Raw genomic sequence first — 71267 nt, 5'->3', positions numbered from 1 at the left:
ACCTGTTGTGCCTCGGAGTGGCCCTGGTGATCCGCGACACGAGGCTGTTTTACCAATGGAAAGCTATCAGCCTTGGAACTGGTCAAGCAGTTGGGGTAGTCAACTTTACTGTGCGAAAGAACAGAACCAAAACACGCATCTTTGGAAGTCTTCTCTTGCAGGTATGAAACACTGCGGTTTTAATTTTAGCCACTACAAAACCAAGAGTAAGTCAGCAAATGTAAGAACATCTTCTGAACAAAATATCACATGCAGGTAAATATATAACACATCGGATATTAGGGGAAATGCGACGGAATATATGTCCAAAGTGTGTCACTTTAATACACACATATTCTCGGGATGACCAATATAATGTTTGCCAACCTTTATTGTATATGTTCTACGTGTATAAATATGTTTCAATTTGATTTATAAATGAAGGTTTATACACTGTCAATTGCTCTTCCATTAAAGAAGGATATTAACCCATATGTGTAGCTGCAATCACTACACGTTTTTATTTTATTTCTAGGAGGTATAGAGAAAGAAAGTAGTTTTACCTTAAGTTAAATATTATACTCTCACGAAACCCTCTCCCTCTTTTTCCCCTAATAGAGGATACAGCACTAAACCGGCCAGACGTCAGCACCTTTTACCGGCGTGGAAGGAAGAAAAGGGTGCCGTACTCTAAGTTCCAGCTCAAAGAACTTGAACGAGAGTACACCGTCAACAAATTTATCACTAAAGACAAAAGACGACGAATAGCCTCCGGCACCAACTTAACCGAGAGACAAGTGACGATATGGTTTCAGAATCGACGCGTCAAGGACAAGAAAATTGTGTCAAAAACAGCGAAAGACTTTGCGCCTTTTTCGTGAAATCCTTATAAAGTCCTCCATGGTAAATGCAGGGTGATCTCAGGGATTGAACTAAAAAAATGTATGTTTCAATGATATTACAATTTTACAGAGACACTCCACTTAGCACACTGGTCTGGTTCAGTTATTTTCGACAAGTGTACAGTTTTGTGTTTTTCTTGCATGGCCATTTGTAAAGACATTTTTGAGAAGAAACCTTCTTCGTTTTTCGGTAACGTGCGTTTAAAACCACATTATTTAAAAATTATATTGCCACCCTATCTGTGTTGTGCTGTTATGTACAGGCTACCCAATTTCAACTTGTGAACAAATGTTTGAGTGTTAGCCAAAGAGAGATGGTCTAGACGTGTGTGAATTAAAGACAAAATGAATTTGACTAATACAGATTGATGCTCAATTTCACTTTTTTACATGACGATGATGGGATAGTGGGCTATGATATTGCCTATCTACAGCAAAAGAAATTCAAACATAAGCATATAGTATGTTTTGGTCACAGTCTAAACAGTAGGCCTAAATCGGCTTCGAAAAACGAGTCAACATTGACGCTCAGAACAGTGAGATTTTGTATAAACTGTAACTTTAAACTTTAACTTTAAACTGTAACTGCTGTAATTTTTATATAGACATTATTATACAATTTTGATTTGTAAAGTCTGCCCTTGTAAGAAATCATTTTTCGAAAGGCCTCAGTCAAATAAATGATATATCTTCCTCTGTGGCCCACTTCCACTTTAATAATGATGTATAATTGTGTATGAAAATAAAAGACTCTGTCATAGTTTATACAAGTAGTTCGCTTCAAATTAATCTAGTTTAATCATTAGCCATAGAGCTTTTAAATCCAGACAAGAAAAGTAGCCAAGGCCAGGGTTGAAACCGGGCTAGCAATAAGTAGGTCAGTAAAAATTCCCCCAAATTGTAAATGGTTAGTACGCATCAAGTACAATGCAATAACTGCAGCAAAAAGTTGTTGTGAAATTTTACTTCTTACCATTGACCTTGACATATTTTCATGGTCTGCGACCTTGACTGGAATGACGCTCATGAATAATCAAACTCTATCCATTCATAGGCCGCTTTCGCCACCTGCTGGATCAAATGGACAATTACATAGACTCGGACTGATGGGGAGGCATTCCCTATATCAACACATTTTCGAATAAGTTACATTGCAATCATCGGTGGTGATAGTGAAGTCTTTTTTCAATGAACCTAGCTCTTCCTTAGTTTATTCTACCTTTAAAAAGGATCCACGGGATTTTCTAAGACTATCAGGGATACGGAATATCCCTTGCACTGGCGGAGTCGGAAGACGTCCGAATGCCTGCAAAACTGACAAAGAAACTCCACGACGGTAGCGTTCAAATTGTTTTCCTATTAGAGGGATTCAGCCTTATACAAACACATTTGATCCCGATCTCTTTAATCCTTTCTTTTGAATGCAAATTACAATGCATGCCTGCCACCTACGCACATTTGACTTGGTTTTAGTTCTATTTATGCACTTGGACTTAAATCCATGGTCTTCCGGACTTTGACCTTGAACTAAGCCTTATTAGAATTTACAAGGTATATTTTAAACTACCATATAGAAAGGGTAGTTGGATCCTCTTGCTTGTGCATACAGTGAGTCAGACAGAAGAATCTCACTTTGGTGGCTTTCTTGAATTTACTAGACTCGTAAAAACTCGAAGTCCAATCTGCCCCCTCTCTTTTTCCCGGAGACGCATGTTAACAGTTGTCATTTTACTAACGCTTCCAGGAGGAACTCTTGTTATCTCTACTAAGAAACTTTAGAAAAACCTGCAGAAGGTAAGAGGTCAATATACGTATAGGGTGATTTGACAAGTGCAAAGATAGGTTATAATATCGGACATTGTTAAAATAGTTTTTGTCTGAAAGTATTTGTTTTGAAAAGACCACATCTAACCTTCTAACTGGTTTAACAGATAATGTTTTATCACTGATTTCTGTCACAAATCTGTAAATTGAAATGGTTTCTAAAACCCGTGTGGTTAACCAGCAAAAGTCAAAAGGTGAACTTGCAGTGATAAAAACTACTATGCAATCGTAGTAAACAATCTTACTGAAGAAATGCATTTGTGTCATGGGTTCAATAATCCGTTTCTTCTCATGAGTAGGCCAAAATCCAGAGGTTTGTATCGTGCTTTGTAATTCATCAACTTGCGTTTGGTCAGCCGACAACGAACCCAGTAATCAGTTATTAGGATCATTAACATATTAGGCCTGCTGAAACATACAGTTTTAAAAGTGGATTTCACACATTCCCGACCGACATTTGTTTATTTTCTCAAGAGGTTGGGAAGAAAACATCTCCAGATGAACATGCCATTTCAAGAAGGTAGATATTAAAGAAATGAATAGCCTACTCCCCATGAACTTTACCCTGCTGCTTAACCTCTGTAATTTCATACACGTTCAGTCCACATTTTGTATATCTGTGTGGGCTTCTGAACGTTTGCTTCTGTGTAGTGACGTTCTTTTACTCGCACATTTGAACCTAAACTGTCGTTTCGATAAATACTATCAGGCAAATAAAACGAAAAATGCCTTTTATATGGGTTCGATACGTAGGCTAGCTCTTGCAGTTAAGTGTCAAACTAATTGTATGTATGGTGCATGTATGAGTTCGAATGTTATCGAATATTTCTAGCCAACAACCGAATCGGAACGCCGCAATTACTGCAACTATGCCTGGTATTTATCTTATTCCTTTTTTTCTTTTTTTTTCTGTTGCATTCGACTCTGGTCTGAAGAGAGACTGGACAATAGGAAGGTCAACAGCAAAACAACCAGATTGTGTGTGTGAGCCATATGTTTTTGTCCTCCAACTACATTTTAGAGGCTACCGAAACAACCTCCAGGTATGGGGATACATTATCACACTACTTAGTACTGTGATACATTATCTCTCATCCAGTTAGATTTTTTAAAGTAATCTAGTTTTTTTTTTATTTTTGTTTTTCATTACTATTCGTCTGTTCCTTTTCATCGTAGAGGTCATAATCTTTTTTCTACATAGTAATGGCACATACAATGCAAAGCCAGTCATTTATTATTTATTTATTTATTTTCCTGAATTGAACTGGACTTTTAAACAACGCCAATATATGGAATATTCTGCATTTAAGTACAATACACCTATATTGGACTTTGAATCGGTTGGTCACTACTTTGTGTCAAGGCAAAGGGCGGAGCTGAACAGCATGCTTAGCATATCACGTGATGCTGCATGGCCAAATCAACAATTACCCTGTTTTTATTCTTTAAGTGTAACTATAAGGTCTTGTAAGAAGCGTTTTAACGAACTCTTCGGAGATGTGCGAACGCAATGTTCTCAGTTCTGGCTATGTTGGTTCTCTGCTGAATTTTCCTTCTCCGGACTCTTTGTATTTCCCAAATTTACGGAGCAATGGAGCCCATCTTTCCGGACTTTCTCAGATTCCCTACAGCAGAAGAGAGGTGTGCTCGTTCCCGTGGACTTCCCCAAGTTCGTGCACGGCCCCACCACAGAGCCGCGCCTTTAGTGGTTATTCTCAGCCGTTTCTGACAGACTCAGTGCCTCAAAATACAAACCCCAACTACAATAAAGGATCGTCAGAAGAGCATTTGAAATATTATTTTCAGAATGCACATCAAAAAAGCGTGGAACATAGACAAGAGGCATCGTTCGTCGGTGAACACGGAATGACTAATTCTGCTAGTTCTAGCAAGTACGAGTTATCTAACTTGGACAGACGGTCACAGAACTCGGCTTCACACACTGAACTAAACTCAAGTATGCAAGTAGCTAGCGATGGTGTGAAGCAATCGGTCAACTCACTTGTCCAAATGCAACCATCCTCAAGTAACACAACACCCAGAACATCGTTCTCTGATGGTATGCAAATGTTTCGTTTACTTCTCCACTCCCGATTATATAAAGAAATATAAATGACGCTCACACGCAGTTGAAATATAATGTTACAAATGTGAACCTTATCTAAACTCTGAGGCTCGTTATAAGCCTCGCAATTGTAGACAAAAAAAAATACAGTTTCTAGTTGCTAATTATTAATAGTTGCCTATATGTTTTCCAGGTGTGCCTTGGTGTCCATCACAAGTGAGACAGAGAAAAAAGAGGAAACCCTATACAAAGCCACAGCTGGCTGAACTTGAGAGTGAATTCTTGTTAAATGAATTTATAAACAGACAAAAACGGAAGGATCTTTCAGACAGGCTGGACTTGAGTGACCAACAAGTTAAAATCTGGTTCCAGAATCGTAGGATGAAAAAGAAGAGACTTTTGATGCGTGATCATGTGTTTGCATTGTACTGACTGCAGCGAGACGGCCTGTAGGTTGCCTTCGGACCAGCGCAAAGGTCACAGGCGGCCGGATCAGACGTATCTACACCACGCCTGGAGGTCACAAATGTGTAGAAAATGCTCAGAGTATTTAATGCATATATCATATTGTAAATTTTATATTTATTTTCCAGAATTGCTGTATGTCAAGCTCTGTTTGTAAACTGAAGAAACATCTCGGTGGTGTTAGGACATACTAAGGGCAGCATGCATGCATCCAGTATGCATTCATCAAATTATTGCTAGTCAAGGCTGACTTTTTGTAAAATGTCAGACTTTTGTTTACAACACTAGGCTATATGCTATGAGCATGTATGACGTTTATTACACGAAGAAAAATAAAGACCAGTTCTTAAAACTCAACCAAAACCGTCAGGTGTTATGTAACTTTGAAATTGCTTAGATAATTGAAAACGTTTTGGAAAGGGCTACATTCAAACCATCTAAGTTGGAGTGGACACACACTTAGCAATATTGCACACACCGTTTAAGTGGATCTGTCATTTGTCTGTAAAAGTTCATGTGCGCTACAGCTTTAGAAAATGGTTGTACATCCTTCTTTTGCCATGTAAGCCATGAAATACATAATCTTCTTTAGGCCATCTATTTAACAGGGGTCGGTAGGATATTTGGATTAGATCTGTTGATGGATATTTACTAATAGCATACTGGCCAAAGTAGATCTTAATTTTCTTCAGAAGGTTACTTTTCAAACACTGAATATGCTATTTCAGTCTGGGTCTTAGTCCTAATCGTGGAAATCAAGTGTCCATTATTTGGTCTATGAATGTAAATATTGTATTGTGTATTAAATAATTTAACTGAGTATTAAGTGAAGAATATGCTGCATATGTGATTTTAGTTGTTGTTGTTTTAATCATCTTAAGTCCTTATGTCCTAACTGGGGCTGTTGTGCGTAAAACGCGTCCAAGCTCAAGTTCGTTGGTCAAGTAAAATCAGACATTGGTCCGACTCAGAACGGAAAGCGGGACAGAATTTTTGTAAATTATATACTGCATTTGTATATTGTTTTCGGATACAGACTACATTTCAGTGTGAAATAGGTGTAAGGTATTCGAACTTTAATATGAAAGGCCATATACCGCTTTAACCATAAGTTATCAAACAACTTCAATGTATTTGAATATCTGTGCCACCTTTGCGCATATTACACCTGCATTACTTATGTAAGTAGCCTACTAGTTGGTCATACCAAAAGTGCAATTAAGCACCAAAAAAAGAAAACGTTTTTTTTTTTGTGACAGATGTTATAGTAAATGTAACCTGTGGGCAGGCAGCACGCCTGCGAATTTAGCAATGATACTGTATAGTATTAGTATACCTGTAAGAGCTTTACCTTCTTCGCAATATTGCAGCCAATGCGCAAGTGGGTTAATGCTAAAGCATTGAAATTAAACAAACAAATGAGTACAACGAACAAAATGTTTGTTTAAAATATGTATTCACCCCATGTGTTTTACGTAACAGTAGGCTGCATTTGTTGTTGTTTTCAAATTTGCAAGGGAAAATGCTTATGTGTGCCATAAAACAAAGATTTCCTTACAAGACGTGTCCATTTTATTGACATATGGTATTCTTTACATTTCAATATTTTGCATGTGTAACAGCTATTTGCCTATAAGTCAGCATGGTGCTTTAGCTGGCAAAAACACAACAATTTAAATAGCACAAAATAGGCTATGCCTTGCGTCCCATGCCTAGCTTAATCGAGCTAGCATTAACATTGGAAACCAACTCTAAAAACGATGCATTCATGGAATAATTCAAAAAATTGTCCCCGAGACGCCCCACTTCGGATTTGACCATGGCGAATAGTCTGTGGATCGCCAAATGGGGGATGAGGTTGTTTTTCCATCTTTCAAGCTCCTTTAAGAAAACACCGCCAGACACTGCCTGTTCATGCGCTCCAGATACTGGGGGCGCCAAAACAAAGTTAAGGTCAAGTTAGTATCTAATCTTGCATTTATATTTCGCGCATATACTTTAACTCGGGTGCTTTGAAATATTTTAAACGTTGGAATGTATGAAATAGGTAGCTTTGTAGCAAACTGTAGGGTGCTTCTCACGCGGTTAAAACGCAAACAATTAGAGAAGGCCTCACTGTTTCCAGTGACAAAAGAAACAGTGTTACAATGCCGGTTCATGTAGGCTAGGCAACTAATTGCAACAACATTTTAAAAAGATGTATACAGTGGATTTATCACATTAAATGGTATTATCTGGCACTGAAATAACACCCACTGAATCTAAACTTTGCGTTCCTTTTATGTCTTTCCAAACAGCATGCAAGTGGATCAATTCAAAAACATATTTTAGTTTGCTGTTATAAAGCCCGAGAAGCACCCTAAAACAGAAAAATGGAAAAAATGGTTAGAAATTAAAATATGGCACAGTATCTTTTACAAATGTGAACACAAAATAAAATTGTTATTAATACCTTGTCTTGATGGCTATACTTGTCTTGCGCGCTTGGGTTATTAGCCTTGAATACATGTACATATGCAATTTACATTTACAAATATATTCTTTGTCATCAGAATAGAATAACGTGCGATTCCGTTGAATACTGTGATTCTTTGCGTTTTTCATGATAGTTTCTTGGATACACTTCAACTAGAACGCATCCTTTTGTCTGTGCAATAAAATGATTTGACTGCTGACGGGTATTGGTGATTGCTGGGTGCACATCGCCTCAGACGGCAGACGTTCAAAGCCAGAAGAGTTGTTTTGGACTTGGCAGTGTGAATCTCTAAAGGTCCCCATCAATCCCGGCCTTCAAAGTTCCAGGTGACTTACTATTCCTGGGATAAAGTTTGACGATTTCTTATTGGATATGGACAAAACATAAACGTGGATTAGTGGCATACATGGGTAAAGTAGCATATACATCTATTATTTTGCTTCAGCTCTGTTTGTATGCATGGAGTGTATGTGTGGAATTCCTCAGCAAAAACGTTAATATACTCGGAAAGTTACACTTTTTAATATGTTGCATTCAAATACTTTCCATTGACGCTCTAATCCAAAAGGTGACTACATTCTTGCGAGGGGTTCATGCTGACTCGTCTGACTGATCTTTGGCTACACTTAATTCTTTCTCAGTTTATTTACTTGATTGTTTTTCTTGGTTTCTACCTTTCAAACATTACAGCACCCTGCTATCAGTGAAACGTTGAAATAGAAATGAAAACTGGGCCTGTGTGTTATACATAGTTCTAGAATTGCCTTTTTGTTCCGAAAACATTCTGAGACTATTGAGCCTGTCTCGTGCAATTGAATAAACTATGTTCAACACAACTTAAAATTGCGAATGAAAATGGTGAAAACACTGCACTGGCGTACGTAAGGTATAATGTACAACGTTTTTCTGTTGAAAAAAGAAATGCCAGGAAGAAAAATATATCAGTTAGTTGTTTGTTTGGAATTAAGTGACAAATGCTTTTGTTTAAAAGGTGAAATGTTCAGATAAATGCGTTGCATGAACAGTATCGACACTGTGGCACAACTTTTACTTCAATCTGCAGTGCATATAGGTAGACATATGCTTTGGATGGGATATACAGTGATTGTTTACCAACGCCCTATTATTCATACGGGAGAAGCCAAAGATTAACAGGGGGGTTTCAGCAAAATACCGGTAACCAATGACCTGCTGGGTGCGTTCACCTATGAGTTGCTTAAGACAGTTCTTAATGACTGATATTGATATATGGTAATTTTTTTACCGGATCACATGACACAATTACCTCAAGAATCGATCAAGATGAATTGCACGTCAGCCTACGTTTCCGATTTTTTCTCCCTCATGGGTCCTGTCCACACGCCTATGGTGCAATAGATGGACAAAGTTTAACTCACTCAAGCTGCCTATTCCCTTTCTCTACCGCAAAAGGGAGATATGACGGAGTACGATGATCGCAGCAGCTGCGCGTCAAATATGTATTTGCCGAGTTGCACGTACTATGTTTCAGCGCCCGATTTTTCGTCGGTCTCGTCGTTTTTACCGCAGACTACATCGTGTCAAGTTAATTTTCCTTATTCTTCCAACATAGCTCAAGTCCAACCTGTTCGAGAAGTGTCTTTCAGGGACTATGGACTGGATCACCCGAGCAAATGGCATTACAGGGGCAATTATGCTTCCTACTACTCGTCGGACGAGATAATGCACCGAGATCTAATCCAGTCAACGAACAGAGCGGAAATGCTATTTAAAAACGATTCCTTGTACAGCCATCACAGCGGCACCAACTCGTCCTGCAGTTTATTTCCGAATGTCGGCAGGAACGGTGTACTTCCTCAAGGATTTGACCAGTTTTTTGACTCTGCTAACTCTGAGAAGCCCAGCCCTGAGCACACCAAACAAAAGACAGAGTCCAGTGTCCCCGGAGATGCCGCATGTAATAAACAGTCTTCAGATACATCCGAGCAGTCAAAACAAGACCTAAATGAAAACACAGAGGAGGAATCTTCGATATCAAACTGCGGGGATGACAAGAACAACGGCTCAAGTAGGTACACGCATTATAGGGCTTAGAGCTGGTCCACTACTTTGTCAGACCGGTTTTATGTGCCGATTTATAAGCATGCAAAGGTTTTTATATACCCAATAAGATTTACTTTGCTGTTGTAAAAACATTTACGATGGGAAAGCGCTTTAGGTGGGTGACTGCAATGGTAGCGATGCATCCTATATTTAGAAAATGTGTTGTGGCATGAATCGAATCAGTCGAGTTCAGCCAAATCCTTCCAAAGTGGGGTAGCCTAAAAATTGAGCCTTTGTTTATATTTAGCCTACATGAAGGTTAAAGGCGAGGTTGTTTTTGTGGATGTGAAAGAATTTCAGCTTTATAAAGTGAAACAATGTCACTTATTTTGAACGCGAGTCTGTCGATGGTTGAATCATAGTAATTGTTCTTGTGCGCGTGCGTCGCGTGGGAGTGCGAGAGAGAGAGAGAGAGTGTGTGTGTGTGTGTGTGTGTGTTTGTGCGTGCGTGTTTGGGTTCATGTGCTCACAAGCTAGTGCTCACTTGTAGCCTATGTGTATGTAAAGTTTTGGTTTTGTGTAAAGTCAGGTTTTGTGTGTGTGTGTGTGTGTGGTTTTATGTGTGTGTATGTGTGTGTGTGTGTGTGTGTGTGTGTGTGTGTGTGTGTGTGTGTGTGTGTGTGTGAGTGTGTGTATGTATGTGTGTGTTTCAGGCAGCTTTTGCGTATGTATGTTTTCAAGTAGACTTTTAAATTTCAGAAACAACCAAAATACACTCAAACTGTTGTCATTTGCAAAAATGATCTTTCGAAACACGAGTCTGCAATAAAAAACGTTACTTCTCTTTACAGGTGCATCTAAGTCCAGGAAAAAGAGGTGTCCCTATTCTAAGTACCAGATCCGAGAACTTGAACGAGAATTCTTTTTCAATGTGTACATCAACAAGGAGAAACGCCTGCAATTGTCAAGAATGCTAAACCTCACAGACCGGCAAGTGAAGATTTGGTTCCAGAATCGACGAATGAAGGAGAAAAAGCTCAACCGAGATCGGCTTCAGTATTTTACTGGAAACCCCTTGTTCTGAGTTAAAACGACTTCAGACGCAACGGCAGACTCATGCTCATGACCTCCACTATAATGCCACCAGTATAGGTGTTGTTGGGAGGTTCCAGTCGTTTGAAAGGAAAGATAGCCTATTGCAACCTTAAACCCAATGCTGTCAACAGGCCGGACTGATGTATTTCTTAAAACTATGCAACGCCTTTGGTATCACAACCGTGAATACAATACCTCAAACAAGGGAAACTATTTACGAATTATTTAAGACATTTGTAAGTCGAAGTATGCATTATCCAGTTGAGTGAGAGCATCCAGGGCATCTCGACAATCTTTTTTCGTACTTTCTCGTTTATTGATGAATGCCACTGAAATGTAACCTTCTTGTATCAATCGTATTTATTTATTTCATTTTAAATGGCCGTTTCATTGTGATACCCAACCACATGAGTATTGCAGTACGCAACAGATACTTTGATTACAGTAATCAACACGTAATTTCATAATAGTGGAATTATGTATGCATTAGTTAGCCGCATGTGATGTATTAATGTATTAAATAAACCAAAACACTGCAAAAAAAATAGGTTTTGGTCGTGCTGTGCGTCCGTGTGTGCCCGTTTGTATTCCCATTTATGGAATTCCATAAAGAAGCTTAGCCTTTATTTACATTAAGATGAACACAGAATGTCTTTCAGAGGTCCTACAGACATTGGTCAATATGTGATGACCGATGGAAATGAGTCAGAACGAACATTTATAGGCCTGCGCTACGTTTTGCAAAAATAACCGCTGGCTGATGTTAGGCCGTAGCTGAAAGGCTATACGCCAAACCGTGAAGCTCTTCATCAGCTGTAGGCTGGCCAATAATAACTACACGAGAACTATAGTTCCTTTATTCCTTTTATGTTGTTTTACACTAAGGGTGTTTACTAAACCTTGAACCGTCTAGACAGACTAATAAAACCCTAGCTGTAAATGTCTAAATTGGGGGCTATTGGACCCTCTGGTGACTTCAAATGCGACTCTGTCCAGAAACGCCACAAAGGGATGTAGCCAGTTAATTTTATGAAACACACACTACAAAATCTGAGAAAAATAACTAAAAACTTATATACAAAATCATTTTTTATCGAGAAAAGGTGATTCCTGCACTATCAAGCTGGAGACTCGGCGTGAACTCTATCTAAAGTACAGGCCACATTTGGACATGGATAATTAAGTCTCTTTTTTTTGTTTAGAATTTCTGTAACTGTTATTGTCCATTGACCACTCTAATATATATATATGTATGTATACATTTAAAATCTAAATATTGCATTTGAACTTCCTTAATGTCAAGGTCGTCACCCTTAACCTTTTTGAATAAGTATAGGCGCTGTTTTGAGAAAGGCGCCCTCTGAGTATAGCTGCACTGCAGCATGATCTCAACATGGCTGCCGTGTCTCCTTGCCTTAAAACTGCGCATTCTTCTTACATTGAAGCAACTCTGTGTCAAGCTTAAGAGACATACTATGAACCATTTGCATAGGCATTTGAGTAAAGGGGATATTCGAAAAACTGTTATATGTGTTACGAATACGAATAAGCAGCCATTTCACTGAAAGAAATCAATTTACAAACATCAGAAGAAAATCGAGACGAGGCTAGTCAAATAATGTGGGCAATACTGGTAGCAAATTAGATGAGATATTGGTGGAAATGCTATATTGCGACATGGCGTTGTGGCAAAATGTCAATCATATTGTTTGCGCCCATCTGAAATAGTGTGGGCAAACAAGTCAAGGCATAGGCCTAATTCTAATTCTCAAAGCCCACAAAATCAAACATTTTAACACTTTAGTCTACACTGCGCTCGGAGCATTTGTCACTCATGACTTACTCGTGATGAATAAACTGAAGTCTTGATTATGGTCGTGACCGTGATTGCCCCATTTTTGGCACATCATAACGAATTCATGGATTTTTTTTAATTAAAATAGTAGTCAAAAGTGGACTTTAATGAAACAATCTCCAAATACACACGTGATATATTTAGTTTTCAAGCCTGTTACCTCTGAATATATAAATTATGCTGGTTTTATGATATTGTTAGGACTGTCCTTCCATCATTTTTCACAATTTCTCTTTCAGTATAGCTTTATAAACAGCCAGGGATAAACGTGTCAGTCTGCTCTAACTGCACTAACTTCATTCACTATGTTTTATCCTGATCCGTTTTTTTTGTGGAAAACTATTTGTATCTTTGAGCAGCTGTCAGCTGTCTTTAAGCCATATTTGATTGTACAAAGACAGTCATGCTAGACAGGTTCTTAAGATAATGTCCGTTATTAAAAAATCGTAAGTCTTTGGCCTCAACAAGTTATAGCGGGTTATTTGCTTTAAGGGAACATGCATTGAACTTCATCTTGTCCTGTTGTGTTAATCCGCTGTTACATGCTTTATCCACATGAGGGCAGACGTACAGCAAGTTTTGAGGCTGAATATGAATCTCGGGTGTTGTCACACTGCACTTAACGCTATTGGCTTCAAAAAAGGAAGGGAATGAAAAATAATTATACGAAAACTGTATCACTGAACCGTTTACACATTTTACAGTAGGATAGTATGTTAATGTTTCATTATCTTCAGTTTTTCAAAACAAATGTGCAAGCTTCAGATTGGCTGCTATTGAGTCTGTGCCGTTATTAGCCTATGCCGAGATTTGTTCCGAGAGTATCACATTCTTAATTCGTAATACATTCAACCACTTTCTTGAATATCAAAAGTAGTGTCATGTACATCTTGCAAAACTGTGTTGTGGATTTGAATTGTAACACGACGTAGGCCTGTTCTAGGCGCCGTGTAACCTTGATAGAGGTGCATTTAAATTAGATAATGGACATAAAGGCCTACTTATTTCCCTCAGATAAAGAAATAATAAAAAACAAGTATTTTATGTGCAGCATATTATGGTAAAATGAGAATAATTTGGATATGAAATAACTTATTTTACATACGCGACTTGCCTTTTCTTTGAGACGGATGTATTTTTAAACGGAACGTAAGAAGTATTTTCAGAATCTAAGACTGCAACAAGCTAGGAAACGCTGATGATACAACCAACAACACTATTGAATTAACACCATTTAACACTTAATAAACACCACAATAAACTATTTCATTCTACAGAGAGGATTTTCAAACGTCCAGCATGACAGCAACGTATAAACAATTCAGGTAAATACATACATGAAAAATATCTGAACAAAGATACTACTAAAAAACGTTATAAGAAGAATTATGTGCCTCTTCAGATAAAAGAATAGGCTATTGTAGTATACAGTGCTATTAATCTCGTGTTTATTTAAATAATATATACTTTCAGGTGAATTTATGCTATATTAAATATAATTTTGGCAACACCGACATTGTATAGGCCTATTGCATAACTTTGCATTTGTGTTGTCTTAACTTTCCCCCCTTAATTAAAGCTAGTTTGTGTGCCTATGTACCTGCCTGTAGCGCCGAACGTATAATGTACATGTGTTCTGTACCCACGACATAATTTACCAGAGAAAGTGAGGGAGAATATGTCTGCACGTCTAACTATGAAATATGTTGATAAGAAATTATGTTCGTGATTACCGATGTAACGTCAAGAGAAAACACTCGCACGCGCTCGCGCGCACACACACACACACACATAGAGAGAGAGAGAGACACACAGAGAGACAGAAAAAAACTCTTTAATTGCAACAGTCTCTATTTACAACAGTCTCTTTCCTCACACAGAGTTAGGGTGTTGACTCGGAGCCAGATGCTTAAATGTTTGGAGTTCCGCTCTAGAAGATGCATTGAAGAAAAAAAGCAAGATGAAAGGAAAGTGCCGTGCATTTGGTTCAGGTGTATTTATTTAAAGCTTTAATAGTATTTTCAAAAGTAGATTACACATTTTGTCCCCAAACCTACCTCAAACAATTGTAATGAACAGAATACAGTAAAAAAAAGAAGATACATTTACTTTATTGGTGCAAACAAATATGTCAATTACTTAACGTGCACGGCCATGCAAAATCTATTAAAATGCAAACAAATATGTGCATTTTAAACTTGAACGTGCTTTGGCTCATGTCCAGAACACATCAGAAACAAACCCAGGGCTGTATACTTTCTGTTCACGTGTATATAGTGCATTTCTCCTTTCGCCTGCATGAACAGTGTACGTTTGAAATTCACGTTCAGTGTTCCTCTTCAAAGCCCAGTCCTGCAGACAGTGTCAGTAACATGCTTGTTGATCTGTTATAAGCAGCACATAACACAAACGCAAGTGCGCCAGGTAGAAGACAGGGTTTCATGCTGTAAATGGAATGTCAAACTATTTTCTTGATTTTCATTTAACTTAATCTCTAAATGAGCCTAATGCGAATGCTATGTCATCACGTTGGTCTATTTCAGGCAGGCACGCTCAAGTGTTTAAGCTCAGCTGTAACTGAGCTGCAGTGCAGAAGCTGCCTAAAATCACATACTTCGACAATGTTTCAGAATAAAGTCTTATCCATTGAATTGTTCTTTACTTTTTTATTTTCAAAATCTTATAAACACGTCAGGATGTTATAGAATAATGTCGAGAAATGCACCGACCTGACAAACGATTTCCAATATGTTTAAGAGAGAAAATAAAACTAGCCCTATTTGTAATGGTTCAGAGCTGGAAGGTAAAAACGCATTTACTCATTAAATTATAGAAGACGTTGATGACATGCAGAATGAATCGATATGGAGAAGTTAAAGTAAAATGTAATGAATGCATCCTATCACCCTTTCCATAATACTTCTTTAAATCAGCCTTTCTCCGCTGGAATTACAAACTCTCACATGGCCCTCGCTTTCAACTAGAAAGCGTTTCTAAAATACTTTATATTGATCTGAAGCTCAATATGAGGTCTACTTCATTATCTCTGTCGGGTTGGATGCAAAATACTCCAGACAGAGATAATTCCAGTCATTTCTTTCCATCTTGAACTTGAAATGACCCAACAAGCTTGTAGATATAGGCTCTTTCTATAGCAATTGCATATTTCCACCAATTTTTTTGTGCATTTCAGGTTGTTGTGAGTCCCATAAAGATTTTGGTTTTTTTTTTATCCTAGTTTATGCGTCAAGCAAAAGGGAGTGTTAAATACTGTGTCTTTTGTCCTGGCTTAGAATCAATTTCAAGTCCGTGTTCTAGATGTCGCTGTTGACCACGTCTGCAGATCCGAATCATGTGTCAAGGAGTCCACGTGATAGGAAAGGAGGCTGCGTCTCAAGGCCATTTTCAAATTTCATTGGTGAGATTGTCATGTGGTGGTGGAGAGGCACCCAGAGTTACGCGGGGGATTGTTTTGCTAGATATGTCAGCTTACAAAGGACACCTCTCTGCTCTTTAAAAAAATCCTCTCCAAAATGTCATTTCCCAATAGCTCTCCCGTTGCTAATACGTTTTTGGTTGATTCGTTGATTGGGGCTTGTAGAACAGACAGTTTTTATTCTAGCGGCAACATGTACATGCCATCCAGTGCTGAAATGGGAACTTATGGAATGCAAACCTGTGGACTCCTGCCGTCCTTCGGCAAAAGAGGGGAAGTTAACCACCAAAATATGGGCATGAATGTCCATTCATACATACCTCAACTTGATAACTGGGCAGATCCGAGTAGGTCTTGCAGAATAGAACAACCATCCAGCCAGATGCCCAATTGTACGTTTTCACAAAACATAAAAGAAGAAAGTAACTGCTGTATGTACGACAAGAGGGCAAAGGACAGTTCGTCTGAGATTCCCGGGTATTCGAATATGATTCCAGAGTCCTGCTCCGTTGAAGGTCCAGAAATCCCTGTGCCTGGCTATTTTAGACTGAGCCAAACTTATGCGACTGGAAAAAGACAGGAATACTGCCATGAGACGACGAGCCCGAACACTACACTGGTGCAATTAAACAGAGTGATCCCGAAATCGCAAGCAACGTCTTTTGTGGACATTGAGAAGAAAATCCCCGAAACTCCACATAACCGGGAGACCAGACGGACACCTACCCCAGTGGAGAGCCCCGATCCAAAGTCACAGGAGGAGAAGAATTGCTCTACTGAAGCCTCTGCCTCCAGCCCAGAATTGCCACAGAAGGAAGCGAAAGGTGGGTACAATAAAAGGATTAATCGCGTCGCGGTGTAATACGAACGCTCCAGCATCATAAAACCCAATATAAAACACAAACAACCCGAAAGTCGTAATGTTTAATGAGAGCCTTACTCAGGTTGCAGTAAAACGCTTTACAGGAAACTGTTTTCCACCGGACCGTGTTAGCATAAATATCTTTTGTTACCAGTACCTTTTAGAGATGTTTCTTCCTTCATTTATAGTATTCAAATGCTAATAATACAAGCGTGTGCTGAGGCAAACACTGACTTTGGTAGGTTTCATTATATGATATTTGTATTCTTGAAAGCGCATTATTTGAGATATTGTGCCTTGATCGATGGCTTTGTTATTAGTGTGAAGCTTCTCATTACCAAAATCCTTAATATTTTGCTGCTCATGTGTCTGTCCTGAATAGGCAGCGTTAGAATGTTAGAATGTACTAGCACGTTTCTGATAATCATCATATTCCTTACTACATCTACTGTGGTAAGGCGGTGATGTTCTTATCAGTAGGCAAGGCCAATTAACAATGATATGCATTGCCTTTATTTTCAAACTTAACTCGACGCATGAATATCTAATAATTCAATAAACTGCACGGATCTGCTTTTAGGACCATGCATGCACTGTGGTGCAGCAATGAGGAGATTTACGTTGCAGCAATGTCTTTTGTATGCTGTTTTCACCCGACTGCCCCTCATGTGAAATTAATAGATTCTGTGTTTATACCGTTTCAGACTGCAAAACTGATCCACCACACAGCAATTGGCTGACGGCAAAAAGTGGACGGAAAAAGAGATGTCCTTACACGAAGCATCAAACCTTGGAATTAGAAAAGGAGTTTTTATTCAACATGTACCTGACTCGAGAGCGCCGCCTAGAGATCAGTAAAGGTGTCAACCTTACTGATAGACAAGTCAAGATTTGGTTCCAGAACCGCAGGATGAAGCTGAAGAAGATGAGCAGGGAAAACCGAATTCGAGAACTTACCTCAAACCTAACTTTCTCTTGAGCATGTAGACGAATGTATATTTCAGAAAGTTGTTCTGGTATTTCCAAAAAAAGGATTGTCTGGAGACCATTGGACATTGTTTCTAGTTTTATTTTCCACTTTGCGATACTGTGATTGTTGCTACTTCATTTTAATTGTATTTTTGGTGGTATTCTACGTGAAGCATTGTGTAATTTAAATATATTTCACAGGGTAACATTAATGTGGTTTAGGTCGTAAATTATATAAAGTGACAGAAATTAATCTGCGGAGTGTTTGTTTTGATATGGTCAGATCGTCGCACGTAACTTTTGCTTTTGAACCCCATCTACATTGGTTTCGAACATGAAAGCACATCTACTGTTTGTAAGTAAATAGTACACCTCATTTCTCAAAAAAATGGAATATATATAGGCCTACATTTCTTCTTACCACAACACTGTAAAAGTTCCTGTATAAAGTGTGGTAGCCTATCCAATGTTAAAATGTGCGTGTAACTCCAAATGCATGTTTGTGGCATGTTTCTAGTAATAAATTGATTCTGTCAAAATATTTATCATTTGTTGTAGTGTCAAATACGTTACAGTTCTTATCCGCACTATACCAATACATGTGCTATCACTATATCCACAATGAGGCCCAGACCAGACCCCATGTACACATAATATATTTACTGTAATCAATTCTCGAAAACAGATACTCTCTAGGATTCAACGCAGTGATGACACACATGAATGAACAATAAACACCGGAGCCCATTGACGTTCATTATTAAGAAAATAGGCGAAAAGGGTCTATTTTAATTCAATATGGAGATCGTTAGGGTTGTTCGTCTTTGAAATGGTATCAATATACTAACTTGTTTTTGGATCTGTAGCCAAAATGTAACATTCAGGCGTTCGGCAGATGTATTTAAGATATTTTTGTCTGATTGTAAGAAGTAGCCTTCGATGTTTCGAGGTTCATGGCTAGCTCAGGCCTACGATCAGGCCACAAGAACATTTTATAAAAATATGTATAATTTCTTCCTCTCACTGTGTTCATATTTAACTAATGTAGCATTCCTAATTTAATGCAGAAGGTAATCGTTGCATGACAGTAATGTTAATTATGCAGCATTAGTTAGAAATGCACTATAGTAGTCTGTGTCCGCACAATTCTATATATGGTTAGAAAATGCTAATATAATTGACATGATATGTCGAGGTAGACAGACACCAATGCTTTGAGTGGAGTTTACAGTATGAACATCCTATAAAAGTCGGGCAAAAACACACAATTTCGCGCAATTACTCAGATTCACATTTTTTCCACTCTTTTTCAATCTAATACATCCATTGACCTGGTGTGCATAGCCGGCGCAGACACAACATTCTGTCTTCCTCTCTGGGAAGCGCGCAAACACACACACACACACACACACACACACACACACAGACAAGTGCTAGGCCAATTTGTAATGAATTTGAAGTTGGTTATGAAGACGGACACGACGTGTTTGAAGAGAACAGAATAATTATATCAGGAACACTCAAATGTAGCCCAGTTCATACTTTTCTTACATATATTTATTTCTCATTATTTCTGTTTTTCTTACTTTTCGTTTTCCTTAAAGAAAAAACATTATTAAGTAAAAATAGTATTTCGACAAACAAATCCCGCATAGATCGCTCTGTGGCGTTTGATACTGACGTCTAGTGGAATAGAGAATGACACAAAATGTGAAATCGGAGTTCTATCGTCCATCAAAAATGTAGATATATCCACCTTAAGCATCGACTATGAGCAAAAAGTAGGCCTTGGAGGCCAAAGAGAAGCCCACCGTATAGCTTGCCAGGGCAAAAGACAGAAAAAAAGTTTTTTTGTAGTGTCAGATCTACCCACAGGCACACATATTCGCTTTTTTAACGCCAAGAGTCCGTTTTATTAAGGACACATTAATGTATAATCAAATGCACCTCATAAAAGTTTTATTGATGGACATAAAAACATTATGACCTGCTTCTTAATAAATACAATCAGTACACAAATATTACATCCTGTGTCAAACTTACAATATTATGTTCACAAATGAAAGCTCCTTTTCATCGAAGGATTGCTCGAAGAATGTAAAGTATAAGATTCGGCTCTGAAACGTGGGTTCGTTATTTTACAGCATGTTATTACATTTATTTTACGAGGACTTACAAGTCAGTAGTCTATAAAATACTTTACAAGGGTCGAGTATATGACATACCTCATGACGATATCTTGTAAGATTTTACACTCAGCTGAAATTATTTGCAGAGACATCAACGATGAGCGTTGGCTTTGAAATAAATGGGTGTATTAATCTATGTTAAAAAATAGTCCGTCACCGTCTAAAAGCACTGACGCATTTTAAACATCAAATTCCACCGAAGAGCTTGCAGATTCAAGTTTGACTTCCCGTATAATTTAAGCACTCGTCATATGTTTACTAAAACTACGAAATCGAACTGATCTGCAGATCAGCGGATTGATTTACTCACTGTATTGGTAAATATGATCACGTGATTCATGTAACCAATCGCTGAAGATGAAGCCAGCAAAAATACTATGATTGTTCAGAGGGAAGGTTTCCGTAACAGTGTAACCTTTTATATGACTGCGAAGGGATCCAAATATGTCGTCGAGTACAGCTCTTAGTAACTATTACGTGGACTCTATTATGGGACATGAAGCTGAGGATGTTTACGGAGCGCGATATGTCCAGAACTCCCACACTAGCTCCTCCAGGCCATCAGGTGTCGGGGGAGAAAATGCTGAATTTTCCTCCTGCAGCTTTGCACCCAAGTCAGCCGTGTTTTCCACGTCCTGGTCCTCGGTTCACCCCCAGTCTACCGCTGCAGTGTCTGGGATATACCACCCTTACGTTCACCAGTCCCACATCGCAGGAACAGACAACAGATATGTGCGTTCCTGGATAGACCCAATCTCAAGTCATGTCTCTTTTTCCGGTTTCCATGCGAACAGTCGGCAGTACAGCGCTAAGCCTGAAAATGTGCCATCGAAAAGGACCGAGTCATCCACGTTTGAAGCCGAGAGCCCGAGCGTCCCCGAATTCACATGTGGAACAGTGTCAGAAGGCGCGGATAAAGCCACCAAAGATCCCGCTGGCAGTGATGTTTCCAGTCCTAGCGAGCCCAAAGAGGAGAAGCAACAACAACTTGACCCAAGTAAGTGAAAGAAATTGCCCCCTGATTTACAGCCCTCAGAACTGTACGAGCAGGGTGTGTAAAACTGGAGTTTTACTAACCTATAAAAGTGTCTGGGCTCTTTCCATGGGCTGAGAAAGTGTCCACGGCTCTAAATTGGTATTTACTATGAAACTGATAATAGGCTAACTGTATAAACTCTTCGAAGCAACCGCGCATATGACCATAATATAGCCTGATTGCTTTGTAAACAGGAGTGATCGCTATCGTTTGTTAATCCAGTATGGTGCAGCTTAAAAACATGAGTATTGTAGTTGATTTCATTTAGCCAACATTCATCCATTTCTCTCTATATCTCTCCCTTATAGGTAACCCAGCAGCTAACTGGATTCACGCTCGTTCAACAAGGAAAAAACGTTGTCCTTACACAAAATATCAGACTCTAGAACTGGAGAAGGAATTCCTATATAATATGTATTTGACACGAGATCGCCGATATGAAGTGGCTCGAATTCTCAATTTAACTGAAAGGCAGGTCAAAATCTGGTTCCAGAACAGAAGAATGAAAATGAAAAAGATGAACAGAGAAAGGGGCAGCAAAGATCTACACTGACAAATCCCAGGCGGCCGGAAAAAAATGTTTCGTCCTTCTTTTATGTATGTTATCACTTGTTGTGTTTAGAATAAAACGCTGTTAGGGACATGTTGTTTAAGTTCTTTGTTCTGCCATTCTTAAAAGCTACATGGGCTTGACTTGACGTGCAAGTTTGCTCTGCATGCTACGTTAACAACCCAAATAGTTTCATATTGGAAACCAATATGGATTCGTATTCTGTATAACTGAACAAGGATGTTTTTCTTGGAGCCTGACGGCTGACAATGTGTTCAGTGCTAGTTCATTTTGAATACTTTTCCGGCATTGTTGGCTTTTAAATGCGGTAAAATGTAAATTTAGAGTTATATAGACTATTTTGACGGCGCAATGTGAAGACGCATGTGGCAACTCTATGTTGGATATAGGCTAAATTAAAAGCACAGTAGCATGCTGTGTAGATTGAGCCAATTAAGAGTTTCTTAAAAATAGTCTGTCGAATTGGGCCTTCGTAAGATTTTGTAAATGTATTTATCACTCAGTGCTTCTGTAAATAACACTACACACCAATTCGCACGACTAATGAAAACTAGAGGCCTCCTTTCAAAAATTCTGTAAAGGCTCATCAGTAAATTCTGTTAGGAATCCTGATATCCCAATATCACTCTTAGCCTAAATGCTGGTGGAATTTTGTTTACAAATGCACAATCAATTCTAAAGGCGGCCACACAGAATTTACTACCAAAATTAAAAAACTGGACACTTTCCAGGCTAGAGTGAGCATTTGAAGCAGTCGTCAATTTTAAAAATTAACGCAATGTTGTTTTCTTACGACAGTATGTTTTAATCTGGTTATTTTGATCATGGTTTTTGTCCTTGTTATAGACTTTCTGAGACTTAGTTGGCAAATAATGGCGTGTTTGTAATGCTAGCGCTGCTTGAAAAAGAGTGTTATCTAAATTGGGGATAGGCTTAGGAAACGAAGGATGTGGGACGAGGTTACACTGTTGATGGGTATTGGTAATAAAGTGTTTGTGATTGGGAAAGGTGTTGCATAGTCCCCCCCCATTTATTGTCAAACCTGTACCTATAATTGCTTTAAAGCAGGAAGAAACGTGGTCCAATAAAGTCATAGAGATGGCTAGACGTCTGGTCTAAATGAGTTTATGAGCCAGGGCTGTAATTGCACTTCTTTGAAACCGTCTTACTTGGGTGTTTGTGTCTGTTGCTGACAAACAAAAATGCAGACACGTTGCTACAGGGTGTCTGGTCGATAAATTGTCTGTCATTGAGACTGAAAAGAAATCGCCCCCAATACAGAGAAAGTCACGTTTATTCACCAACAGCATTTCCTTTGGCGAGAGGCAAAACTTCACATTGACTGTCCTTCAAAATGCCTTTTAGTTGCCCGTCAATTGACAATTATAGGCTACTATCAAAATGCAAATGCAAAATTCATGCAATGGAAAGGAGAATTTGTTGCACTTCGTCGTCTTCATAAATATATAATATGTAAATAATTTATTATTTGGATGTACCACCTTATGAGCAATACGCTAGAGAGTTGGCCTGAGCATACCCTATTCCCTGTGTAGAGTAATTGGCCTGTGTATTGTGGCTTACAGACTCAAAAGACTAGAATAGTCCTGAAAACGATGTCTGTCTTAACTCCTGTTCTTGAGAGGAATGCCGGAGTCATTTATTAATGTTCAGGGAATCTTTTCCACTAGAGGGCAATGTGACTCTATACTATTGAACAGAAGATCTCTGCCAAGCTGGCGCAAAACTACCAACGAACTGCATAATTCTACAGATGGTAGTTTGTTTGTTTTGTTTCCTTTTGGGTTAAAATCATGCTACATGTAGGTTTTTTTTGGAGGATGTTAAGGACGTGTATCATTTTAACAAATAATAATTTCTTTACATATATTTTGTAAAGAGCCAATTTTCTTCCGAAATTAGTTGCACATTCCAAATTCAGCGTGAGAAGGCTGTGACAATTACATTTAATGGAAATATCATTCCTGAAGACAGTGAAGAATATATTCATCAATCGAAATAATATTATCAGTCCAGTCTATCAGTTGCTACTTCACTGGTCTGTCGGCATTCGATTAAGAAGGCGGTCTGGGTTCAATCAGGTAAACTATACCATGTAAGGAAGATGATATGGCATGTGCTAAATATTAAAACATGTTTGCAATACAGTCATAAAACAATCTGAACCTGAAAACCTGAACTTGGTTTGGATATTGTTCTCTGTAAGACTACACCCTAAACCAGGTCTACAGCGCTTTCCCTTGGAATAATCTACTCCCTCTGTGCCGTTGTTTCTTGTATCTTGATACACTATGTCACTTCAATACATCACAGCTGGGCAATTGGTTATTACTCACATGCGTTGAAAATATTGTCAGCATTGGGCACAATAGGGAAATGGAAAATTGAACATGACTATTCTGAAGCTTTCAGTTTTGTGAACCCTGTGACTCCCCAAGAGAATAACCGTAGGCCACAGAGAAGACAGGATTCACAGTTTTGTAGCTGAGAGATTGAATGTATTATATTATTTTGCTCTATATAATAAAACAATAACACCCCTACAAGCACCAAAGACCGCTATTCTATACCGACGGGGTTTTGGCCTGTGCGTGTGTGTGTGTGTGTGTGTGTGTGTGTGTGTGTAAGAGAGAGAGAGAGAGAGAGAGAGAGAGAGAGAGAACGAACGAGAGAGTTTACATTAAACATTTCAGTAAATATACCCTTGTTGAATGTAAGGCAACATTACACTCTAGGCTTATGAGTAGATTCAAAATAAAGGCTGTAGCCAGTAGGCTTAACCAGATGTAGTGGAACATTTTGGGAAAAAAAACAACAACAAGAACGATACTTTTATAATGAGAATGGCGTAAAACAAGTAAAAATGTATCATATGTTAAAGTTGTCCACAAACTCTATCAATATCGCCCCCCCTTTCAGAAAGAATACCTAGTGACCCCACTATGTAGGAATTGCTAAAAGATCAGTTAACATTAAACTAATCAAAGCATTGTCTCACCATCTAACTGATCAAAAATAGATAGCAAATGTGTCTTGAGGTGTGTGTGAGGTATGGAGCTTCGCTCACATTATTCACCGACCTGGGAAATCCCTGTGGGAAATCACACACACGAGAAGGGCCTTGCAAACAGACTAACATATAGCAGACATGTTCAATCCTGTGACATTAAAAACGGTGATCTGACAGTGTTGCTAGGCTTCTGGGTTGTCAGACTGGTTTCTTTTCACACCTCGATCTGGGCGAGGCATTTCCTCTCCACATTTAGCCTATAGTCGTCAATATGGGATGTGGGGTCGGAACATGTATGCCATGTAGTGTGGCAACGGCATCGGTTTCCAGCAGCCTGCACAGGTCCAGGAATTTTATCATCATGGGAACGTAGCAATACCGAGCGCAAGTTATCAACCGAATCCTTGTGGAATTACGTGTCACAGCGAGCGCTCTAAATTTTACGGATCCGATAACTTACAAAGACAGCAGCTCTTTACGACACTGCAAGAGGCCGAGCTGCTACAATCCCACCGACTGTAAATCGTGCGGTAGTAATACTGGCGAAACACCAGAGCGCCTGAATCAGGGCGCGTCTCCTTCTCAGATGTTCCCCCGGATGAGACCTCAAGGTTGGCTGTCGTAAAATTTGCTTTCACATCACGTACAGGCTTCTTACAGCTCTCCTTTTTCTCTTAAGAATGCAGGCTTTCCAAGGGTTGGCCTGCGTTCTGTTTTTCTAGTTGCTTTCTATTTTGCCTGGGAATTTAATGTAGCCTAATATTAGGCTACCAAGATAGGAAGCTTACATTAACGATTATAATTTTTTTTAATATATGGCAAAGAGCTGCTCCTAATATACCCATGCAAAATATACTAAGGGCGTGAATTTCGTATGATGAATGGGTGGCTTAAAATGCTGCATGGAAAATGCTGGAAAATGGAAAGTCGAGGTTCAAGGACGTGCCATCTTGAAATGCACTTGCTATGTTGATAAGAGGAGATTGGCCAATATCACAACCAGTGTAACAGATCATATAAAAGAAATCTGCATACAAAGTGATATTCCACTTCAAAACATCTAATTCCATTAAATATTCACTCAGTGGTTAACACAGATGGAGATCCTATTCAGTTAGCTATCGAAAGTAAACGAGTCTATTATTCGAAACCTACATTTAAAAAAATATAACTCATTGATATATAACCTCATTGCATATGTGTAATAAATAATTTGAATCAATCTAGGTAGGGATACAAATATAGGATATCCCTAAAATGTCACGAGAATAAGACTATTTCAATAAGTTATTTCACTAGAAGTCATTTTCAAATTAAACATTACAGATCCATAAAGTGCACCCACAAACCCCATACATCTTAATGAAGAAAGATAAAATAATAGTAAGCACATTCAGTACTGTGCTCTGGTTATCTGTATTGTTCGACGTGATTGCTTACATTCTTTTTTTTTTAAAAATCTGTTTTATTTTATTGACAATACATGCAGATTGACGTGCATAATTTCATGACCATAATATCTCTCATAGACGAACAAACATGTCGTGGTTAACATAGCGCATAGGCAAGAATGCTACATGCTGTTTTGCAATAAGCTATACTTATTTATATTAATTGCGTCAGTACTAACTAGGGTATTTCTGGTCCAAACATAGAATCTTCTGTTGTATTCTTATTTTCACTGACGGACTCTAAACGCTCACGCTTAACTCTTAACCTATAGGGTTAAGTCTGGAACAAGGGTCGAGACAGGGGACATTTACCTTACTGTGTTCTTAATCTGTATCTATTTAAATATTTTTGCAAGACCTCTAGCAGAGACAATCTCATCTGAGGACGCGCGTGCGCGCACACACACACACACATACAGCTAGATAGACAGATGGATAGATAGATAGATATGTAGATAGAGAAATGATGAAGAGAAAAGGGGAGAGAGAGAGACAGAGAGAGTACATTTTAAATGTATGTATTCATTTTTGATTACAAATCCATTTTATTTCCCATCTGTAACTCCAACATAGTGTAAGCTAAAGAATACTGCGCAATGTTGCACAAGGGTCCTGTTGTTCTAGTGAAAGTCATGGCAAAACTCATTGACCAAAAATGGAGGAATGGCTTCGGCCATTATGCGCAAAAAAAGAGAGAGGAACTGCAGCAGCCCGAAATTCCTTTTTGTTAGGAGACAATTTACAACTTGGTAATAGACCTTTTTATGAGCCTATATCGCCTGTCATTGGATGCCACTGGTCATGTGCAAGAGGCAAACGTCTTCATGGCCCTTTTCCTGATTTCTCAAGCGGTTTTTTCATAGTATTCTGCAGCCAAAGAGACCCAAACTAAACGCTCTGTATGCACCCTTCAAAAGTCAGTATTTTGTTATTAGTGACTTTGAACAGTCATATCTGTAAAACACCCCAGGGGTTTGTAACTGTAAACATCTGTTATACGTGACCGTGTAGGACGCCGCTAAGGTAGGCTATTTCTAATCTGTGCAAGAAACGCGACCAACAGAAATGTTTCCTGATAGTTGTGCAAAGCGAGACATAGAAGACATGGATTACCCAACAACTAATGGTAAGTGGGCATCAAAAAATGTTCTTTTTCACTTCGAAATAGGAACTTTCTGTTCAATTCGCCGAATAGTTTGTAACTGAGTAGGCTACGAGTACACCGGCACTAAGTTCAGATAGAGAGATAGCAGTATATGCTAATAGGTGGGGAAATATCTTCTGTAGTAAAGTGCATGCAATATTTTTTGTATATCTTCTCTAATGTACAAGGTAGATTGTTACTGGTACAACAATTAGATTACTATTTCACTAACTTCAACATTTAAATGTTATTAGAGAATAAGTGTCGACCCAGTTATGTACTGAATGTTAACTCCACGTACGTTTTCAAGCATTTTTTATTTTCGCAAAGTTATATATGCATTCTCATTTATTTATTAGTGTGGTATATGGTCCTTGAAAATCTTAAGCTTGAAAAAAAGAAGATAAGATAGAACATTCTTAACCCAAGACGAGGTCTATTTTATCTGTATTTCTAGAGTTATATTAATGTTGTGAATATAGTAGGCCTTAATGTCATGGTGCAGATGAATAATAGTAGAACCATTCTCGTTATTATTGTTGTCATTGAAGCTGTGTCTCAAACATTAGTGTAATAGTTATCATAGAAAGTATCTGTTAGAAAAAAACCGGTTTGTATTTACAGTATATGGATTATTTCACAAAATGTCCTAACTTCGATCCGTACATGCATATTTTACATTTGATCATTGAGATGTCAATATGCAATGTTTCTTAGAATACCTTCAAGAGTTTTCTAAGCATTGTGCGGGTGTTGAAATGAGATAAACCTTACACCCTGACACCATAATATTGTGGTTTTCGATGTTTCGATGTTTTGATATTTGCAGTTATATCGCATGTTAAAGAAAATGAAAAGAAAGCAAGGATGTGCTCTTGTCAGCCCTGGGGCTTTCGTTTGTACCTTGCATATATTTCGGCCACATCGGTAATAGTGTTAAAAGCTTTGAGGAAGTCGTCGTCATAAAAGAAGAAATCATTGTGTTTCCCTTTACTTACACAAACAAATTTGTGAGAAGGCTATAGCTCTCTTGGTAAAGCTTTTTTCGGGAGCCTGGAGATGAGAGCTGCAGAACAAAGACAGTATTTCACCGCTGCCTGACAGGCAGCTGCAAAAGTATTTACAGCCTTACTGCAATGCGGCAAAGAGGGGGACAGGCAACAACCCAGCAACTGAATGTGAGGCCTACACAGCCCACACAATCGAGAACACAACAGTACGGATTTCGTCATTTAATAAATATAGGCACGTTTCTTTCATTGTGAAGTAATGTATACCATATTAACGAACAAGTAACCAAATCGAAATGTTGTAAGAAACGATTTCATCAAGGCCATTAATAGTTGATAACCCTTAACATTGGTGTTAATTAATAAATACGTCGACGCAGTTGCCTATTTGGAAACCATGCACTATTTTACTGCCAAGTATACATCAATGATGAAACTTGCACACACATTTAATTTACATTTGTTTCGGTCGCTGCCAGATAACACGACAACATAGGGATACAACATTTGCATCAGAAGCAGCGTAATTGGTCAGTTCAATATGCGTTTATAATGCATTTTGCCTGTATTGTTCAAGAAAGTATGAAACATTTCAATAATTGTCTATCTGACAACGTACAAGTGGTTGATTAATGCGTTGTCTATGTAGCTATGTAGCATTGCATCACAATTACCCAGAGCCCATTCACATCTTGGCTCCAACTAAGTTATCCAAAACCTTATCTCTATGTTTAGTACTCCTTCACTGATAATTAGTATGATGTAATCTTTCTCAATCTTTTTGGGTATTAAAAATGAACGATGATGATTTCATTGTCTGAGCGACATATAAGGAAAAAAACATGACGTCATGTGAGCGATGCTGAGATGCTAGGAAACATGCATTAACGACTCGTGTCATGCGCCACTCCACTCACAACAGTGTGCCTATCCCCCGGCAGAAGGCGCTGTTGCCCAACACACAGGTTTTCCAATCTCATCGTTCCGCATCGTTTCTCTGGCAGGTCACTGCTGAAGGCAGAGATTGGTTGAGAAAAAACACGTGAGACCTCTTACGCTTTCCCCATTTGTCATAAACTCTGCCTGCAATAATTGTGAAACGAATGAAAGTAACTCACATAATTCTATTTCCATGGTGAGAAATCAAGTAGTGGAGCATCATAGCATCTTCGTTTAGATGCTATCACTAAAAAGCGTGACACAGGCTTTCCATTAGTATTTTCTCCGGTGCTAGGCTACATTTCATGGGGCAGTGCAGGAATGTACAACTTTAAAGTTTATAGATTTTACCGCGAACTATTAGCTTTTATACTATAGGCTATTTTAAAATCACTCTCTAGGCTGTCAATAACTGTGCACTGTAGCTGTATCTCAATGTCCAGCGACAAACCTGCATTAAGCCATGTTTGTGTTTATGTGACGAATAAAGTGTAGTGTAATGGACAGTGGGTTTAGTTACACCACATTGTGAAGTAAAAAATATAAACTAAACTTTTTGACACAAACCGTTGTTTGCCAACTGCACAGCAAACGTTCCTCTGTTTTGAAGAGGGTGCCATATGGTGATGTTTTTTGCAATCGGGGTTCACACGTACATTCTGCTACCCTCTCACCAGGAATCCTGTTTTATGGTTTTATTACCTCAGATTTTACTGGATTTAGGCAGGGAACCTTGTAGAAGTTTACGAGAAGGGGCCACAAAAGGTCATCGATTGTTTCTCTAGAGACATAGTAGCTCGAGCACTGTCTACAAAAATGTTAAATTTTATTTTGCTTATTGTTAAATGAGGACGTGGAACAACGTGTATTTTTGTTATGTATGTGTATGTTTTACCACGCTTTACCACATGCCTGAAAAAAGCATAGGCCTATTTAGTAATTATTAATTAGGTTTACTTTTGAAAGTATGGAAACAACTATCAATGTGTTTGAAAAGAGCTCTTTTAAAATTTGAAACATCCCAGGCTTGTACCAGCCTTTAAGACATAGAAGGTGAAATGCGTATGGCTTGCCTCTTTTTTTCCCGGCGACACCGGTGTAATCGCCATTATTGAATAAGTGCAACTTTGAGGGTTATTTATGGCACCAGTGCGGTGTCTTGAATGGCTGTGGGGAAGCACGTGATGCCATTAAACTTTGTTTTATGGCCAGGGAGTTGACAAGCCAAAATATAATTCACATTGTATATTAGAAAGGACTTGCAGATGGTTTAGAATAGAACCCTGAATTGGTGGAGGCGAGTATTAGACTCTTGGTTCCTTTGGATCATGGATATACTTATCTCTCAGCATTTTTCCTATCGCGGTGCTGTACGAGGTAAGACTCTTTTACAATACTCGTCACTGAACTTGTCCGAGGTGAGGGAGTTGCCTTTGTGAAGCATCAGGTAGTCTAAATATGCTGCCGTTGTTTCTCTGTGTTTAAATAGTCCGAGAGTATTGATGTATAACTTAACATAGAAATGTAGGAGCTCAGATGCACGATTGCATAGGCTACTGTAGCGATGAGCTAAAATGACACAATATAATGAAGATGACGTAAATGTTATGCGGTACTCAGGGGTTTGAGGCAAAAGTGGCGCCACGTAAAAAGGCAGTGGAGTCATCGTGTAGACTTGTAGTCGTCCGGCTTGTGTCGCTGTCTTCTTTCTACATGCTTTTGATTTGTACATGGGAAAAATAAGATTATTTTGTTTTTCGACTGATAAAACCATGAAATGTTGCTTTATGCATTTCAATCGAAAAACAACTTTTTGAAAGAGATAAAATGTATCTTGTAGACAAATTGCTGTTGGATTTTGTGGTATAGTGTTACTAACCTGGATAAAGATTACTTTTGATTCATATATTATCATATGTTATGGGACAAAATGAGACGAAGGGAAATGTCACATCTTACGTGTAATAGCCTATACCCCTATTTCAGAGATCCGCGAGGGCAGATAAGTCAACCTGTTGTTGTGTATCGATTGTTAATGACCTCCTGCTCATAATGTTTACATTTGTACACATCTAGATATTCAAACGAGTAAAGTGACTTGGAATGATGCCACGAACGAATTCACACTTTTAGAAGTAGCCTATTATCAGATCATTGCGGGCCTAATGTAAATGCACGTGCTCTATAGCGCCCCCAGAGCCTTTCCTGTCTTGGTGGTGTGGTTTAAAATAGGTTTCGAAAATATATGACCAAATTCTCGTTTATTCGGAAGGCAGGCGAATTGCTGTGATTAAATTAGTAGATGCAGAGTAATACTCCAATTATCCCTTTAAATACGAGAACCCCATAGGCTTCTCTTTAATAATTGTAGTGCTAGGTGTTAATTCATGTAGCCAGTACAATTAAAATGATACCTTAATGGCTATAGTTTGTGTCTTCTGTACATTGCTGAGGTATCGATGATATGTGTATGTGCTACGACCGCCTATTCGAAGTTTAGATGACAACAGAATACTAATGTAAGTAAGAGTTGCTTTACCGTGCGAAATGTCTTCTGTTCAAACTTAAACATGACTGACTTTATCCTTGCCAAACTATATTTATGATACAAGTTTTCATATATAGAAAGAAACCATTTGAACATTTGAACACACACGCACACATGTATATATTCACACATGTATTTCAATACCGTAATGAAATAAATGGTCGAACACACCCTAAGCAAACTACTGTAAGACCACATCTATAATGTAAAAGACGTTTCAATAACTGGATATGTTCTCCATTTGTTAAAGTTTAAGCCAAGGGTCAAGACAAGTGATGACATTTTAATTCTTTTGTTCATGAGTAACTCGGCTTTGACCCGTCTGAACAAGTCGCGAGTAAAGGTGAAACTCAGGTCAAGCTGTCTAACAGAAATGAAAATCCAAACTAACCAAGTAATATTCCTATGAATTAACCTGATCATGTTTGTAACTGCTAAGGTCGTTTCGTAAATAATTTAACAAGACACAACTGAGCCTATAAGTTGAATATTAGCCTAGGCTATTCTGGAAATGTTTCTGTCAACATCTACCCATCGTTTCGTATTAAGGTATAATATTGAATTACAATAAATCATGTTGTAAAATTTAGTTCTGAAATGTATAATCATACGAAAACATCTGAAAAAGTTTTTTTATTTTATAGAAATAAGGATATCAGTCTTTCGGAGACGTGGCTGTGAAGGTTCTATAATTAAAACATTTAAAATGGCTCAACCAGAATATCAGAAACATCATGCAAACCCTCATCAGTCGAACAAAACGAACGTTTTAAAAAGTCATATTAAGGCAGTTTCTTTCACATGTTACAAATCTCGTCTCCAGAGGAAACCCCTCTCTGGTACCCAACCTTTGAGCGCTAGACGGAAAAGAGGTGACCACCGGATGGGTCGAACAGGCCTATAACTGATGAACTTTGGTTGCTCCTGCAGAACTGCTGTCTGTCCGAACAAAAATTAATGAAACTTTGCGATGGTTGTAAATGATTTAGTTGACCCCTTGCCCTGTAGCCTAGTCTGTGCCTTCTGTGCCTGATACCACATTGGTTAGGAAGCCTAGAATGGTCTGGATTGCGTTTTGAACCTTAAGCATCATCTGATACATGTGTTCTTTTATTTGGTTATAACAAGGATATCACGGATGTTTTTCATTTTTAAAGAAAATGCCAAGATTGGCATCGTAAACAGGCAACATTGCATCAAAAGGGATTTAACGGAATCAAGTCAACGTCTGGTCTCCGTAAGGTGTGGAGTTTTTTCCGGACAATGTTGATCTATATTAAAAGCACTGTGATATAGCATTTATTACGCTATATGACTTGAGAAAAGCAATTGATAACGAATTTTAAATCAGATTTAGTGGTTCGGCACTTGCTCTTCTTGATTGATTTGTCTTGGCTAAATATATTTAAATGACATGAAGAACAGTTTGTCGCAAAAAGCAGCAATTGGACGCATATATTCCGTCGTCTATATATACCCTGTAGAACCGAATTTGTGTGATTATATCACGGTCACAGATTCGATTCTAGGGGAGTATATGGATGATGCAAAAACGTCGATAGAACTCATCAGTTGCTTTTAATTATGCAAAATATTCGTATTTGTCGCCCACCAAGGTAGAATACTATGTGGTGCTAGTGCTTAAGGGCCATTGTCATAACAGGGTCATCGTATTGTATTAATAGATACATTCTGGTCGCTAAGTTAATCAGAGGACAGTGTAGTAGTGCTGCTATTGCCCACATTTCTTTGAATTAGTTTGAGAAAATTCAAAACTCAAGTCTTCAGCCATTCACAATAACACCATTTCAACATTTGTTGAGACCATGGGGCCTCTCAGAAGCTATAATGACAAGTGTTACCATTTCGATATGGTCACACATTTTGACTTCAAATCTCAAACGCAGGGGACTCTTTATTATGATTTCAGTGTCCTAAAATGGGTAGCTGATTCTTTTATGGTACTTGTTTCTTTAATTTTGATTCCTTTTGTCTAACCATGTTTGATTATTGATTGTCAAAGCGTATTGATGGTTTGCGGGGAGCCCCTCACACGCCTCTGAAAGGACGAGAGCAGATGAAATGATGGGACTCCTGTAACTTTTGGATGACCCCTTCTTGACAAAGACGGTCTCCATCAATTGTCCACTGGTCTTTAGTCCGACTTTTTGTGCCTGGGGTCGTTTTTGTATCTTTTGTTTGTTTATATGTCAAAATCCTTGCCTCGAGTTTGATTAATTCAATCTGAACTAAACCAAAGCACAAGATTTACCAAGCTGTAACATAATGTCATATTGAATTCTCAGATACCGTAGGTTTGTTACATTATTATCATTTTTGGTAAGGATGCGGGGACGGCAGCAGCGAATAGTAGTTTTCCGTATTGTTTTTACACCTTATTACCGTATCGACTCAAAATAAGGTTTGAGTCAGCAAGTTCGAAGTCGCAGTGAAATGCCCTTTTGTTTGTCCTAATTAAAATATTTTGTGAAATTTGGGTTAGATTGCTGCTAGGTGTGTATACTTATCCGATAATAGACTCCCTTCTTCTCTATTGGCTCATCTGGTCACATGGTCGCCTAACTTTATTCTGTTGACAGCAAGTAGGAGGGCTTTATGGAGGGAGGAAAAAAAGACAACTCGAGAAAAATTAGTATTTTCTACCTTCAGAAATTAATGGCCATGAGTTCGTACATGGTGAACTCCAAGTATGTGGATCCTAAATTTCCTCCTTGTGAGGAATATTCGCAAAACAGCTATATACCTGACCAGGGCACAGGGTACTACAGTCCATCGCAGGACACTGATTTCCAGCATCCAGGAATCTATCCACGGTCAAACTACTCGGAGCAGCCTTTCAATTGTAACACTGTGCAGGGCTCCACAGTGCAACCGCGGGGTCATGTGCAGGAGCAAGCTAGCCATCCGAGCCCTTTCACCGCCCAGACCGAGCAGTGTCCCTCGGTCCAAGTACCTGGCCCGAGGACTTGTGGGCAGCAAAACACAAAGAACCAAAACGGGATACAAGCCAAGCAGCCAGCAATAGTTTACCCCTGGATGAAGAAAGTGCACATTGCAAATGGTAAGATTCACTTTCTGTGATATCTCTCTCGGACCAGTCCGCGCTGCTATTTAAGCCACACTAAAATCACTCAGTGAAATATTTATGGGTTCTTTTGAAGGGGCCGCCAATTACACCAGCCATAAATTTTTATTGCTTGAGAAATAGGCCGCTAGCTACTTTTGCCTGCCTTTCGATGTCTTAAAAACTCAGTTCGATTATTAGTTTAAACAGAATTTTGATGAACAGGACGGTAGTGCCTTTATTTTCTGACGTTAACGATTTAAACATACATTAGCCATGCTTTTACATTTGAGGGAAAGTTCATTTGTTTTGTTGACTGGAGGGTTGTTGGCTAACTTATGTACTTTTACTCTTACCAGTGAATCCGGATTACACAGGACCAGAACCCAAACGGTCACGGACAGCCTACACAAGACAGCAGGTTTTAGAGCTGGAAAAGGAATTCCATTTTAACAGGTATCTGACCAGACGGCGTCGCATTGAGATTGCCCATACGCTCGTTCTTTCCGAGCGCCAGATCAAAATCTGGTTTCAGAACAGAAGAATGAAATGGAAAAAAGATCACAAACTGCCCAACACAAAAGGAAGATCTGCGTCGGCCTCAAACCAGCATGTACAGCACGTTCAGAAGGACAACCAGACAGATATCACAACTTTATAACTGAAATTGGAATCCGTCTCTTCTTCCTCTGAAGTATAACGTGAACTATGTATTGTAGACAATGCTGCATTTGACTTTGCATGGTCTCAGAATATGACAATTTTGGGTCATTATAATTTGTGAATGTGAACCAGAGGCGCACATTACAAAATCCTTTGTGAGAGAGCTACGAAGTGTGGACTATGTACTGATATATCATCATTCTACACCATTGTAACTCTTAGGTGGTTAAGAGGATACGAGTGCATCACCACATTCTTCACGTGCTCCTCTGAGGTACAGTAGATTTCAGAAACCGAAACCGTGTTTTCACAACAAACGCCTCCTGAGCTAGAAGACGTAAATGGTGCATCCAAGTTCTTATATTTGCAGTCTTCTATTCCATGTGTGTTTTAGCTAAGCCCTTTTGCCCCAGTCAAGGGGCGAATGAGTTGAAATTGGTACTGTTTAAATGGAGAGAAAAAACTACATTCATTTGAAGAACGCAATGGCTTTCTGCTCATGTAAAGGTCGATTAGGTGCATCTCATTACAGCCTGAAAGTAGAACCTATTTACGAAAAAGGTGCATCAATTGGACATTGTTTCTATTTTAAACGTGGGATGCTTACTAAAAGGCGGGCAAAATGCTAGTAAGTGAGGCTAGGAGTATAATTACTGATAGAAAGTTTATCTGAGAAAAAAAATCTTCATTGAAGTCTCTGACTGCACTAACTCTACACAAAAAAACTTTCTACAAAGGCGTTTGAATTTATTTTGAAGTGAGAAATGCCTATATGTTGATCTGAATATTTCTTTGGTAGGCTATAAATCTCCCGTGACACGTTTGTAAACAGTGTACAATTAAAGAAGCTGTATATCTGTCTTCCAGATGTCATTTGATAATTCTTTAATTACACTTTTCTTTTTTTTATTTCTTTACCTACTTTTACTATTGTAATATACATTTTGGAAGTGAATTCATTGAAATCCTTTATTTATTAAATATCAGAATGGAGAATGCTTAAAGTTTGAGTTTGCGTTTACAATGCTTATGGACCCAGATTATGTCCAAAACATTCCATAAACCTGTTATTGTGTTAATCGAATAAAAGTGCAACATTTTATCTATATTATGTAATATATCTGTATTTTGTTCAGATTTTCTACAAACGCGTTTTGTAGCAAAATGGTAATTTCAAAATCCTGAATACAGGATAGTAACAGCATCACATATTACTCTCTTGAAAAAATATAAACAAGTATATTTTGTTGCAACTGGTCTAGGTTTATAATGCTTAAGTGAGAAGTATTTTATAAACTAAAGGAAGAGTTGGATGCTGAAATTCTAAGCCGATGCATTCACGTAGTGATTAAATATTCCGGTAGCTTCTCTTCTGCAGTCATTGTCTCCTGCACAAAAAGCTAGGATCTCACGCACTGGGAAGATGTCTTCTCTGAAGCCTTCTCGTTGAGAGGATTGAAAGGGTATTTTTACAGAATCCAGTCAAAGCTCCAGAGGCAGGTTCAACCAGAGGACACCTTTTCTATTGCATTAGACGTATTTCAGCCGCAAGGACTGACCCCGAAACCCTTGACCCGCTGGACCCGCGGCCTTTTCTTACGCAGACGGTATTCGCATTCTGTGTTGGTAAATGGGCAACTTTTTAAGTTTAAGGCATTATGCGTCTTTGTACTATGCAGTGCTCTATCTAGAAAAAATGTTGGCGTGCTCTTATTTCTTGTTTTTAAATGCACTAAATGTTATGGGCTGTGAGGAGCACATTGCAATTATTCATTATTTCCCTTTTTGTATTTCATTTGAGAATGTTGTGACGTGAACATCAGGATGTCCTCGAAATACCTAATGATCCAATAAAGACTGATATTGATGATCACTTGTAAAGAATATGCTTATTTACACCCCAACACAGTCTACTAAGCATTTATAGTCCACTAGTATAGTATAGTAGAGAGCAGAGAAATGTGTTGGGTCTGCTGTAGGGTCGCGAACAGTCCGTCACTCAGGTTGGGTGTCATAAGCAATCTTGGAAATAACATTCGTGTAACTGAGATTGTAAAACGCAGTTAATGAAGAGATAACTTTTGGGTAAGTGACAAGCAGCTGACAATAGCAGCTTCAGTGTTCAGTGAACAAAATAGCAGCTTCAGTCCTATAGTACATGGACTCCATTGACTAGGTCTACATTAATTTGCTGAAACAAAGACGTAGCCTTTTCTCTATCGCTGTTTTGTTTCGATGTTAGGCTAATGGTAAATGAAAGAGGAATAAACCATAGTGGTGCCCAGCTTCCCTGTTAGCCTGAGTGTCATGAATTGTGATACTTGTGACTTCATATCCTTTCCTATTTTAACTGTGTGTGTATGTGTGCGCGCGCACGCTTGCGCGGGTTCATGTGTTTATCTGTGTGCGCCTCAGTGTACTGGCACGCGCAGAGTTGCGCGAGCGTGTATAGGCCTCTATTCGTCTATGAGTTCGCATGTGTGTGTGTGTGTGTGTGTGTGTGTGTGTGTTTGTGTGTGTGAGAGTGTGTGAGTGTGTGTGTTGGTGAACGTTGGTGGCTGAAACAGACCGGGTACATGAGCACTGAGTACTTGCCTTGCAACTTATCACCACTACATTTGCACGTATGCTTGATGCTCATTCCGGCAAAATGTATTATTCATTTAGGGTTTGAAATGACAGTCCGGCAACACATGTAAGAGCCATCTTTTACTACCACTTAGAAAAAGTATTAAGGACAAAGGAATAAAGCTGTTTTAAAAGGCACATAACCTCGGTGTGAAATTAATTTATTGTGCAGTCATACGTTATAAATGCAGTTACTGAAAAACAGCAAAACCTCACAATATCTCTGGTTGTGTCTGCACAATGCCTGATTATTGTAGTCAGGAAACGTTTTGTTTACCTGAAATAATCCTCTAAATTAACATCAAATATTGTTTTGTACAACCACGTTGGAGGAAAGCCATTGTCTTCACTGAGTCTATAATGCGTTCTGAGTATTGACCTACATGTCTGAATACAATAAATGGGAGCCATAGGCAGTACCATTTGCAATGACACTGCACCGACGACCATCATCGGGCTCACAATGGCTCTCAAACGGCCATATTTGATTTCCAGCTGTTCGCAGAAAATGTCCTCGCTCTGCAAGACAGCCCCATAAGATATATTAAACTGCGCTGTCGACATCCGAAGATAGAATTCTGGGACTATATGCTTCCTTTCTATATCCCTTTTTCTATTTGACCACGTGATTGTCTAAATAATTAATGCAGCACGTCCCCTAGAAACACGGCGTCGTCATTAATCGCGAGGAGTCTATCAGACTTGAAAACTGAAGAGATCCCAAGAAAATAATATCCAAACGTTCCGTCCGGTACCCTACGCTACTATAGCCTGCATCTTTATACAGCATTTGATCCAATGGAAGCTTGGTATGTAAACATTTAAGTTTTTGTTTTGAGTGAGATGCTAAATGAACATAACTGTCAGATTTTTGATAAATAGTGCCCTTTGATGAGTGCGCCGGGGCTTCTTTTCAGACAGCTTGGACTTGTAATGGGCAGCAGTGGCTTCTCCTGTTCAGTCGAGTAGACAACCAATAATGCCGCATGAAATGTTCAGGAAGATGTGGATTTTGTTACTACTGCACACGACTGTAGTATTTTATAATGGTATTCCGCTGTCCGAAACTATCTTCAGTTTCTGCATCCATCCATAAGGGACAATATTCATGCGATCTTTCCCAGTTTGGGTTTTCAGAATCAGTGGAGCTTTGTTGGTTTTGCTTTCAAATGGCTTCTTGCAAGGGCCTGTTTGTGATCATAATTCTTCAAAGGTGCAATTCATCCATTATCTTACCGTTAGTCTTTTACTTGCACGTCTTGATTGCGTTGGGAAGAGATGAGTTGCAAAACATTTAAAGATGGAAAAAACGAGATTTAAGAACTGCAATAGCTACCACTGAAGTGCACATAATTAGAATTCACTCATTTATATTTATATTCAAAACAAAACAATACAATACACCGATATATTCAGGGAGTAAAGAAGCGCATCAGAGTGAAGTGATCATACTAAAACAATAGCACTAATTCCTTAAGAATGTTAACACCATCGGCTTTTCTCCAATTCGTATTGCCGTTTTGTTAACTGTGATGTATAATGATTTGAAATTTATTTAATAAAAAGTGGTGGTTCTTGGAGGTTGGGTTGACAGTTATCTGCGTCGTGGTAAATCATTCCAGGTAATTCCTGAAAGGGTGCGAGGCTGTTTGGGGGCCGGGCGCAGGCTGTAAATCTTTCACTTTTATTGCCCCATGAACATATGCTGCGATGCGAAGTTCTTGCATCCCTCTCCTCAGAACAAGCTCTCTGTCCGGCAGGGTCCCATTCTGTTCCCTGGCTGTCTATCTCCGTCTTCTTTAGCAGGAGTGGTTTGCTCCCTTGGAGACATTTGGGCATTATTTCCACCACAATTCACAGAAAATAAGGGCATGGGACGAACTTGCCTCTCCAGAAGAATGACTAGACACCAAAAAGTTGCAAAATTACTTTTAATCATATTATTTCTCAATATTATTCCGTAAAAACAATATCAATTGAAAAGTTAAACGCATTAGCACAGTCATAAACATTCACATGTATATTTATTTTGCAAACACATCGTCTGTATGTAAGGAACAATGTAACATTAGAGATGATTTTGATGAATCTCCCTAGCTGACGGGGTCATACATTCCTGTCATTGCCAAAGCCATAATCATCAAACAATATTCCAATGGCTTCCTGTAACATAGACGTTTCCTGGCAAATCAAAATACCTAAAATAGGACCGTGGGCATGCATTTCTGTATGTTTTCTTTTTTTACCTGATGGCCTTTCATGTCACAAATCCAAATTTGCAGATAGTGGTATTGTTCGTTTTTGTCTTATGTGCTTGTAAACTCACAAGTGTAACCTATAATTAGTGTTTTTGCAGTTCATATTTTTAATATGGAAACTGAAACTGGTTCGGATTTGAAATCCATACAATGTGCAATCTAACAGAAAAATATCATCATGGCGCTAAAACAAAGCATCTTTAAGCGTAAATACATATGGAATGACAAGCCATTGAATAACAAACCTAATATAAATAGGAAAAAAGTCGTAATGATGATTACAGAGATGCAGCATTGCCAATTATAGAGGCCCTGTCTCACCCCAAACATAGCAGAAAAGAAAAAAAGAATGAAAAATAAATAAGCTAACATCTAGGCTGTTTTACTTGAGTGTGTAAAACACTGTAGCAGATGAGGCAAATGGAAACGCTCTTCCCCTTGAAAATGTATTTGTGAGGTGAGGTTCGGTTGAAGGTGCTGCCTCAATCAGGACAATCTGCTATCCAGATCACGTGAACAAATATGCTTGTATTTTAAGGCTGCGCCTATATTTGTCATCATAAAGCTTTCCGAAACACCAATATCCCAATGTTAACTGTAACGCAGGTGGCTCCCTAATCCTCGTTTTTTTTCCAATGGGCGGTTGATTGCCAGCCATATTTCCTTTTTGGAATAAGGATGCCTGCTTCGTTTTTTATTGGTAGCTGAGAGTGTGTCTTCCATTCTATCGGGAATACTGTCCGCACTGGTATATGGAAATGTCTGAAAAAGCGCAAGATCAGGTTTAGGACAGTATTGTCTACAGACAAAGGGTGAAGGATATATTCTAGAGACTGCAGGAAAAGAAATTGAGACTGAGAAGCGCTCCTATATGATAAATTGATTCACAGGTAAGCCATTGCATGGCAAAACGCAACCTTTAACCACGGGTTTACATAATGCGAGCTTGAAAAAATATGATTTATTCCATTCAGAAGAGGTGATCTTTATTAATGTCGCTCACGTCTATAACTATGCAAGTGCGGTTTGGGGAGAAGAAATGCAATTTAGAAGACAAGTTTATAGTTTTTGAGCAACCACGAGCAATTTCGAAAGGTTAGCTTGGACGTTTGTCAGATTCATACATTGGGACGCTGGTTTTAGCTGATTTTGCGATTTGACGAAAACTAACTACAAAGGGGAAGAGAACTGGGAGAACTTTCAGTAGTGACTCATAGATTGTGAGATCGTAAATCACATTAATTTGTTGTCTTATCGTCACAGTAATGCTAGACATGATGCATGTGGTTTCAAATAGGGTATAGTATTTTGTTAAGAAGTAATGTTACCATTTATTTCAACTGATCCCATTGCTTGAATTTGAATATTTCAGATATTGTCGTAGTTTTGCAGGAAGAACTCCTTAAAGCTTATCAAATTTTCCTCCTTAATATTTCAGGTTGGTTATTTGGCACTTGAGTGTACTATTTTGAGTAACGTTGGCTCATAACATAACTTGTGAAGCGATTGAAGAAAGAGTGCTATGTTGATTCTCACGTCTTTATATTAGTTATTCTCTCAAATCCTCATTGCAAATACAGTGGGTTTTAATAATAATTTTGATATTGTTTTTTACTAAAAAAAAAACATTTGCTCTCAGATAATCGGATGATTAGACTAGCCTTTAGGAATTTTTATACCGTAGCCGTTTCTTCCATTTTATTAACAAGGATGAGTCTAATAGTGAACCTCATAGAAATCATGGTGGTCTTATTTACTCACTTCGTTTTGTTATAAACAAAAAATAAAACTGTCAACATTTGACCTGTTTTTCTGGAAACATGCCTTGAAGGGACCAACTGGCCATTGACCCATGCAGAAAGAATCAAATTACGGCCTTTAGACTTACGGAACTAAAAACGCATTACATTTTCAAAAAGCAAGAGTAATCATAGTTATATTTTTTAAATGTAAATACATATATAGATGTTTTGTCATTTGTCGAGCGATGTGTATGCAATGGCCTACTGAGTAGACAATTACCTCTAATCTACAATACCGTGATGTTTCTACTGAAAAATAGACGATAATAAAACAATTCTAAATTAAACGCAGAAACGCACTTTAGGTCCAGCTATTTCAGAAGTGGTTCAATATGTCGAGACTATTATTTTAACTACCCATTGTCCTATTGTGCATTTCAAACTTACCGTAAAAATGCGTAGGCGAAGAACATCGCTTCAGCCAAAAGAGCATGTCATGATTAACAAGAGAACTGGTTAAATGTATTCCATTAAGGACACTTACAACACGATGAACAACTCTATATTTCCAAAGGCTTCTTTAATGTCACCATTTACCAAATCTTCTTAAATCTTAGCAGAAACCGAGCGCGCCCGACAGATGTCTACTGTGACATATCTGTGCCATAGTTTTATCCAGGAAGACTACGAACTACCCTTTTTAAATAAAGTTGTGTCTAAGAGGAAACGTTAGTCGTTCTATCTCCTACGAATGTTTGGTCTTTTAAACCAAGTGAAAACTTCAGTGGCTCAGTGGCTTGTGACTTACTTGAAGCCCTTCCGCTCGTTGTTCATTAATCTTTGAGTTATTGCTAAGCGAGCCAAAGGTCACCCAAAAGGCTTATGACTGCTAAATATTTTGGCCAGCTTCTCTTTGTGTAGAAACGCTTGTCTCAGTTTTCTCTTAAAAGTTTCAGTCTAAAGTGAAATCCATGCCAAGGGTTTGTGGTCCGATATTTACTGACCACCCATACTTTAATATTATGTAATAGCCTACTCAACAGTGGCCCTAGATTGTGTGTCAAAAGATTGTATTCTGCCAACGGTGGCTATAAAGAATCTAGGTGAAGTACCTTAACCATACATGAAAAAAAGATATATGATGGAAAATTCGAATCTAAAATCTGTGATGTGAAATGTGTGGGCATTCAGAGACATATAATAACCGCCATGTTTTCTTCTTCTAGGTGTTGGTACGTATGATGCAGTGCGTCTGAGGGAAAACAATACAGAGACCAACACAGACCACGGTAAGCAGTTTTGTCTTTAAATTTACTGAGAATAGTAAATAACCAAGAAAATGAAAATTACATCTGTGCACAACAACAACAATAACGTAAAGTCGATTTTTTTAGAAGTACTATAACTAATAATATAATTTATAGTATAATTCTTATTATTTTAAAAGAAAAGGCTATTTAAACCACTGCTTCAGCAAATACAAAATGTTCAAAGCTAAACTGAAAAAATCAAACTATGTAAAAATTAAGTTGAATACGTATTCAAATAATGCAATCTTGTTCATCACGTTATACGCGCCTGCAGGATTTTAGATGCATTTAAGCCTTATTATGCATTTTCCGCTTCCACGTGCTTGAAAAACAAGTCCTTTCGGTTTCTTATCCTTTCCCCGACTGATTTCCAAGCAGTTTCATTGTCCATGATTAACAGTTAGTATGCCTAAATCCATATACCCAAGCATCGTTTGAATAACCTCTCCTGCGTCTCAAAATATATCGATAATTTCCACATTTGTTTCTGCATATGGAGTCCTCCGAATATGACCAGCCTGTTGGTATGCTTCAAACCACGTTCTAAGAAGACATGGACGCTTTTATAAGGGTCCTATTGCCCTGTTACAGGGGAACATGCGGAGTAGGACATTCTTTTGGCTAGTCTTCCTCCCACGCAAATGATTCAAGTCTTCTAAGGGTAGCAATACTGGAGTGTTTTTCTTTGCGGCGCTCTGCTAGGCCCACACGACCATGGCATCGACAGTCATAAATTGTGTGGCGGTCCTCAATGACAGGTGCATTGATATGCACCGCGCAGAGCATCAGGCCTGTTAATAACCCCTGCATGCATTTTGGGCCTATAGCATTTGGTCTGCTATGGGCCCTTCATATGTGGCTTTGTGAACAGTTACATTTCTTACTATGTGTTGCAGAGGACCTATGCAAAACCTTAAGGAGTAGGTGTAAAATTCCCGGGCTAGTTTTTACACCCACGCATTTGCTGTGTACGCACATTTGTGAGCCAATTTGCATACTTGGTGACCCACCCATCTCAAGAAAGTAATTCAATGGCAGGTCACGAAGGCAAGAGGCTACATTTTATTTAGCCACATATTGCTAAAAAAAAATGGATAGGAAATTGTTTGACCTATTTCCATGAGAGAACACTGAAATATAATCATTATAAGAGGACGTCTTGCTGTAGATTCCAAATAAAGGACGCACCAGGAGGGTTGCATGACTGCTGTCTTTATGATTTACAGCCATTTGTGAGGTTCAGACAAAGTTCACACACTCTCACACACACGCGGGCTCTCTCTCTCTCTATGTCACACATACACACACAGAAGCACGCACAAACACATGCACACACACACACACACACACAAGTTATAAGTAGTCAACAGATACGTGGATATGAGGTGCCCTTCTTGCTGTACTTACTAATACAGATATAATAATTATGTGTGCGTGAATTAAATATGTGGGGAGCCTCGTTGCTCATTTAAATCCCAATAACACGATTCTGTCAAGGTTTCCTTTCGATCACTCATAGACTAGAGCAATTTATCAAAATCACACAGCGGATATTAGCTTCAAGGACGGGTAATTATGCCTAAATTTGATCACGAAAGAACGATATTTCCATCTATATTTCACCATTTTATTCAGCCTCAACTAAATTACAAAGAAGTCTCTGTAACAATGGTCATGTATGTCCACTGAGCTGGAAAAGAAAGGGACATTGTGTTGACCAAAAATGCTGATTCGCTTGCCAGTCTTAGAATTTGCTCAAAGGGGATCCTTGAGCGCAGGTTAAATTTTAACCCTTTTGTTGCATTTGTGCCTGTTTGGCTCCAAAAGCGAAAGGTTTAGATGGGGAAGAAAAATCAACCATATGATTAGGCTCGTCAAGAATTGACAGATTTCAGAATGAAGAGAATCTCAGGTGAAGGGGGTGGGCTCACTTATAAGATTACATCAATAATTTTCCTGACTATAAAAACCTGGATCTCTCTGTGAGCCACATGCAACCTTTAGAGCCCATACGAGCTGTACTTAAGCTTTTAATAGTAACGATAAGAGATGATGGGCTGTCCATAACCAAATGCATACATTATTTTGTCTGGCAACTGAGAGATCGATTTTCGTGTTTGCTAAGCACTTGGAAAAATGCAACGGGTATTTATGGAGCCAAAGATATTGCCATCACAAGGCTAACTCAACTGCTCATGTATCACTTTTAATTCATATGAAAATTAACATATGTAAGTGAAGTAGCCTACTCAAAAATCGTCAAAGTCGGTTAGCTCAAAGACTTGAGACCAGAACTAAGTATTGAATTCGAGACGTATGAGTGAAATGAAACTGTCGAGTCATGAAAACCAAATCGTACATGATCATCGGTGTTTTGATGTGCCATCATATAATGTATCCTAATGTTGATGCGAGTCCAGCTATCTATTTAAAGTCTAAGACAATCTAATGTTTTCACAGGTCAGAGGATAACAAACCTGTGGGAAACTCCAATCACGTGACACAGGCGTCCATGCTATTGGACAAAAGTAAGCAGGCCCCTTCAGTTTGAATCTTCACGATGCAGAAAGCCACATACTATGACAATACTGGACTGTTTGGAGGCTACTCGTACCCCAAGTCTGACTCCTACAGCTATGGCACATCTCACCAGCCTTACCCCACGTCTAACATGGAAAATGAATATCAGGGTCCAATCTGTCCCCTGCAAACATCATCTGCCCGGCCACCTGCCCATAAAACTAGTGATCTAAATGGCAGCTGCATGAGACCAAGTGGCAGTCAGAGCACCAGCCAACCAGAAAGTATTGTTGAACAGCCCCAAGCACCTCCTTTGGCTGCCTCTTCACCCAACTCCAACAGCACTACATCTCAGAAAAAGAAATCTCCCACCAACAATGCCTCCAGCACTGCCAACCCTGTCACTACAAAGCAGATATTTCCATGGATGAAGGAGAGCAGGCAGAACTCGAAGAAGGGCAACAGTGTTGGAACAGCAGGTATAAAGGACTGTGTGTATAGTTTACATGTTTCAGGGTATGTGTGTGTTGGTTGGAGGGGTGTTTTACCCGAAATGATACATTGATGACTTTGAATGGTTGTTTAATATAGTGTTGTAGAAGTGCCTCCAGACTAGTGCGGGGTCTATCTATCTCATTTATTCAGTCACTCGCAGAATTAGGGAGTGAACAGGACATTTCTCTCTCTCTGTGGTGCACTTCCAGATAAACGTTTTTGATACCAAACATAGGACTGTAATTTGATCATTTTATATTCGGTGTGAAATATGTGGCCATTGTCAAGATTTGAACTGTGATCACAATGTTTCCATGTGTGTTATATGCTTTGAGTGGAGGGGATGCTGCAAGGTTTTGTTTGCATGTTAAGTCTCAATGCATGTCATGATAGTGTGAGCGAAATTCTCATCAGTAGGATAGCATTTACCACGCCGGCACTCATGCTCGAAATCTATTTTGCAGGTGAAACCTGTGATGATAAGAGTCCACCAGGACCAGCCTCCAAACGGGTGCGCACTGCCTACACAAGTGCCCAACTGGTCGAGCTTGAGAAGGAGTTCCATTTCAACCGGTATCTTTGTCGTCCCCGAAGAGTGGAGATGGCTAATTTATTGAATCTAACTGAGCGCCAAATAAAGATCTGGTTTCAAAACAGGAGGATGAAGTACAAAAAGGATCAGAAAGCCAAGGGGATAATGCACTCTCCCATGGGACATTCTCCGGACAGAAGCCCACCGTTAAGTGGGCCGAATCATATTGGATATTCTGGTGTGCTCCCAAATGTAAACAATCTCACCTATGATGCGCCTTCACCTCCGTCATTCGCTAAGCCACAACAAAACATGTACGGCCTGGCTGCGTACACGGCACCATTGGGTGGTTGCATACCGCAACAGAAAAGGTATCCTAGCACAGATTATGAACACCACAGCATGCAAGGCAACGGAAGCTTTGCCAGCGCTAATTTACAAGGCAGTCCAGTGTACGTTGGGGGAAATTTCGTTGATTCCATGCCAGCTTCGGGCCCCATGTTCAACCTCGGCCATCTCCCCCATCCTTCATCTGCCAGTGTGGACTACAGCTGTGCCGCTCAGATTCCAGGCAACCACCACCATGGACCCTGTGACCCCCATCCCACATACACAGACCTCACCTCTCACCATGCGTCTCAGGGACGGATTCAGGAAGCGCCTAAACTAACGCATTTGTAAGGATTCCATTGGTGTGCCCAAGCGACATTTCGCTCTTTTATTACCTCACTAGTTTAAAAGTAATTTATATAACTACACTCCCAGAGAGTCATACATATTACCCCGTATTACTATTACTGCTATGATTGTAATTATTTTTTAAAAATAGCTGTGGTCCATTTCTATTGACTGTTGATGGTGCGCGGAAGGGATTGTTTATTGTCAGTTGTTCCATTTTCTAAGAGCAATGCGCAATATAAGGAACATTTCATAAGGTATTAGCCTACTTGAAGGTAAGTCCTGTAGATCTGACCGTATTAGACAGCCATCTTTAGAGGATGAAATTTGTAGAATAATATAATAAAAAAACATGGACTCATTGTTAAGTCGTCTGGTTAGGCATCTGTATTCTGAATCTGTTACCGGTTCAATACAACTTTATTTATTTTATTTTCCTGAGAATGTATGGCAAACATGTATTGCGACTGATTGTAATATTTATTATTTAATGTTTTTTTTGTATCGCACATTATTTATCATATCATGTAGGCTATTTATATGAACACATGTAGAATTTATGCACCGTTTATTGGACAAATTCCTTGGATGTCATAACCATCAAACCAGTCCAATTAAGTTGGATTTTTTAAACAATGGTGTTGGCTAGTGTATTTTGGTGTAAAGAGTTCCCAATTGTAAATCTGGTCAAACTGGGCAAGGAGTCATTGCAATCATTAGTTCAAAAGCTGATTCTGTTGGTTATGCACCAACATGTCATTTCCATTTCTTTGCCCAAATCACCCAAGATGAATGTTATTTTGTAAGGTGGATGGTCCATACATAAAAAAATTGACGAAATGGTAATGATATGGAAATGTTATATTTTATTGTGTTACACATTTTGTAAATAAAGTGCTTAAATTAAAATATATGGTTAAATGCCTCATTGTTTCTGATGACAATAAAACACGTGGACTTCAGCATTCATATAGGCATTTTGTTCCTCTGTTATATGGCTTTACGGAATATCAAAGACGCCATTTTGAAAACAAAATTGATGGTAAACAATGGAGGTGGTCTTAAGCACTCACAACCATTTGCACACAAGGGTGTGCGGCCGCGCTCTCATTCAGCAAATTCTGATAAAATAATTCTAGTAGAAAAAGAAATTCGATTCATGGTGAAAGAGGAATTTATCTGAGAATAATCATGATAAAATCTACCTCTATTACTTACATATAAGGATGTTTGGACTAAATTTGACATGATATTTATTCCTTTTCTGTGTTGTCATCAAATCACTAGATCATGTCCTATAATGTGATATTTACATACATGCATCGCGATGATTCAGCTAGTCTACTTTATAATGACCAATTCATTCATCAGTCATTTGGAGCCTTATTGAGACCACCATTGACACAATTGAGACCATTGGCCTAGACTCCATTCGCCGGTGTAGCATAATCACGTATGATAGTGTTAAAATTCTGTATGAAATAGAGAAAAGTGCGTTCGCAGAAGTATGCACTTTAATTTGTAACGTAACCATCCAAATAGCCTCGAGTTCTGCCACCTACGGTTCTGGATATGATTAAAGCCTATTGGGCAATCATATCCAATGTAAAACAGGCCATTTTTCACTTAAACATATTTATTAGACAAAAATGGTCCACAATATGACTGCACTGTATAAATATGAGAGCTCTATTTCAAGAGATGCTTGCTCGAAGCAGGGAGAACCATATTGAAAACTGCGCCGTGCACTCCCTCTTCCCCCTAGCGAGACATTTCAAAGCTCATTAATCAAAAACTCGTCGCTTTCAAACTCGCCACTGATTCCACCTCCTTAGGAACAAAGCTTTTGCATTCTGAACTCTGGAAACACATTTCAAACTGAGAGGCCAAACTTTGCCCAGGGAGCAATGATGACAGCATGCCTTTTGGTGGCTTACATCCATGATTGGGGAAGCTGAGAGATCGTAAAGGCGGGGAACGAAACATTTCGGATGATTCGGATGGATCAGACGGTGGGTTCCCTAGAATTAACCATACCTTATCAATATTTAAAAAATTTAAATTACAAAATTGTAGGTTGCCTGAGTGTATGGCACATGCGACTTATTATAATTTTAACCGAAACGCGCATGCAAACTAACATTTTAGTTCAGTTTGTATTCTAAAATACATTTATCGATGACAGATACAAAACAGAATAAGGTAGTGACTCATACTTTTGTTCGGAGTGGTTTCATTTTCCGTGGGATTTGGCTCATGTTTTGTTTCCCACAGCAACGCCGGTTTATGGCAGCCATTTTAACCGTCGGTCATTATGAAGTGGCTATTATGTGAGCTATGCCAAAAAGCTCCACTCCAGATAGGGAAGACGTGCTTAATTGCCTTGGTAGTCTTTCGGAATCAAGGGGAGAAGATTCACAGTAAATGTCAATAGTGGACGTACAGACCTGTCTGGCATCTAACAATAAAGCAGCATCACCATTACGCCGACTGAATGATTCAGCATAGGTACTATCCATTTGTTCAATAGTGGCTGGTACCAGCTATGCCCGCGGTACACATCAGGAGGGACGTGAGCAATCTCTACATTTTTTTTCAAGGTATTGTTGAGTTGCTGATGCTAAGTTCTGAATGATACCTCACCTTTGCTTCCAGGGGTTCTATTATATCAGTGTGGCTGCAGTTGTAACCAGGGAAATCTCGAAAAATAGCTCGACAGTGATTTGGGAAAATGTGTACTATGATGCATTACATGCAAAGTTTGTAGGAACGCCTTTAACATGGCCTAAACCATTTCCTTTGATATTCTATTTTCAGAAAATGTGGATCACTTTTACCATCATCCATTTGTTTCTTGACCTTGTTGAACGTAAATTTAAGATGTAGTGCTTAAAGGTTTCATGTAGTGTGCTTCTCTCTAAACATTAAACATTTGCATTTCTCAAAAATCCACTTGTCATTTGTTAATTATTAATATATTTCAATTCTTCAATCCTTTCATGTCAATGGTGAGGTGGGGATGGGGTAGTGGATACAGTTGAAGCCTCATCCAAATTGAATTGTTATCCATGTATACATGTGCTTCTCAGTAAAAACATTGGCCACTGGCCAAAAATGTTGCCATATTTTCGTGCTTACAGCTGTAATGTACAACCTATGAAATGCCTTGCTGAGTGGTATCCTAAAGGGTCAGATAGGATACACATTCTTGAACTAGTTCACAAGTTAACATACTTTGTTATTCATAGCAGAACTATTATAAAGGGTCAGTACAGCCTTGAAATTGTATCAGTTCTTTGGGGGAACGTGGGCGATGTTGAAGTAGCCAAATGTAAAACTGGAATGTATGGTGAAAGAAGACGGTGCCGTGTAAAGGCAGGTGATGTGTAATAGTGGGAAAGCCTATGAATTCAATTTGTGGCCTCCAGACTTTTTGATGTCCCCACTGTTCATCCAATTTACAAAAGTTGGGAGGCCACAAATGGAATTCATAGACTTCCCCACTATTACACATCACCTGCCTTTACACGGCACCATCTTCTTTCGCCATACATTTCAGTTTTACATTTACTTTTTGTAGTAGGTCTAATCAACTAATCCTAGTTTGTAAATACCAAATCATTGCTCAAGCCGTATGCCATTTCACAAACGTCTGATGAGTGTAATAATCAACTCTTTGGCTTAAAGTCCCTTTAGGTTGTGGGTATATTTTCAAGTTTTAAAGAAAATTAGTCTTATATTCTTTTTGTGAGTACAGTTGCCATTATGCTAGCTAATTGCGTGGCTTGGGGTCATCAATCACTGATTGGACACAATTTTCCTAGACAGCAGTTCCTTCTCTTCCGAGAGGGTAAAGCCAGATGGGATGCGTCCATCTTTCGCTCAAAACAAGGCTGGCTTCTCTGAAAATAGAAAGACACAGTTCAGACAGCAATTGACTATTAATCAGCAGCATGTTTCATGTTTTGGAAAGCGAAAGTCTGGTGGGTCCTTAAGGGAGGTGGAGGTTCTGGGTGTGAGCCTAGTGATATATTAAATAGTCTACTTTAACATGGAAATCTTACTAACAAATCTGGGAGTTCTGGCGATTCTCAACAGTTAATTACACAAAGATTTGGGGTGAATGAAATGGTATCCTTCATATTCAATATGTAGATATATGTTGATGTATCTAAACATTTGATTTGTTCTAGAATTTTAAATAAAAAGCAAGACTTACAACGCTAGGGCTAAATGAATGGACCTCTCAGGACAAACTGAACTGAAGTGACTACTCTTAGCAAGTGCAATTAGGTTACACTACAAATCACAAGCCCCCAAACAAACAAACAAATACACTAAGCGCACAAGCGAATACATGGGCTGTTCTTTACTTTTAACCGTTTAGGTCGACACATGGTGGGTAGCGATGAGGTTTAAACAAAAAGTAACACTTACTCAGCAATTAGGGTTAGCTTACAAAAGCACTGCTGTTGTGGAGAGTGAAGCTACTTCGCAGTAGGAGGCAAGTGCACGCACAAACAGGATATTCATCTGTTGCCTCTGATTGGGCAGAGTTGGAGAAGACCACGCCCTCTGAGTGGTGGGAAATATTTACATGTTGAGCTTAGCAAGTACAGTAAGTAATGAAGACCAGAGACGCCTGCAATCATTCACCTTTGACCAACCATTAAAGGGACATGATGAACTCATTTCTAGATTACTTCTCTGGTAGCGACATGAAGGCATTTACGACTAAATTCTATCACGAGGAGCGCAAGTCTGTGGAATCGCACTATACAAGGACTCCTGAGAGATACGCGACAGGTATTGTGGATCATTTTAACAACAGCCGGTTGTTATCAGAAGCGAATGAAGATGTGAGTGAAGCTCAATATGATTCCAGTGCAACTCTGTCTGAAGCTGATAACTTTGGCTTCGGATTGGTTCATGCAGTAGCTCATGGATACAGTAGTAACTCAGGGAACGGCAGGAAGAATGCCCAAGACAGTAACCGCGCACACTCATGGAACGAGTCGTATCTCAGTCATCAAATGGAGAACTACCAAAATGACTCGAATAACTACGAGCAACAAAACTGCACGTTTTTTCGGGAATCCTCTCTCAGTTGTCAGAATTTATCGCAAAATCAAGGGATCCGCTCACAGGCTGTTCTTAGGCAAGAAGGTAGACCAGTGACAGCAAATGCGTTCGAGTGGATGAAGATAAAAAGGAATAACCAGAAAACTAGTAAGTGTTTCAAGCTAACGTTGAGGCTTAATTGGTTGACTTATTCTATGAAAGTTGTTTTAACACTGTCCACGTTTATTTGCAGGCAAAGCACCAGAGTATGGGCAGGGGAACACCGTAGCAACCGCACGAACCAATTTTACAACTAAACAGCTTACAGAGCTGGAGAAGGAATTTCATTTCAACAAATATCTCACCAGGTCAAGACGAGTTGAGGTAGCGCATAGCCTGCAGCTAACTGAAACACAAGTGAAAATCTGGTTTCAGAACAGAAGAATGAAACAGAAGAGAAGAGACAAGGAGGGCCTGGCTGTGGTCACTTCATGTCCAAGCGCGAAAAATTCAGAATCATCTTCCTCATCTGAGCTCAACTCTCCTATATCCACACCACCTAGCTCTCCAATTACCGTCCATTCAACTTAAATGCACAGTGTTGAACATTTTTACTCTTTTTGTATTGACTTTTTCTTATGTATATTTGGGAATTACCCTTTGCACTAATGTTTGTTATTAATTAAGTTATAAATGTATTCATTTTTTTGTGCCTTGTAAGATGGTGCTGCCTTTCAGAAGAAACAGGATACAACATTGTTGTGCCTTTGCCTGTGTGGGGGATATTGTTCAAGGAAGTTGCTCAAAGCTACCTGAAACCAGTTTCAGTATTCACTTAAATGCCTTGATTATCTTAATTTGCCTTGTACTAAGGAATCCAAATATTTGAGATAGAATGCCTTAAATAAGTATCTGCTGATTTGTATCATGTCAGGTTGTCCTCAGGAAAGTTCTCAGCCTGCTGAAGCATGCACTAAGAGACTCAGGTTCAGAGGTTAACTTGACGTTTGTTCTCCTTTCTGCAACACACAAGATTTAAAAAAGGTAACAAAACTACTGCAGAATAGAAGGACATACATGCCTTGTTTTATTTAATGATTAAACACATGTGGATTGTCACAGGACTGTCACAGCAACCATTCAACAGGAGAATCACAATACGTGGCCTATGTTATATTGATGACTCATCTGATTTTTACTTACATGTCCTATGAAATGTTGTACACTTGTGGAAACTATGTGATTGAGTCTGTTTTGGATTTTCACAGACACATTTAAACTCTAGTGACAATATTGCTGCTGGTGGATGTCACGAGTGAATATGAATACTGTTGCCTTTATAAAATGTTTCTGTACCACACTGTGCCGACATGAGGATTATCACACTGTCTCTAGCCATTATTAGTTTCATGTGGTAATGTACGTTCAGCCTTTTTGCTGAAAAACATCATCGGGATCAAGACAACTTAAGGATGCTCTTCAGACATATACAGACAATTTAACCATATTTACATGTCAATAACAAAAGTCATGCCAACACAATGATTACTTGATGAGACTTGAACAAGAACATGTATTCTATGTAATGAAGTTAAAGTCAGGCTGTGAAATTGGGCTACATCAAAAGTGTCTTAAATTGTTGTTCTTTCCCTGTTTATTTTGTTTGACAATTTTATGGGAATATTGGCTCTAATGGTCATTATAACTTGAAAATACTAAATAAACTGAATCAAATGGGAAAAAACTGAATGCAAATTACTTTGAACCATATCAGCCAATGCTTTTGTAATGCCCATAAGAACACACACACATTCAATCAAAAAATATGACAAAATGAGTTTCACATTTCAAACTCACATTTCATGGGTTCTTAGTTGCCACCATCACATGGATTCACAGTAATCCTTGGGAAAAAAGCATTGTTGCACAACAAACACATCACACCTTGGACCTAGTGAGATGGTCCACTCAGAACAGTTATTTTTCTGCACAGGATCTCAATCATTGAAAATGATGAACCGTTCCCTTATTAGGTGGCATGATGCAATAATGGGAAGGTAAGAGGTCCCTGTTCTATTTCAGCACAGGTGAATAGAGCAAGCTTGGTCACAGATCTAGATCATTCTGAAATCACAGCTCCCATCACACGACAGTAAACATTGATCTAATTACAAGCTGGTGATTTGTGGGGTCCGCTGGGTGCCCTCTATGAGGAGGAAGGCTGGCCTGGGTGCTCTGCTTCATTGTTGACCTGTTGTGGTGGGCAGTGTGGAATGACATAGCAGAGGAGAGGCCTGGTGAATTTACTGCACAGAGGGCTGATGCAGCAGAACTCTTGATGGTTTGCGGTAATGCACACGCTGCCCTTTCCTGTACCTTAACAGAGAGCGAACACACCGTCAACACACACTGCTGTGATTTTGGCTGGCGTTAGCGACTCTTCATATATCATAACATCACATTATGGCCCCCATTTGGGGCTCAGTAGCATGCTACACTTGTCAAAAGACTGCAAATAATAAAGACTAATAGTCCCCCGCCCCAAACTGCTATTGCCAGAATGTTTTTTTGTCTTTGCCCCCCCCCCCCCCCCCCCCCATAGCCCTGCAAACTTATCATCTTTCTCCCTCATGTCAGCCTGAAACAAGGTTTACAACATTGGTTTATGGAGATTTCGTACACATCAGTGTCAGCACTGCAGGTAAAATCAGCAGAGGTGTTTGTGCAGGAGGGCATTTCAAGGCTCAGCTAATTCATAAAAGCATGATGGCTTAACCCCCTTCATCTCCTTCTCCTCATCCAGCACAGCTGCCCCAGGGTTTACGCTGTATGACAGCAGGGCCAGGGTAGCGCCTCACACATGCACTCCTCCAGATGACCACTCTGGAACAGGCCTCACATCTGTCTGAAGGAATCTCCTCTGGAACTCCGCTGCATTCTGCTAGCATTCGTCTGGAGGAGCACGGTGCACAGGCTCGATGCTGCTGCTCCTTACAAATGGCGCTGTCAACAAAACAAGGAAATGCCTCGGCCATTTTATTCTGTATCATGATAATGATCAAAAATGGGCTGCAATTAATTCACTCCCTCCCAAACACACACACACATACATATGTACGCACACGCATGCATGCTCACAGCCATACACACACACACACACACACACACACACACACACACACACACACACACACACACACACACACACACACACACACACACACGCACACACACAGTCTATGAGGTCAAAAAGATATTTGGTGATTTATACTCGTCATTAAGAAATTTAACCCAGCAACCACAATTTCCAAGTGTTCATTCTCAGGGGCACTTCTCTCCCTCACTAACCTGGCAGACAAACTGATCACACCGGAAGGAGGCCATAAATAATGCCAGGGCTGTCTATAATACTTTGGATGGAAATATGTTACAAATACCTGTCCCCTTTACTGATACCCATATAGACATCCTTTATAACACTTTCCACATAAAATTATGACTGAATAAATTGCATCTTCATTTGTCTTCCACAGCCCCAGTGATGACTACGATCGTAGGCTCTCAGCACTTTACAGCACATCATTATATTAGTCTGCTACTACACAGAGAAATTGATTGTTCTAGAAAATGAACTTGGCTTTGCTATAAATTACACCTATGGATTCTGAGAAATGTGTTATTTTGTTTAAAATAGTCCCTAATATAATTAGAGTTCTAATTTATGTAAAGCTACAAGTGTGCCTATTACGGTAACAGGCTTTGGAATTTAATCTGTCTGCAGGATAAAGAATGATCCGGTGTGCTTTTCATTTGTAATCTCAGACACATTATTTCAGTAAAATAGTCTGTGACCATTAGATATGAAAAATGGATTACGGACAGCTTTATTCATGAGTTTTGGTTTTTAAAGTTAACAGGCCTTTCATGAAAGCAAGTTTAAGGATGGGTAATTAAACAACTTATCATATGCCAGCGACATTCTCAGCATATCAGTATTAGCCTGGTCCGCTGGATAGAGACCTTACCTGTGTGCAGAAAGTAGATCTCTATCATGCTGATTTATCTACGCAGGTGGGCCAGCTGTGCAACCTCCTCCCACGAGAAATAATCACATATATCTTTATGGGGCCTGACGGCCAACTGGGACGCTTAATTTATCTCAGCCATCGCTTTTCTGGGCTCTTTGTGTAAGACAATTCCGTGCAATAAGTAGGAAATGTTGGGCCAAAAAAGAACAAATGGAATGTGTTAAATATTAAGTTGTGTCTTGAAATGCAATTCCTAGTCTCTCTGTGGAAGATTACAGTCCGGTGAAATAAGCTTTTAGGCTTATAGCGGTGATTCATTACAAAGATGCTCCAGAATGTTGTATTATCAGAGCTTACACTAGTGGGGCATATAGACCCTCTTCACAGTAGTGAAAACCCTTTCAAATGTTTTAGTTGAATACCGGTGCTATTTCATTTGAATTTCTTTTGTGAATGTACCGGTGGGACCACACACACACACACACACACACACACACACACATACACACACACACACACACACACACACACACACACACACACACACACACACACACACACACATACACACATACACACACACACACACACACACACACACACACACACAGATGTAAATCTACTGCACAACCATTTTTTTTATATATATATTCCACAACTGCCTTGTGTCACTGGAGTGAAGATGAGAGTGTTCATGCAGAGAACATGGCGTGCCTGTGGACCACATATGAACCTCATCCACATGAAAGAGCTCTCCTCTCCCCATCTCCTCCGCCAGTCTTTGTCTGCTCATCTTCAGACCGCGTGTGGTTGCCTCACTGGGGTATCTGGGGTTGAGGAGCTGCTGGTACTTAGTGGCGTTGGGGTGTGCCGTGTCCATTATCACCCATGTTGCACTGAAGCCCCTCTCCACCCAGCCTCTCTGAAGGGGATCCCCAGAGTGGGCTCTGATTGCCTTCATTAGGGAACTCGCTGAGGACCAGTTTTTTTTTTTTTTTCCTGCGGCGTGAGGACTAAGCTTTGGAGACATGTCATAATGTTGGAAGCCACACTGTTTATCCTCATTAAGCACAAACCATTCCCCAGAAGGGTCTCTGAATGGGAACTCTGAGGCACAGACAACCACAAAGCTTGGAGGATCACTGGGAGCCCAAGTGTTGCCCCCCCCCATCTTTCGTTGTTGCAATTTGACTGTTTTTTGTATTTTTAAGTATTTTTGGAAATAGGCTGAAATAGGCTTAAAAAATAAAATATCCACAGTTCATTTCCCTCTTCTCAGCATTCACATGATATAGCAGCGGTGTCCTCCGTGCTTTCTCAGTGCACTGTGTTTTAATCGGAAAGCAGACGTCTGGCAGTGGGGGGGTTAAAATATTCCACTCTGCCCCAGAAGCCATTTGATTTCATTTGTAGTTTGTCGGCTGGCCTGTGGAGGTGAGCCCACCTTTGGCTGCCAGGGGCCCTGCGTGGCACACATATCTAGTGCACGGAGACACGGAATTGACAAGGCATTTATCTTTGAATAATGCAAATGTCCCGAGACTGTGGTGGCAGCGGTCCTCGGTGCGGCCGCCTGAGAGCCCAGGGGCCTGTCAGGCGGCGCGTTGGCTGGCCTCTCGCTCCCAGCAGCGCCCCCGCCAACCCCCCCCAGCAGGACGCTCCAGCGGCCGCCTCTGGCCCCGGCACTGACTCGCACTTCATTTCCACGCCCGGCCCCATGAGGAGACTGGCCCATGCAGAGCGCCCTGCCAGGACCCTCGCTTTCTGCTAAAGGACAAAATGAAAAGGGAACATTATGTCCATTGTGAACTATTGAATTTCAGCAGAGTTAGGGATGGTAGTGTGTTATCTATCTATATATCTAATAATGATACACAACATCCTGCAATTATATTACATTCATGTGTTATGGTGTAAGGTCCTGTCTTCACAAAATGGGAAATATTGTCACAGTAACCATGGAAAATGATTTACCCTGGAAAACAGCCCAATACAACTAGCTGTTTGCACTCTCATTGAGGCCTAAGGCTTTTATATTGTGTGTAGTCTTTTTTCTTTTCATTTAAAAGTATTTTGTGTAACACAATCAACACAAATAATACAATAATCAGCACTGAAAGTAATACAGTACTAGAGCTTGTAAAAACATTTTGAATATCATTTTACCATGTGCATCCCTGTTGGTGTGTGTCAAGTGTTTGTCAACCTAAAGTGCACACAAAGCATATTCAGAAAGGCAGCCAGGTGTATATGTTTTGACTACGACTGATATTGGTCTGAGGTTTTTTTTCTTGTGTTATTGTTTTCATTGTCTTGTGGATTGATTCCTCCATAAATATGTTGGTTGAGGCTGAGTGAGCCCAACATGTATGGCTTAAAATGAATGGCTCTTGGCAGCCTGACAGTTCTGTTCAGTGAGCCAAAGTGCCAGTAAATTGTTTGTCTTCTGCTGTGCAATCCTATAATTCTTCTGGGAACCAATGACATTGTGCTTGCCAAAGAGAATAATGATAGATGGGGTAAAATCAAACATGAAGATTTTGGGATGCATCCTGGCCACCAGGCATAATGTGGAAACAGTTTGTCTCCCCAGACACCCGCCTAGGATTCTTTTTTATTTCTAAGGAAGAAAAAGATGTCTGACCTGCATGTATCAACAAAACAGTTATTTGTCTGCAAGATCATAAAAAAACCTTATGTTCACTTCTGATAATAATACAACTGACTTTGAATTATTTAGCATCATGTTCTGCATTCTGCGAAACTGCTGTCGTAGCGTTGTTGGACCCTGCAGCCCATTTCCTCTGCCTCGGCGTGAAATCTGTGGATGTGCAATCTGCCCGGCTGACTGTCCTGCTGGCCCAAACGGCGAGAGCATGTTCCCATCTGTTCCGTCCCTGGAGTGTCATGGCAACACGACTCCACCTTGATACCATCCGACGCTCCCACTGGCCGGAGCAGCACAGGGTTTTCTCGGGGGCCCGTCGGGGCCTTTCTAGGGTCACAGGCATGCTAAACGGACACCGCGATGTGTGCAGCGCTTCCGGTCCGAAGCCGTTAGTCATTATTTGCAGACGCAGATGTGCAACAAAAAAAGAGGCAAAAAGCTGATTAATATTTAAATGGTGTCTGCCTTCCGCTGTTGTCTTCTGGGGTGGGGGGGGGGTGTAACTGAGGAACATGCCATTAAAGAGCACATCTAGCGGTGTCTACTGCGAGGCAGTGAGCTGAGACCGCGGAGGCTGCCTGCAGCTGGAGAAGCCTCAGGGGCCGCTGAGTAAATTAGAAGGCGACGACCGTTTTCCACATTGCTGGAATTGCACACTTTCCAAATTCTTGCTCAAAATAACTAAATCAAAGACTAAACAACACAATAGCAACATTGTCTTTGCACATTATTTATTCAGTGGTGGACATACATTGTTTCCCATTGTAAGTACAGACGGAGTGGTACTAATATAGCACCAGATTTGTTGTGATACGTGGGGATTTGGGTTCAGATTTAGTTTTTCGTCCAGTCACTCTTCTGGGCTTCTGATATTGTTTAAAGGGGAATCGCAGTATTCTTGGAAATTCTAGGGAACTCTTTTTTTTTTGCCTTGCCAACAATGTGCTGTTTTCTCTTAATACAACAACAGCAAGCAGCACGATAGGTCAATAGTTGTGCAACATGTTACTGGGGGTAAAACCACTTCAGATAGAATCTTGCCCCCGGCCCTTGATGAGGAAATACTGCATTGCCGTCCTCTAGCCGTACCAGAGTGCAGAAAACTGCATGTGTGTGATTATCACAATCCCAGGGCTGTTTATTTGGACCATGTGTGGGGAGATCCAGGAGAGGCCTGCTTCAAAGCGAGCAGCCCCCTTTTGTAATACGCTTTATCGTGAGGATGCAGATGAGCCCTTTGTTGGAGCCTTGCACCTCATCCATTACCCTGGGGCTGCCAGGAAGATAGTGGAGAGTGAATCCATTCAACAGGGCCATGACAGAACCTGCTGTTCCAGTGAACCCTCAGTGAACCAGGCTCAGCAGCAGGATCTGTGCACCAAAGAAGAATCGAATGAAAAAAAAACGAAAAAACCCAACACACAGAAACACTCACAAACGGATTCTCCCACTGCTGCCGATGTGAATACGTCTGGGTCGTGTATCAATCTGTCAATCTTGGCTTGTCTGAGCACTGTATCTGTCCTCGCTGATTCCATCAAAAAATTGGCAGTGAGGAAGTGTAGGATGTCACGACGATCATTGGGTTTTGCACAGCTTAGGCTGAATTGATATAGTACAGTATAGTAGATTTGTAGAGGGAGGGAAAAACAGCAACCCGCCTCAGCTGTACGTTTGAGCCCTCTTTTGTTCCTGTGTCTCTGTGTGTGTGTGTGTGTGTGTGTGTGTGTGTGTGTGTGTGTGTGTGTGTGTGTGTATCTCTCAGGTGTCTGTGAGCATGGGTCTGTGTGTGGGTTGGAGAGAATGATAATGAGCCTGTGTATGCGTGTGTGTGTGTTTTGTAAATTCTTCCATCCACTGAGCTCTGCAGTTGGCATAATCTAGCAGAGGTAATGTTTTTAATGGCGTAGTCAAAATCCAATTACACTGCGATTTAATTTCCTCCAAGGAAGTATGATTATACCGTCTCCCCGTCCCCACCACAAACAGAACGGGCCACTGTTTGCCATGCCTAAGAGAATGTTATTAATTTCAACTCAACGGAAAGTGGATTTGCAGCCTGAGAGACCAGGCTAACTGATTGACTGAGGCAACGTGGAGCACTGGTGCAGCGAGCCAATCAGGTCTCAGAGCCGTTGCTTGGTAGCAGTGCTCACATTCGCACACACCACAAAACTGTCCAGATAAGCTTCCTGTGAGAGAGAACTACAAAGTCTTCCACGGAGCGTCAACATAACTGCTCACATAATCCAAGCCATACATCACCCCACTCAACATGCGCTCACCCTGTAAGGCTAGCAGGGGAGAAGTCTTTTAACTGGCCAGGAATAAATGCTTATGCATATATGAAATGCGTGATCTTTAATCTAATCTTTACAGCTTCGTCTTCACATTCTGAATGTGCAGCTTTATTTCACGGGGGGAAAACAGAGAGCTGTCTGTGTGTTCCCAGGGTTGTTGCAGGAGACCCTGCGGCATCGTCGCCACAGACTTTGTAGTGCTGTACAAGAAGTCTTTGAGGAGCAATTTAATTTCTGTCAGCAGAGAGTCTGTGCCACCACGAGGGGATTTCTTTTCATGCCTCACCTTCTCCCTCCACCCAGGCTGCTCTAGTGTGCTGCAGCTGCCGACGCTGGCTGCCCTCTTGCCCTGGAGAAATCTTTCATTCACATAGAAAATCAAGTCATAGCCCAACTCGGGCCGCTGGTCCAGTTTACTGAGGCGAAGGTAAGAAACTCACCCCTATCCGAGCAGGCAGCCAAAAGAGGCCCCCTGCACCAGCACTTCATCAATCTCCCTCTGACACACTGCATGAAGCAAATCGATCTGACAATTTATGTCTAAAAATGTATAATAACTGCTCACGTCCTCCTCCCTGCTGTTCCATTTGCCAGGAAAAAAAAGAATCCTGTGTAATGTAATGTGTGCTTAAGCTTAAGGCAATTCCACACCAGAATCATTTCTAGTACGCTAACTCTAGCTTCAACCACAACATGTATTTAGCATTCGAGGGGAACCTAACATTCTGTTGGTAGTTTATAGAAAGAAATATCTCAATTGTTTTTGTGTAACCGTTGGCGAGAGCAGATGTTATATCAGACACACATGCTTGGTAATACAACAAAGAAGAGCAGGCCGTAGCGTGAGCTCCCCAGCCCACACTGGCTGATGTGATGTTAGTTTGATTAAGTGTGGAATAAGGTCATCTCTCCACCTGCACAAATGTCACTGGCTCCTGTCCTCCACAGCTCATTGTCAGAGAGGAGCGGGGTGTAATCGGATGGGAAGTGTGTGCGCTGCTATTGCATTCATGTTCCTCTCTCCCCTCTCTCTCCTCTCTCCTCTCCCCCCTCTCTCCTCTTTCTCCTCTTTCCCCTCTCTCCTCTCTCTCCTCTCTCCCCTCTCTCTCCTCTCTCCTCTCTCCCCTCTCTCCTCTCTCTCCTCTCTCCCCTCTCTCCTCTCTCCCCTCTCTCCTCTCTCTCCTCTCCCCCCTCTCTCCCCTCTCTCCTCTCTCCCCTCTCTCCTCTCTCCTCTCTCCCCTCTCTCCTCTCGCTCCTGGGCTGCAGGGCTGCAGGGCTGCCTCCGCTACAGGGCTGGATGGTGTCCAAAGGACCACGAGGAAGTCTAACATGAAAAATATGCTGCTGACAGCCAAGGCACAGTAACTCTTCAGGTCTGTGCAGCGTGCGCTCCAAATGGCAAGTGATGGAGGGGCTTTTGACATGTCTTTATGGCTGGTCCGTTACTGCTGATTGACACTGTTTTACTTCCTCCAGACAGTAAGAGGGTCGGCTGAACCATCCTCTATTCACAAACTCTCTCCCACACACACACAAATACACACTAATAGACACACACACACAAATACACACTAATAGACACACACACAAACACCCCTCTGCCACTACTCCAGTTCTTCATGCAAGGGTTGCATTATGAAAGGCTTGCCTAATCCACAGCTGTTAGAGTGCGATAATACAGGTGCATTTTTTGAAAGGAGCAAATCTATCTCCAAAAACATCCACTAATCATTCATAATGATGTACTGTTGACTTTCGCAGTGGAAAAATAACATGAGCGGAGGTGAAATGTGTGTGAGATAGCATCACGTCACAGATAACTCTTTGAAAGTGTGCACATCCATATTTCAGACGTCAGGCAGCATTAAGTAAATGTTAGGGAACGGCGTGTTGTAGCAGCCGCGCTGCCGTAAATCCCGCCGCGGGCTCCCGGTGAGATCCCGCCTGTGCTCAGAGACTACTGTCCTCTCCTTCTTTTTTTCTTCTTCTCCTTTTCCCCTTCTCCCCCAACTCTGATGCTGTCTCCATATGAGCAAATTATGATTCCTCTGCCTCTCTCTCTTTCTCTCTCTCTCTCTCTCTCTCTCTCTCTCTCCCCTTCCCATCCCCCCTGTCTTCTCCGTTTCCTGGGCTCCTCTGTGTGCCCTCTGCAGTGTCTGGGTCCAGTGGTGTGATGCAGCTTGTTGTTGGTTGAGGTGGGCACTCTCGCAGCATTTGTCTTAATTAAATTTTAATGAAAAGGGGGCTCTCTTTACCATTGTGTCTTGCGGCTCATAAATGATACAGAGCGCTTTGCGGCATTAGTCATGCGGCATTCATTTGCCGCGGCCGCGCCGGCTTCCTGCACCAGCGGCGTGTCACTTCCCCTTACAGCTAGCTTTATTGCCTTCCGGAACACTTGTAACATTTTGCCCACGGGGTCCTCTTTAATTTTTCATAATGTGCTTATTCCACTACTGCCTCTAGTCCAGCAGTTTGCACACTGTGCATGTACATTGTTTCATAGCTATGGTATGCATATTTTCTTTCATATTTTCAGTGATAATGAGAACAAAATGTAATATTAAATATTTGTTTTGTGGGCTTAAAAAAAATAAACATCTAAGGCTGGTGGGTAACCTGGCTGGTTCCATTCTTTACCTCTTTTTTTATCCAACTCAAAAGATGGTATAAAACATGTGGGGACGGGCTTTGACATAGTTACAGTGTTGGTGTGACCTGTGAGAAGCAGCATGTGTTACTTTACTTCCCACTGATCACCTCTGAGAGCCCGGGCACAGCGTGAGCAGGGAGGGGAGCTGAGGTTAGCCCGGGGCTCTTACGCTATGCCTGAAACTTGTGTGAAATTCCAGCACACTCACACGGCAGTGTCTGCTGCTGCTGCTGCTGCTGCCGCTGCTGCTGTTGTTGCTCCCAGGAGGGGCGACTAGCCCAGGTGCTGGCCCGCCATTCCACCGCCTACAAGGACCTGAGCCAGTTCTGTCAGGCTCGGCGGCGGAGAGCAGCTAGTTTCGAGTGTCACCCGAGACAGCGAGTGTATGCAGGAGCAAATCAATCACTCCCACATGACTCAAGGGTTCGCCGTGAACGAGGACAACAACCTTGTGTGTGTGTGTAGACGTGGCGACTGCAGCCTACATAAGAACATTAGCCTCAGCGCGCGCTAATATGAATGAAGAGTATCATCTTTCACAATGTGAGACTAAGATGACAAGCACAATTTATGTCAAGCACAACCAACCACACACAAAAGACCACGTCTGAGGTCATGGGCTTCTCAATTTCACACTCGCCCAGGACAAGGTCATCATTCATGTGGCATGCTATGGGCTGGATATTAAAGGAGCCTTTAGTTCTCTGTGCACCGGGAGAGAGCTCGAGGAGAGGACTCCAAAGTCACCCCAGCTGGTTACAGGTCAACGGCGGTCACCCATTGAGGAGAGAGGCCCGGTACTGTAGGTGAACCAAAGGACACGTCTCATCCGACCACCGTCCTTTGATATCTCTGTCATGTCTATTTCCATTTGACGGAGGCCAAAGGGACCCTCCAGTCAGGGCCTCCAATCCAGCCCTGTTGGGCCCTTCAGGGGCTGAATAGCCTGGAGAAGATCCCTGGCCGTTTGAAGTGCGGTCGTCTCTCTGTGGAGAAATGCTTTGTTATGCGGGAGCTGAAGGGAAGGCTAGCGGGGCGAGGGGTGGATCACCACTGCCGGTGGGGTTTGGAAGGTTCCGGTGAGGGGCTGAAGGGCGGGGAGTCACGGCGAGGAAGGGCCAGTGCTCCGCCAGCTCCCATTGTCTGAGCGGGCAGGGGCGCGAGCGCCGGCACTTTTCTCTGAGACGGAGTGCGCGAAGGGGGAAGTCGTAATTAATCTGTTAATGGCAGTTGGATCTGTCATTAGCTGGGGGAGTGTATAATAAATTGCGGTAATAAAAATTAAGATTGCACGCATCATTGGGGCCTTCCGAGGGTTTGTTTAATGTAGTTACAAAAATGCCAGCAGCTGATGTGGCGTCCACAACGGCGCCCCGAGAACGCTCATTTCTGCATCGTACTTAACCTGCTGCTGCCCACCTAAGGCAGCTGTAGGAAGGGGAGGGGGATTCAACCCCTCTCTCTACTGCCTGACAGCCCACTTCCATGGCTGAAAAGAATGCTCCGATTAGTATCAAACAACAAAAAAAACCTCATGAGCTGGAAGCAAAAGCTACCAACAATATGCAAGGCGGTAACATGGCTAAGATATCCATTACTATGCTAAGCAGTTGAGGGGCGATGAGTGATTGGCTATCATTTCTAGAGTGCTTCACACTCAAGACAAATTGCTGTCTGCTCCAAAAGTCATTGAAGAAGGTTAAAGGTGGAGTTGTTCAATTGTCTGATTTTCCCTTAAAATGGACTTGAAAGATTTCTGAGGAGCTGCAGCTTGCCCATAGAGGAGCAAGTCCCAGTACAGTAGGGGCACACAGGACTTCCTTGGCTTTGATGTAACACAAAGCCCCCTCTGTAGGCCTGAGCCCTGGGACGAGCCTGCAGAGTGCAGCCCTCCACTCCTGCCCCCGAGGGACAAAAGAGCTTAGCGTTAGCATGACACATTAGTGGATTATCATGTTAGCTGACATAGCCCCAAACTGTAAGGCACCTCTCGCTCTGGAACAAGAACACCCTCAGAGAAAAGCTTTGTGATTACAAGATGATTAGCCTTTGTTGCGTATTACCACATGAATGCCTGACTCCACTCTTGAAGTCTGCTCTCTAGTTTCGGAGAGGTGGTGGTTCATGGCTGACCAGCCCTCTCTATCTGGCCATGGCCCGGCCCGGTCAGCTGTCCTGGGTCAGTGCGCAGGGACTCCGATTGCACACGTCTCCCCCCAGTCTTTGCCACATTATTTAGGATACAATGAGGCTGGTTCAGGGCCTAGCCTGCAGGCAGGCCAGTGCACATGTAGCCTGACACCAATTGACCTAGAAGAGGTTCCCAGGTCATGTTGGGACAACATTGCCCTCGCCATAGCACCGGCTACAGCACAATGAAGGTTCTTCAGCCCACAGACAGCCTTTGGCACTCACAGGGTTCAAGACACTGCTAAATGAGACAATTGAGATATTATTCCACGAGCTGTGAAATAATTAACTCGATTACCTTCCAGATCCTAGAAGTCTGAGACGGTTAGGGATTTGTCTTCAGTTGTTTCTAAAGACAATATGATTCTTTTCCTTTGAAATCAAGCTAGACTCATCTTTTGTATTGTTTTCCCTTCTGGCAAGGACCCCAGTGTTATTATTTTGTAAATGCAACATTTCTGACAGCTTAAAGGCAACCCTGTTTTTATGTGAGGAACCCAGGACTAAGACCCCATGTTGAAAATCTAGGCTATAACCGAGTCACTAAAAATACATTTTAATATCTGTGTCTGTCTACTTTTTTTAAACACACAATGAATAAAATGGTTTCCTAACTCACCAATACCTTCTGCTTTATATCTGAGTCCGGGGCATTAAAGAATGACAATAAAAAAATGACAATAAAGGATAAAAATGGCTGGCGTGTCCAGACGTAATGATGCCTCGATGGAGCCTGTGTTTGTGCTGCTGGCTTCGCTTGGGCCTCATGGTCCTCCTCCCCAGCAGAGCCACTGCTCCCATGTTACCCACAACAATTATCACCCACTTGTTCCCCTGGTCTGTTGTTCCAGTCGTTTTTTTGTTTGTTTGTTCTTCCCCTCTCTGCACTCTTCTTTTTTTTCCTGTAGCTTGTTGGGTGTGCAGTATTAATCATAATCCAGGTTGTTATTTATCACCTGCTGGTCCAGAAATGATCATGTTGGCACCAGTGGGGCGGAGGGGCAAAGGTAGCAAATTAAGTAAAACATCTTAACACTGGCTAAAAGCATTCCTCTGATTAATGGTGGCTCAGAGGGAGGGAAACAATGGAGTGTTCGCCCTGGTCATTTTATCTCCGATGTGGTCCCACTCCTGGAGTAGTTACAATGGGTGATCCACTGCTCCTCTGCTGCTCACAAACTCACAGGTGTGGATGAATGTAGGTACTAATAATATTCACTCCGAAGATTTCAATGTGAGACCAAGGTGGAATTTATTTTTTACTGGGCAGATTTGAATTCACCTATCCCCCTGAACATATACACACACGCACGCACACACGTACACACACGTACACACACACACATATACTGCAGCAACCAAACAAGGTCGTCTTTTACACTCTAGGTTGTCTGCCACACATAAAGCCCTGTTGGAAACTTTCTATCTGGTGGTGCATAAAGAACAAATAAGTAATAGTGTGAATGAGAGCAATGCAACGAGCCCCACCCCTGGGAACCCCTCCCCCTATTTTTATACATTTAGGAAAAATATAATCATTCTTTTTAATTACTGCTGCTAGGCACTCTATTAAAATTCTAATTTTCTTCATCCACCCCGATTGATCTGGTCACAGTGGGTGGCCGTGGCAAAATGCAGTGCATAATATCCACGCCGGTACGCCTTGGTTGTGCTGCGTGTCAGAAGCCATCTTGCGGCGAATCCCTCACCCACCTTGGAGTGCAGCCTGTGGAACTGATGAGGTGAAGAGCATTGCTCTGCCGCTCCGTGCTAGTAATCACGGGACTGAAGAAACACATACATCATCTGCCACGCAGGTTGGCACGGCGAGTGAAAAGCCTTCACATCACGTAAGATGTTGGACAAATGATGGCCATACGCGTGTTTGTCTCCTCGCAGATGGCTGTGCATCTTTTGGTCAGAAAAAGAAATAAAGCTGAGGCTGGCACTTTTACACTCCGGGGTTTGATTTCCCTCCCCCCAAAACACTCCCTCTCTCCCTTTTTCACTCTCTCTCTCTCTCTTTCTTTCTGTCCCGCTCCCGCACACACACACACACACACACACACACACACACACACACACACACACACACACACACACACACACACACACGTACATTGTCTCTTTCTCTGCCACCCCCCTTCCTGCTTTCTTCCTCCATCAGTCTTGTACACTTCCCCCCGCCCCCCTCGCTGCTCCTGTGCAGGGGGTTTAATATTGGCAACACAGTTAGAGGCCTCCACGGAAATAACAGTGGAAAAGATGACATAAATTATTTGCCGATTGCTTGACACACGCCGAGCATTGTCCTTGCAATAATCATCAGCGCTCTGTCACTCTGGGCTATGAATGGTGCCAGGGCTGGTTTGTGTCTCGCTGGGGAAGCCCTGCGCTTGCTCCTGGCCTCCACAGCTCCCATGGAAGCACACTACCAGGCCCTACACATACACACACACATATACACACACAGACACACATACACACACACACACACATACGCACACACACACACACACACACACACACACACACACACACACACAGACACACACACACACACACACACACTGGAGACCCACACCAGCAGGTCAGGCCTCATCAAATCAAACATGCACTTACGGGTAATGAATTTAAAACACAGAGGCCATCATCTCACTCTGCGGTCTGTATAATCAAACCGACCGTTGTCTCTGCATGGTAGTCGCACGGCAAAAGTGTGTCTGGAATGGCAGTTTGAAGGACCCCTAATTAAGCACATTATTAAATAGTGCAGTGGTCTCCTGGAATGGATGCCATGGGTGCAGTAAGTCCTTTAATTAGCCAAACAAATCAGTAACCTTGTTAGACAATGATGGGGCCAGTCTTGTGCATGGCATAGGTCCCCATTAATAGATACATATATGTAGAGAGAGAGAGAGAGAGAAAGAGAGAGTTTGTTGGTTTGTTTGTGTGTTCAGAAGTTTTACATTTCATGTTTAGACAAATAGGAGCGGCCGTGGCAGGTTACATGCACGAGCAGTTTTTTAAATGGTACAATTTTTGTCATTTTTTTCTCAGGAGCCTGCAGCCCTTTCTGTCACAGCGTTCACATTTTTTTGGTTGGAGCTGTCTCGTTTTGTCATTGTTATTGTTGCACAGCTGTCCGACTCTGACTGATAAGTTAACATGCTCCTGAATGACAGAGGGCTTACCAGCCTGTCTCCCTCTGTCATCAATACACTCGCGCGCACTCAAGCACTCACACTGACACAAACACATACACAAGCACACACACACACACACACACACACACACACACACACACACACATACTCACCCACTGCTGGGTCATTAGGAAAACACCTCGCTCCACTCACGTCTGCGCTGAAATGAATACATCAACATTCTTGGAAAATACATCTAGAGTTTCATTTCATTTCATTTCATTGATGCAATCTGACTGTTACACTCCACTGTATAAATGGTAATAACTATTTAGAAAAAAAAAATACCTGAGAGGAAATGGATTACATTTTCTTTAAAGTAAAACAAAAACAATATGAGTTATCAAACAAGGCATACATTTGTAGGCATTCCAAGAGGTACAAACCTGAAATAGTATAAACTAGTTTATATAAGTCCATGAGAGAAGAATGAATCACAGCGGCACTGGAGCGTGTCCTATGTACAGTGTAGCACATTACCTGAATGTGTTTTGTTTACCCCCGAGAGGTTCGCTTCTGTCGGGGTAAAGCCCATTTTAGTTGGTCAGCAGCCCATGTAATGACACAAAGGGGGTTGCAATTGGATGGTTTCATAATACGAGCTGTGGCTGGTGGTGCACTGAGGTTGGATGTGGCTGGGTGTGTGGGCATTAACATAAGTATATTGCTCAATATATAAATACATGCAAACCTGTAAACAGAAAGTGTGCTGTGGTGTGGGTCTTTAAATCACAGCACAGGTAAAGAAGACCAAAAATGAATCCCCAAAGGGGAATACATATTTTTTATTATGGATGATATGCTAATTACAGAAGAGCTAATATAGAACAGGGCTAAGGAAACTAAAAAAAAACAGATCCAGTGTAGAAAAGGCCAATGGAAGAGAGCAGAAATATGGGGGGAAACAAAACTGTGATGAAGACAAAGTGTGAGACACGGCCGGGCAAGCAGAGAAAGCAGCATGCAAAGCTTTGATAAACACACATTATCAACGGCGGAGGCGTTTTGTCCAGATGGAATGCGATACTGTCACACGGCCACACAGCAGACTGCAAGATGAGCCACCATTTTTCCCTACAGTCTGTGCCATTTCATAATGTCCTCTCTCTCTCTCTCTCTCTCTCTCTCTCTCTCTCTCTCTCTCTCTATCTGTCTCTCTCTCTCTCAATTTTCAGAGGCTGAGATTTCTTGTGCTCAGATCCATTACAAATTAATGACTCCATCATGCAATTTGCATAAAATAAATCCCAGTCCTCTGTCCATAGGCGAGATCAGAGTAAACTGCATTAAATGGCATGTTTTAAAATGAAGCAGAGGGGAAACATGCAGTCAAGGCCCACCGAAGGGCAGTTACTCAGCCACGGTGGCAGGGCAATTCCTG

The 71267-nt window shown here is 40.6% G+C and overlaps 8 protein-coding genes across 8 annotated transcripts in view; all 8 read left to right on the top strand.

The window, feature by feature from the left end:
* The window catches only part of hoxd13a (homeobox D13a), a 1831-nt gene extending 712 nt beyond the window's left edge, over nt 1–1119 (top strand). The window contains exons 1-2 of the mRNA XM_012836386.3: nt 1–161; nt 598–1119. The exon at nt 1–161 is cut by the window's left edge and continues 712 nt beyond it. Coding sequence (XP_012691840.1) covers nt 1–161; nt 598–860 — 424 coding nt within the window. The 3' untranslated portion in view covers nt 861–1119. The remainder of the gene's footprint in view (nt 162–597) is intronic.
* A 2027-nt stretch (nt 1120–3146) lies between these two features.
* hoxd12a (homeobox D12a) lies at nt 3147–6601 on the top strand. The gene is made up of 2 exons (XM_012836393.3): nt 3147–4764; nt 4964–6601. Exons 1-2 carry the CDS (start codon nt 4203–4205, stop codon nt 5200–5202), a joined length of 801 nt encoding a protein of 266 aa, XP_012691847.1. The 5' UTR covers nt 3147–4202; the 3' UTR covers nt 5203–6601.
* A 2433-nt stretch (nt 6602–9034) lies between these two features.
* On the top strand, nt 9035–11353 carry hoxd11a (homeobox D11a). The gene is made up of 2 exons (XM_012836367.3): nt 9035–9758; nt 10585–11353. Exons 1-2 carry the CDS (start codon nt 9149–9151, stop codon nt 10815–10817), a joined length of 843 nt encoding a protein of 280 aa, XP_012691821.1. The 5' UTR covers nt 9035–9148; the 3' UTR covers nt 10818–11353.
* Nucleotides 11354–14378: 3025 nt separating this feature from the next.
* hoxd10a (homeobox D10a) lies at nt 14379–18491 on the top strand. Its single transcript, XM_012836374.2, has 2 exons — nt 14379–16943; nt 17686–18491. Exons 1-2 carry the CDS (start codon nt 16217–16219, stop codon nt 17958–17960), a joined length of 1002 nt encoding a protein of 333 aa, XP_012691828.1. The 5' UTR covers nt 14379–16216; the 3' UTR covers nt 17961–18491.
* A 1390-nt stretch (nt 18492–19881) lies between these two features.
* On the top strand, nt 19882–22851 carry hoxd9a (homeobox D9a). Its single transcript, XM_012836519.3, has 2 exons — nt 19882–21136; nt 21484–22851. Exons 1-2 carry the CDS (start codon nt 20584–20586, stop codon nt 21726–21728), a joined length of 798 nt encoding a protein of 265 aa, XP_012691973.1. The 5' UTR covers nt 19882–20583; the 3' UTR covers nt 21729–22851.
* Nucleotides 22852–27101: 4250 nt separating this feature from the next.
* hoxd3a (homeobox D3a) lies at nt 27102–48830 on the top strand. The gene is made up of 4 exons (XM_012836357.2): nt 27102–27354; nt 43472–43534; nt 46016–46554; nt 47035–48830. Exons 3-4 carry the CDS (start codon nt 46116–46118, stop codon nt 47781–47783), a joined length of 1188 nt encoding a protein of 395 aa, XP_012691811.1. The 5' UTR covers nt 27102–27354; nt 43472–43534; nt 46016–46115; the 3' UTR covers nt 47784–48830.
* hoxd4a (homeobox D4a) lies at nt 34128–35615 on the top strand. Its single transcript, XM_012836359.2, has 2 exons — nt 34128–34951; nt 35314–35615. The coding sequence occupies exons 1-2, from the start codon at nt 34486–34488 to the stop codon at nt 35613–35615; spliced, it is 768 nt and encodes a 255-aa protein (XP_012691813.1). The 5' UTR covers nt 34128–34485.
* Nucleotides 48831–52393: 3563 nt separating the features above from the next.
* LOC116223240 (homeobox protein Hox-A1) lies at nt 52394–54610 on the top strand. Its single transcript, XM_031579269.2, has 2 exons — nt 52394–53009; nt 53095–54610. The coding sequence occupies exons 1-2, from the start codon at nt 52460–52462 to the stop codon at nt 53430–53432; spliced, it is 888 nt and encodes a 295-aa protein (XP_031435129.1). The 5' UTR covers nt 52394–52459; the 3' UTR covers nt 53433–54610.
* Nucleotides 54611–71267: the final 16657 nt, after the last annotated feature.

This window comes from Clupea harengus, chromosome 2, assembly GCF_900700415.2.
Source record: "Clupea harengus chromosome 2, Ch_v2.0.2, whole genome shotgun sequence".
Taxonomy (NCBI): Eukaryota; Metazoa; Chordata; class Actinopteri; order Clupeiformes; family Clupeidae; genus Clupea; species Clupea harengus.
Note: the sequence above shows the minus strand (reverse complement) of the source record. Positions and strands in the feature narration are given on the sequence as shown.

Coding starts and splice junctions, on each gene's coding strand:
- hoxd12a (XM_012836393.3), top strand. CDS start 4,203: ATGTGCGAACGCAATGTTCTCAGTTCTGGCTATGTTGGTTCTCTGCTG. Junction 4,765..4,963: donor CAGAACATCGTTCTCTGATG/GTATGCAAATGT, acceptor TATGTTTTCCAG/GTGTGCCTTGGTGTCCATCA.
- hoxd10a (XM_012836374.2), top strand. CDS start 16,217: ATGTCATTTCCCAATAGCTCTCCCGTTGCTAATACGTTTTTGGTTGAT. Junction 16,944..17,685: donor GCCACAGAAGGAAGCGAAAG/GTGGGTACAATA, acceptor ATACCGTTTCAG/ACTGCAAAACTGATCCACCA.
- hoxd3a (XM_012836357.2), top strand. CDS start 46,116: ATGCAGAAAGCCACATACTATGACAATACTGGACTGTTTGGAGGCTAC. Junction 46,555..47,034: donor CAACAGTGTTGGAACAGCAG/GTATAAAGGACT, acceptor TCTATTTTGCAG/GTGAAACCTGTGATGATAAG.
- hoxd9a (XM_012836519.3), top strand. CDS start 20,584: ATGTCGTCGAGTACAGCTCTTAGTAACTATTACGTGGACTCTATTATG. Junction 21,137..21,483: donor GCAACAACAACTTGACCCAA/GTAAGTGAAAGA, acceptor TCTCCCTTATAG/GTAACCCAGCAGCTAACTGG.
- hoxd11a (XM_012836367.3), top strand. CDS start 9,149: ATGACGGAGTACGATGATCGCAGCAGCTGCGCGTCAAATATGTATTTG. Junction 9,759..10,584: donor TGACAAGAACAACGGCTCAA/GTAGGTACACGC, acceptor TTCTCTTTACAG/GTGCATCTAAGTCCAGGAAA.
- LOC116223240 (XM_031579269.2), top strand. CDS start 52,460: ATGATGAACTCATTTCTAGATTACTTCTCTGGTAGCGACATGAAGGCA. Junction 53,010..53,094: donor AAGGAATAACCAGAAAACTA/GTAAGTGTTTCA, acceptor GTTTATTTGCAG/GCAAAGCACCAGAGTATGGG.
- hoxd4a (XM_012836359.2), top strand. CDS start 34,486: ATGGAGGGAGGAAAAAAAGACAACTCGAGAAAAATTAGTATTTTCTAC. Junction 34,952..35,313: donor GAAAGTGCACATTGCAAATG/GTAAGATTCACT, acceptor TACTCTTACCAG/TGAATCCGGATTACACAGGA.